A 72089-nucleotide genomic window follows, 5' to 3' on the forward strand; every position below is an offset into this window, starting at 1 on the left:
TGTAGCTTCATTTTTGGTTGTTCAAAGTGGGAAACAACTTTTGGTTTCATTTTTGACTCGTTTGAGCCCGGAAACAACTTGTAGCTTCATTATTGACTCGATTGTAGTTGGAAGCAACTTGTAGCTTCATTATAGACTCATTTGAAGTTGAAAAGAACTTTAGCTTCATTTTCGGTTGTTTGAATTTGGAAACTACTTTTAGTTTCATTCCTGACTCGTTGGAGCCCGAAAACAACTTGTAGGTTCATTATTGACTCGATTGAAGTTGGAAACAACTTGAAGCTTCATTATAGACTCGTTTGAAGTTGAGAAGAACTTTAGCTTCATTTTCGCTTTTTTTTGAAGTTGGAAACAACTTTTAGTTTCATTCTTGACTCGTTTGAGCCTGGAAACAACTTGTAGGTTCATTATTGACTCGATTGAAGTTGGAAACACCTTGTAGCTTCATTCCAGACTCGTTTGAAGTAAAAAACAATTAGTAGCTTCAATTTTGTTGTTTGAATTTGAAATGAATTCGTAGTTTCATTCTTTACTCGTTTGAGCCCGGAAACAACTTGTAGCTTCATTATTGACTCGAATGTATTTGGAAACAACATGTAGTTTCATTCCAGACTCGTTTGAGGTTTAGAACAACTTGTAGCATCATTTTTGGTTGTTCGAAGTTGGAAACAACATTTAGTTTCATTCGTGACCCATTTGAGCCCGGAAACAACTTGTAGTTTCATTATGAACTCGATTGAAGTTGGAAACAACTTGTAACTCCATTATAGACTCGTTTGAAGTTGAAAACAACTTGTAGCTTTATTATAGACTCGTTTGAAGTTGAAAAGAACTTTAGCTTCATTTTCGGTTGTTTGAAGTTGGAAACAACTTTTAGTTTCATTCCTGACTCGTTTGAGCCGGAAAACAAGTTGGAGGTTCATTATTGACTCGATTGAAGTTGGAAACAACTTGTAGCTTCATTATAGACTCGTTTGAAGTTGAAAAGAACTTTAGCTTCATTTTCGGTTTTTTGAAGTTGGAAACAACTTTTAGTTTTATTTTTGACTCGTTTGAGCCTGGGAACAACTTGTAGCTTCATTATTACATCGATTGAAGTTGGAAACACCTTGTAGCTTCATTCTAGACTCGTTTGAAGTAGAAAAACAACTTGTAGCTTCATTTTTGTTGTTTGAATTTGAAATGAATTCGTAGTTTCATTCTTGACTCGTTTGAGTCCGGAAACAACTTGTAGCTTCATTATTGACTCGAATGAAGTTGGAAACAACTTGTAGTTTCAATCTAGACTTTTTTGAAGTTGAAAATAACTTGTAGCTCCATTTTTGGTTGTTCGAAGTTGGAAACAACATTTAGCTTCATTCGTGACCCATTTGAGCCCGGAAACAACTTGTAGTTTCATTATGGACTCGATTGAAGTTGGAAACAACTTGTAGCTTCATTATAGACTCGTTTGAAGTTGAAAACAACTTGTATCTTCGATAAGAAGAATCACTGTCAATCTATTTCAATTATGACTTACAACTGAGTCTCACCAATACAATTATATCTAGAACCAACTTTGACAATCTCCCTGGACATTCCACTTGTCCTCTGGATATAACTCTGACTCCGCGCTGAGCCTTAGCCATACTCGCAATCTCAATCAAGCAATTCATCTCTAAGCTTTTATGTAATGGTTAAAAAAGAATAGCAATGGTGAGCAACAACGCTCAGCAAGTGTATATAAGCAACAATGGTCCTGAAATATCTTATCAGGATTCACAAGTTCAGGATATGTAATTGAAACTTCACAATTCTTATCAGCAATTGAAATCAGAATTCGAACTTATAGAAGAATTGTCGAATTGGAATCATCACATTTTTACTTAAAAACCAAAGGTTAGGCTGCTGATCAGTCACGCACTAACCCCGAACATGGCACACAGACCTGTTCTCTATACTGGATCCAAGGCACACATTGGCCTATAATTGACCACGAATCTGGTCCACATATTTTATAAAACTAATCCAATTCTAACAATTTAATCAATAGACAATTCAACCAACAGAACAGAAGCATAATCATTATCAACAACAGAAATATTCCAAATCAACTTTTGAGAATCAACATTTCATAAACCACAGTCCGTTCTTTGATAAAACATAGTTCAGGAAATTCCTAACTATTCAGTATCCTCCATTATCGGCTAAGCAACTGAATTTAGCCTGCTAAACCAGCATGACAATGGCAGGTTGAATAATCAAGAAGATCCCAACTCATTCTAGGTTCTAACTATCACTAAGCAACCCATGCTTCAATGACGGTCTGAACTTCGAATTAATTTGTAAAGCTGATATTTTTAAAATCTTGAGGATTGGAAAGAATGGATCAGAATACTTGTAATAGAACTTGAGAGTATTTGGGTGTTTGGCTTTTCAAAAACTTGAAAGTAGAAAACAATCATGGGTTTCATTCTCAGAAATAAGAGTTTATTTGAGAAGGGTTTCAGTATAAACAATATCATAATCTGGACAGAATAATAAGAACATGCAATATATATTTGAGGAAGGATTTAGGAAAAACTTGCCTTAAATCCGATTCCACACACAGCTTAGTCTTATCTTTCCATATCACAATCTATGCATATCATAACCTCCCGACCATCTCTGGATATACTCTATTCGTAATACGAATTCGTTTCTTCGATTCGTCTCTTATTCGCTTTGCAACATCGTTTGACCTTCTGAACGTCTTCGATCGTATACGTCTCGTCCAAATCCTTTACGAGAATAAAATACTACCATAATCACTAAACAATCTATCGATTCTTATATCTACTACTCAAACTCGGTATCATAACCTATCGCATATACACACCACGTATATCGATAACATTCAACACATAATCAGATATCACTTAACATATAATCATGCTTTGACTCTATCATATAGTCACGTCATACTCCACATAGCATATTACAACTCAATCATCATATAAATCCTATTGCAAATCTGACAGCGTCTCGTCTATTTATAAGACTATCCACCTGTTATCCTATTCTGTCCAACAACCAATCAACCAAATCAAATGCCTGTAATCCACATATTCTTATTCAACATTAATTAAGACAAGATGCTATGTCTCCAAAATCATTTATCAAATCACAAATGAACACGTATTTCATGTTATCATTATTATATAGCAAATAGATCACGTATAGTCACATTATGCATTTTAAACAATGTGTATACACATTTGAGACCCAACCATATTGTTACATTATATTAAACTAAACTTTATAAGCTTTAACCTCTTTTTCGTTTCACTCGATTCTAAATTACGGTTCAAAAGTTATGATCAAAACCTTTTCTCGACTCTCCTATCAGCACATAGCACGTCAACAAATAGCAGACAACATATTTCACAAAAGTCTTCCCATCCCAATTGATGTCAAATCAAGTCTTGGTTTAAAAATGATTTTTCAGGAATTTTCTGGAATGTCTAGACAATTTTCGGAATTAAAACAGGTAAAAGAATTCATTTTTGAATAAGTAATCAAGTCCGATTGCTCAAGATCGGATCCGAAATCATTTGAAATCAATTAACGAGCTTCGAACATATTTTAGAAAAATGATTCAGAGCTCGAAACTATTTTTCAGAATTTTTAAATCAAAAGGAACCATTAAATCTACTTAATTAATCAATTAAAATCAATTAATAATTAACTAAATTAATTAATCAATTAATATTTAAATTAATTGACCAATTAAAATAATTAATTACTAATTAAAATTAATTAACAAACTAATTTAGATTTATTTTTGATTAAAGAAATAATTAAAAACTATTTTTGAAATTTAAAATAATTAAATAAAAGAATTTTAGAAAATTAAATCAAAAGGTTTATTTTGTAAACTTTTGAAAGTTTTTGGCCAGGGTTTAAAGTGCAACTTTTAAAAGTTACAGGGGCTAAATCGTCAAAACTGAAACTATAGTACCAAACCTTCACCATCTTCAAAAGATGGGTGGCCAAACGACAATTTGCCGCCGGCCACCACTGGTTTTGCCGGAATCGGCGTTACTGTAACATCCCAGATTTTCAGAATTAGTTTATTAATTTAGAAATAAATTTTTGAATATTATTATTGGTTTTAGTTGATTTTTTTCTGATGAGATGAATGATCTGTGTAGTATGAGTATAATTTTGATGTGGAATTATAAGGTTTAAACAGATTATGCATTCTTCTTCTGTGATTTCGTATATTTTCACGACCCGGATTTTTCAAAAATTGTTTATTGTTATGAAAGTTATTTTCTTAGAAAGGAGGAATAAAATTTAATATTTTATTCCAGTTTGATAATTTTCAAAAATATTTGTATAAATTATTTTCCTTGTCATCGGGGTTAGGGGAAAATATCTGTTCATCGTGCAGTTATCTGTTACGAGATTTAATTGATTTATTTGTGTACGATTATGTCTGTGTGCATTTATTTCTGCTTTTGATATTATTATATTACTTTATTAAAATTTATTATCTTCTTAAATGGATATTATTTTTGTAAAAATACAAAGATAATTTGAAAACTTATTTTAATTGCTTGATGGTGATCATAAATATTTTTAGGAGTTTATAAAATATTAAGAATCTTATGTCTATATGGTCGGATTTTTAATTAGTTTCTGAAGCATCTAACCTCTAAATTTTGTATAAGTTTCGAAAATGCTCTGTAAATCCCGAAACTTTTATTTAATTAGTTTTATAATATTCATGGATTTGTAAAATTATTTTGGTGATTTTTCGGGAATGTTTTATTATGAATAGTATCTGTAAATAAGCTAATTGCGGGTATTAGCCAGGGATTGTTCTACAAAAAATAGGACACGCAGCAGCATGAGAGTGTGACACGTACCCCTATATTCCACCGCCTGTACTCCCTTTCTTCTTTCCTTTTCTTAATGTCATCACTTTTGAAACCTCAAGTCTCGGTCTCTCCTACCTCTCGTTCTCTCCCCAACTGAGTGTTCTTTTCCTCCTCCCTGCCTTTTTCATTCCTGCAGCTGTGTGATTAATTGGGGGAGAGTGAAATTAGGGTTTGTCCGTCTTCACTCAATCAAAGGTAATCAACTCTCGTTTTGATTAATTGTGATTCTTAAACTTGATTATATGCATAAGTGTCTGTATACTTGTGTATGTATGTATTTGTGTGGCTGTTCGTTTCGACTGGAGATGATGACAACACTGTTGGTGGAGGGCCGTGGTGGTGATGTGGTGGTGTATATATAGCTGTGTGTTATGTTCTTAAAATGGGTTTTTTTGTGTAATTTGAGTTGTGGTGTTAGAATTGAGGCAATTGTTGTCAAGCTTCGCAGCGGTAATGTCCTGTTTTGTAGCTTTGTTCTAGGACTATTAAGTTCAATTACTATGCTTAATTTCCCTGTGATTATATGCTCCTTGAAGTCTAGATTAAGTGCGAAAAAGAATTTCAAAGTTTCGTTAAATGAGCTAAAAGTTATGAATTAATTAGTGACTCTATGTCTAGATGACAAAATTCTGCTATGTGACATATGTGTGCACTGCCCTATTTTGACATGTGTATTTCAAACTGATATAAGATTAATTGGTGAATGGATTGATTTATATTGATGTCTCTTAAGGTATAAAATCAGTACCAAAAGGATTTAGGTTGATTGGATTAATAAGATTAAAGTTATGTTAGATTTTTAAGAGATATGCTACATGATTAGATGCTGAGTAATATGTTATGATTTTGATGTGTCTTGTATGCAAAGTCTGTACAACATAGAATAGAATTAAAATACTGAACCTCTGAGACTATATGCTATGTGGAATCAAGGATCTATGCCAAGTGGAATTAATCAATTTGGATTAGTAAATATTAAGATATGAATTTTTATGTGTACGGTGTTATTAGAGCCCTGCTGTGATGCTTTCTCTGCACCATGTTGAACTTCCAAAATTTATACTAAATTAATTATGTGTTGGAACTTGTTTGTTTGACCTCTGTAACTTAGCTATTCGAGTTCTATATGATTTCTATTCTCTGAGTTCCTTGATTTGGTGCTTGCTTCTATTTTATGGAAATTGATTAAGTCAAGTATGTCAAAACTATACTACACTGCCCTGTTTTACTAAATGATGCATTGTGTAAATCTTATAAATGATTAAATGGTGAATCTTTTTGTGTTGATTAGATAATTTCAAGTATGTCATTTCCTGTTTGTATTGTCTAGGAAAATTATGTAATCTAATGTGCTATAAGTTGGCAAAATTGAGAGGGCAGTTGCTGATTTGTATTAAGAAGTCAACTTAATTAATGATTTGCCGTTTCATTACTTAATCACTTTTTGCATACTATATATGGTTAGAAAGATCTTGGAATGCTCTATCTTTTTTTGTTTAATGTATCTATAAATGAGATTTCCGAATGCTAGTAAAATGCAAATCTCTTGGTGTCTGTCCAGCAGTTTATGGGCTTTATGAATTGTCGAGTTAGAATTATATGTATTGTTCTATGACTTGCATCTAGACTTAAAGTTGAATCATTGTTTGGCTGAGATATGTGAGTTATTGATGTGTGATTGTGTTTTAATTGATAATTGGTTCGGTACTTGTTGGTTTATTGAGTTGGATTGGGTTGGTTATTTGTTGAGTTGTATAGGGAGTTAGAAAACTGTTTTGTTAATAACTTTTGATCCGTAATTCAGAATCGAGTGAAACGAAAAAGAGGTTAAAGCTTAGAAACTCTAGTTTAATATAATGTAACAATATGATTGAGTTTCCAATGTGTATAAAGATTGTTGAAAATGCATAATGTGACTATACGTGATCTATTTGCTATATAGTGATGATTATATCAAATACGTATCCATTTGATTTGATAAACGATTTGGGAGACATAGCATCTTGTCTTGATTAATGTTGAATAAGAATATGTAGATTACAGGAATTTGAGTTGATTGATTGGTTGTTGGTTGAAATAGGCTGACAGATGGATAGTCCTATAAATAGACAAGACGCTGTCAGATTTTCAATAGGATTTATATGGTTATTGAGTTGTAGTATGCTACATGGAGTATGATGTGACTATATGATAAAGTCAAAGCATGATTATATGTTAAGTGATACCTGATAAGTGCATAGAGATTATATAGGGTGATATGTGATTATGTGTTAAATGCTATCGATATAAGTGATATGTATATGCGATAGGTTATGATACCGAGTTTGATAAGTAAGATAAGAATTAATAGATTATTTAGTAATTATGGTAGTATTTTATTCTCGTAAAGGATTTGGACGAGGCGTATACGACCGAAGACGTTCAGAAAGTCAAACGGTGTTCCAAAGCGAATGAGGAACGAATCGAGTAAGTGAAGCAGTGTGGCGAATAAAGTATAGCCAGAGATGGTCTAGATACTATGATATGCATAGGTTGTGAGTTGGAAAGATGAGATTAAGCTGTGTGTGGAAGCGGATTTAAGGCAAGTTTTCCTAAATACTTCCTCACATATATATATTGCATGTTCTGATTATTCTGTCCAGACTATGTTATTGCTTATACTGAAACCCTTCTCAAATAAACTCTTATTTCTGAGAATGAAACCCATGATTGTTTTCAACTTTCAAGTCTTTGAAAAGCCAAACACCCAAATACTCTCACTTTCTATTACAAGTATTCTGATCCATTCTTTCCAATCCTCAAGATTTTAAAAATATCAGCTTTACAAATTAATTCGAAGTTCAGACCGTCATTGAAGCATGGGTTGCTCAGTGATAGTTAGAACCTAGAATGAGTTGGGATCTTCTTGATTATTCAACCCGCCATTGTCATGCTGGTTTAGCAGGCTAAATTCAGTTGCTTAGCCGATAATGGAGGATACTGAATAGTTAGGAATTTCCTGAACTATGATTTATTAAAAGACAGACTGTGGTTTATGAAATGTTGATCCTCAAAAGTTGGTTTGGAATATTTCTGTTATTGATAATGATTATGATTCTGTTCTGTTGATTAAATTGTCTATTGATTTAAATTGTTAGAATTGGATTAGTTTTTATAAAATATGTGGACCAGATTCGTGGTCAGACCAGATTCGTGGTCAATTATAGGCCAATGTGTGCCTTGGATCCAGTATAGAGAACAGGGCTGTGTGCCATGTTCGGGGTTAGTGCGTGACTGATCAGCAGCCTAACCTTTGGTTTTTAAGTAAAAATGTGATGAATCCAATTCGACAATTCTTCTGTAAGTTTGAAATTCTGATTTCAATTGCTGATAAGAATTGTGAAGTTTTCAATTGCATATCCTGAACTTGTGAACCCTGATAAAATATTTCAGGACTATTGTTGCTTATATACACTTGTTGAGCATTGTAGCTCACCCTTGCTATTCTTTTTTTTTTACCATTTCAGAAAAGCTTAGAGATGAATTGCTTGATTGAGATTGCGAGTATGGCTAAGGCTAAGCGAGGAGTCAGAGTTATAGAATATCCAGAGGACAAGTGGAATGTCCAGGGAGATTGTCAAGGTTGGTTCTAGATAGAATTGTATTGATGAGATTCAGTTGTAAGTCATAATTGGAATAGATTGACAGTGATTCTTCTTATCGAAGATGATCTGAGATTGTAAGATATTGTTTATTGATAGTGGTTGATTCTGATTTCAATACTGTAACCTGGATGCGATCCTGTTTTTAGGGGGTTAAAGTGTTTTCTTTTAAATCTTTTATTAAAGTCTTCAAGTTTTAAATGCTTTGATTTTTATTTTCTCCTCAAAAATACAGGTTTTCAAAAGTGTTTAAAAATGGGTTTTGTGTGGTGACGTCAGAATCCAGACCCCCGGATTCTCGGGCTGTCACAGTTGGTATCAGAGCAACAGGTTATAAGTTATTGAAATTAGAATATAGATTGTGGTTATAAGTTTTATAGAGAAAAAGTGTTCAGTGACCTCATATAGAGGTATTGTGAGACTGTCTGGGGATAGTCTAGAGAGGTAATCGGAATAGAATCTAGATAGTTAATTAAGTTGAGGGTACATGTTTAGATAGATCATGGTTCCTAAGTCTAGATACTTGGTTTCTAGTATGGGGACTGATTGAGATAGTGAATTGTGATAAGGGTCAGAGTCGGACCTAGTCAAAAGAGTATTAATAATGAATGATTAAGTTAAGAATGATAAAGATGCATGGTTTGGAGTATTCTGACCATGTTACATATTTGAAAGTGGTTTATCGTTTGAATTGAAATGTAGAAGAATGGATGTTGAATATGAGATATTGTGAATTAGAAAGAGAATTTTGTAGATAGATGTGATGTGAATGATAGAGAGTAGGTGGAATTGAGTCTAGTTATCAGAAGTAATATTGTGAGTGAGATAGAACGTTAGTCTTAACGACGACGCTTCAAGCTAACCGGCATTTCATCTGCTATCAAGATGAACCTGCTTCATTGCGAATGATAATGTCTACAAGGAAATCTTACGAGGCTATCACGAGTTAATGATGATCGATTATCGAGAACGTCGAGAAGAGGACATACATTGAACAACGATTTATGGAAGCAGAGCAGGAATTTGAGAAGACCTTGGCAATATCTTTCTTCAACAAAAGCTTATCTTAATTCTTTTCATCATCATTAAGTCCTTATTAGGATACCTTTTCTACAAAAAGTTTTGATAAATGAGATATTCTATTTCTCGAATGACGAGAAAACATTGGTATTGATTATTGATATTGGTATTGATTCTTGGTGTGTGATAAAGGTTATTGTGAGAAGACAATGATATTTCTTGATATTTCTTGAGATTCTTTGATATATATCTTGATTCTCTTGATATTCTTTGGTATTCTTTGATATTCCTTGGTATTACTTCCATCTGATTGGGATGAACAACCCTATGTATAGGGGACACAAGGTATACCTGTCTGTGTGATAGGAGTTGGATGGGACGCCATCACTTGTGTGTGTTGTACTTACAAGAAGGTTAACAACCTTTAGTAGTGTCTAATATGGGCACGCAACACTAAGTTCGTTTGATCATATTGATCTCTCAGTCACTCTCTTATTTAAACATGACCTATTTTGCAAACATCTTGTTCACATTCTAAATCTCAAGGATTGATTCTTGGGAAATGAATTCTGCAATTGTGAAAGATTGATTCTCCTATTTCTTTATAGCCCAAGTGGTTAAGGGTTTATCCTCTGTTGGCCCAGGTTCTGGGTTCGACTCTGGCTCACCTCGAGATTATCTTAGAACAGATACTCAAATTGTAAGGCTATAAGCCATATTAGTCAAAAAAAAAAGGTATGCCAAGGTCATTTAAAGGTGGGGAATGATATTACGAAGTTTTAGTTCTCTTCGCGGATTCTGAGGACAGAATCCTTATAAGGAGGGTAGAATGTAACATCCCAGATTTTCAGAATTAGTTTATTAATTTAGAAATAAATTTTTGAATATTATTATTGGTTTTAGTTGATTTTTTTCTGATGAGATGAATGATCAGTGTAGTATGAGTATAATTTTGATGTGGAATTATAAGGTTTAAACAGATTATGCATTCTTCTTCTGTGATTTCGTATATTTTCACGACCCGGATTTTTCAAAAATTGTTTATTGTTATGAAAGTTATTTTCTTAGAAAGGAGGAATAAAATTTAATATTTTATTCCAGTTTGATAATTTTCAAAAATATTTGTATAAATTATTTTCCTTGTCATCGGGGTTAGGGGAAAATATCTGTTCATCGTGCAGTTATCTGTTACGAGATTTAATTGATTTATTTGTGTACGATTATGTCTGTGTGCATTTATTTCTGCTTTTGATATTATTATATTACTTTATTAAAATTTATTATCTTCTTAAATGGATATTATTTTTGTAAAAATACAAAGATAATTTGAAAACTTATTTTAATTGCTTGATGGTGATCATAAATATTTTTAGGAGTTTATAAAATATTAAGAATCTTATGTCTATATGGTCGGATTTTTAATTAGTTTCTGAAGCATCTAACCTCTAAATTTTGTATAAGTTTCGAAAATGCTCTGTAAATCCCGAAACTTTTATTTAATTAGTTTTATAATATTCATGGATTTGTAAAATTATTTTGGTGATTTTTCGGGAATGTTTTATTATGAATAGTATCTGTAAATAAGCTAATTGCGGGTATTAGCCAGGGATTGTTCTACAAAAAATAGGACACGCAGCAGCATGAGAGTGTGACACGTACCCCTATATTCCACCGCCTGTACTCCCTTTCTTCTTTCCTTTTCTTAATGTCATCACTTTTGAAACCTCAAGTCTCGGTCTCTCCTACCTCTCGTTCTCTCCCCAACTGAGTGTTCTTTTCCTCCTCCCTGCCTTTTTCATTCCTGCAGCTGTGTGATTAATTGGGGGAGAGTGAAATTAGGGTTTGTCCGTCTTCACTCAATCAAAGGTAATCAACTCTCGTTTTGATTAATTGTGATTCTTAAACTTGATTATATGCATAAGTGTCTGTATACTTGTGTATGTATGTATTTGTGTGGCTGTTCGTTTCGACTGGAGATGATGACAACACTGTTGGTGGAGGGCCGTGGTGGTGATGTGGTGGTGTATATATAGCTGTGTGTTATGTTCTTAAAATGGGTTTTTTTGTGTAATTTGAGTTGTGGTGTTAGAATTGAGGCAATTGTTGTCAAGCTTCGCAGCGGTAATGTCTTGTTTTGTAGCTTTGTTCTAGGACTATTAAGTTCAATTACTATGCTTAATTTCCCTGTGATTATATGCTCCTTGAAGTCTAGATTAAGTGCGAAAAAGAATTTCAAAGTTTCGTTAAATGAGCTAAAAGTTATGAATTAATTAGTGACTCTATGTCTAGATGACAAAATTCTGCTATGTGACATATGTGTGCACTGCCCTATTTTGACATGTGTATTTCAAACTGATATAAGATTAATTGGTGAATGGATTGATTTATATTGATGTCTCTTAAGGTATAAAATCAGTACCAAAAGGATTTAGGTTGATTGGATTAATAAGATTAAAGTTATGTTAGATTTTTAAGAGATATGCTACATGATTAGATGCTGAGTAATATGTTATGATTTTGATGTGTCTTGTATGCAAAGTCTGTACAACATAGAATAGAATTAAAATACTGAACCTCTGAGACTATATGCTATGTGGAATCAAGGATCTATGCCAAGTGGAATTAATCAATTTGGATTAGTAAATATTAAGATATGAATTTTTATGTGTACGGTGTTATTAGAGCCCTGCTGTGATGCTTTCTCTGCACCATGTTGAACTTCCAAAATTTATACTAAATTAATTATGTGTTGGAACTTGTTTGTTTGACCTCTGTAACTTAGCTATTCGAGTTCTATATGATTTCTATTCTCTGAGTTCCTTGATTTGGTGCTTGCTTCTATTTTATGGAAATTGATTAAGTCAAGTATGTCAAAACTATACTACACTGCCCTGTTTTACTAAATGATGCATTGTGTAAATCTTATAAATGATTAAATGGTGAATCTTTTTGTGTTGATTAGATAATTTCAAGTATGTCATTTCCTGTTTGTATTGTCTAGGAAAATTATGTAATCTAATGTGCTATAAGTTGGCAAAATTGAGAGGGCAGTTGCTGATTTGTATTAAGAAGTCAACTTAATTAATGATTTGCCGTTTCATTACTTAATCACTTTTTGCATACTATATATGGTTAGAAAGATCTTGGAATGCTCTATCTTTTTTTGTTTAATGTATCTATAAATGAGATTTCCGAATGCTAGTAAAATGCAAATCTCTTGGTGTCTGTCCAGCAGTTTATGGGCTTTATGAATTGTCGAGTTAGAATTATATGTATTGTTCTATGACTTGCATCTAGACTTAAAGTTGAATCATTGTTTGGCTGAGATATGTGAGTTATTGATGTGTGATTGTGTTTTAATTGATAATTGGTTCGGTACTTGTTGGTTTATTGAGTTGGATTGGGTTGGTTATTTGTTGAGTTGTATAGGGAGTTAGAAAACTGTTTTGTTAATAACTTTTGATCCGTAATTCAGAATCGAGTGAAACGAAAAAGAGGTTAAAGCTTAGAAACTCTAGTTTAATATAATGTAACAATATGATTGAGTTTCCAATGTGTATAAAGATTGTTGAAAATGCATAATGTGACTATACGTGATCTATTTGCTATATAGTGATGATTATATCAAATACGTATCCATTTGATTTGATAAACGATTTGGGAGACATAGCATCTTGTCTTGATTAATGTTGAATAAGAATATGTAGATTACAGGAATTTGAGTTGATTGATTGGTTGTTGGTTGAAATAGGCTGACAGATGGATAGTCCTATAAATAGACAAGACGCTGTCAGATTTTCAATAGGATTTATATGGTTATTGAGTTGTAGTATGCTACATGGAGTATGATGTGACTATATGATAAAGTCAAAGCATGATTATATGTTAAGTGATACCTGATAAGTGCATAGAGATTATATAGGGTGATATGTGATTATGTGTTAAATGCTATCGATATAAGTGATATGTATATGCGATAGGTTATGATACCGAGTTTGATAAGTAAGATAAGAATTAATAGATTATTTAGTAATTATGGTAGTATTTTATTCTCGTAAAGGATTTGGACGAGGCGTATACGACCGAAGACGTTCAGAAAGTCAAACGGTGTTCCAAAGCGAATGAGGAACGAATCGAGTAAGTGAAGCAGTGTGGCGAATAAAGTATAGCCAGAGATGGTCTAGATACTATGATATGCATAGGTTGTGAGTTGGAAAGATGAGATTAAGCTGTGTGTGGAAGCGGATTTAAGGCAAGTTTTCCTAAATACTTCCTCACATATATATATTGCATGTTCTGATTATTCTGTCCAGACTATGTTATTGCTTATACTGAAACCCTTCTCAAATAAACTCTTATTTCTGAGAATGAAACCCATGATTGTTTTCAACTTTCAAGTCTTTGAAAAGCCAAACACCCAAATACTCTCACTTTCTATTACAAGTATTCTGATCCATTCTTTCCAATCCTCAAGATTTTAAAAATATCAGCTTTACAAATTAATTCGAAGTTCAGACCGTCATTGAAGCATGGGTTGCTCAGTGATAGTTAGAACCTAGAATGAGTTGGGATCTTCTTGATTATTCAACCCGCCATTGTCATGCTGGTTTAGCAGGCTAAATTCAGTTGCTTAGCCGATAATGGAGGATACTGAATAGTTAGGAATTTCCTGAACTATGATTTATTAAAAGACAGACTGTGGTTTATGAAATGTTGATCCTCAAAAGTTGGTTTGGAATATTTCTGTTATTGATAATGATTATGATTCTGTTCTGTTGATTAAATTGTCTATTGATTTAAATTGTTAGAATTGGATTAGTTTTTATAAAATATGTGGACCAGTCAGACCAGATTCGTGGTCAATTATAGGCCAATGTGTGCCTTGGATCCAGTATAGAGAACAGGGCTGTGTGCCATGTTCGGGGTTAGTGCGTGACTGATCAGCAGCCTAACCTTTGGTTTTTAAGTAAAAATGTGATGAATCCAATTCGACAATTCTTCTGTAAGTTTGAAATTCTGATTTCAATTGCTGATAAGAATTGTGAAGTTTTCAATTGCATATCCTGAACTTGTGAACCCTGATAAAATATTTCAGGACTATTGTTGCTTATATACACTTGTTGAGCATTGTAGCTCACCCTTGCTATTCTTTTTTTTTTACCATTTCAGAAAAGCTTAGAGATGAATTGCTTGATTGAGATTGCGAGTATGGCTAAGGCTAAGCGAGGAGTCAGAGTTATAGAATATCCAGAGGACAAGTGGAATGTCCAGGGAGATTGTCAAGGTTGGTTCTAGATAGAATTGTATTGATGAGATTCAGTTGTAAGTCATAATTGGAATAGATTGACAGTGATTCTTCTTATCGAAGATGATCTGAGATTGTAAGATATTGTTTATTGATAGTGGTTGATTCTGATTTCAATACTGTAACCTGGATGCGATCCTGTTTTTAGGGGGTTAAAGTGTTTTCTTTTAAATCTTTTATTAAAGTCTTCAAGTTTTAAATGCTTTGATTTTTATTTTCTCCTCAAAAATACAGGTTTTCAAAAGTGTTTAAAAATGGGTTTTGTGTGGTGACGTCAGAATCCAGACCCCCGGATTCTCGGGCTGTCACAGTTACGAACCTCTGGTCTCCACCAACTTGTCCAGATCACCTCTCTAGCCCCCCCGGAACCTTACCATGCCCACGAATCAGCCGGAATCCAAGCCGTTTGGCCGGATTTTTGCGACGAAAAATCGCGTCGCCGTTGAGTTCTATGAACTCCGGCGACTCCACCGGACTTTCCCCATTCAATTCGAACATACCAAACAATTCCCCATCGCTTACTCTATCTGTTTACACTCTCCAAACATGCCCAGAATGAATAAATAGAAAAGCCCTAAATTTTAAACAAGAACACTCAAGAACACAACCAAATAATCAAACGGACTTTTCTATATGATTCCGAACTTGATATTCAACATATAATATTTGAAAACGAATGGCAGGAGATGCTCTACAACATGGAATCATCAAAACAATCAAACAATTACGTTTGCAAAAATTCATATTTCAACCCATATAAATTCGAACTTAAAAAGCTTATTTAGCAAAAACATATCGATTCAGCACTGATATGGATGACTACAATAGATTCTATGCGTCGAGAGCTTCATTTTGACTATTCATACGCCTCCATCGGATTCCAATAACGCCTTCAAATCCTCGTTTGATTATGAAGAACACGAAGAACACCCGTTCGTTTTCTCTCGGTATTTGTGCAGAGAAACTGACGAAATGATTGTACGTGCGAAAAACTATAGAAAAGGCTATTTATAGAAGAAGATAAGAGAATATTCCTTGAATTTGCTTTGGAATATTCCTAGAACATGCTTCACGTATTTCGAGACAACCAGATAATTATTAACTTTTAAAAAATATTCACAAAATCGTACGGGACCATTTACGGGACAAACCGTACTCCGGATTGAAAAAGTTAAAACACGAAAAATGCTCAGAATGTCCACATAGCCTAACGGCGAAATTTTCCCGAACGCCCGCGGGGTTTAAAATGCTAAATAACTATTTAATATAATTAATAATCAAACGAGATTAAATCCATAAATCGATTATAAAATCACGTAGCAATCCAAAAATCAATATGAACATATCTAAATAAACTATATTTTATCCTGATCATATAGAAATTGAAATATCTCAAATCCGAACACATATGACCAGTCAATTCAATAAACCAGATAACACAACCCTTATAAAAATTCATATAAATATCACATACTATTCATAAATTATCAGGAACATACCCAAATGTTTCATATTTTATTCTGAGAATATGAAAATTGAAAACTCGTGATTGCAACATATATAAGCAATCAAAATAGAAAACTAGTTACCATATGATTTACCAAATATTCATATAATATTCAGAAATGACCATAACTAACTACACGACCAATACACACGTAACACTTAATCATGTAATACATATCTTCACATATCGACCATCTAACTTTTGCATAACAAATCTCTGTATTTTCAGAAATAATATTTGAAATGAGTTTTGAAAGGATATTCATATATCCGTATATAAATCATTTGAAAATATCCAAATAACATATGACTCATTCTGATAATATCAATAAGTAAATTCACAGATCTGGCACATATAAATAACAATTATAGAATTTACACCAAAATTCATCCAATATTCACATTTAATTATCATAACTAATTAAACTCACAATCCAACATGCAACACTTGGCCATGTAACAATTATACTCACATACCAATCTTTTAAATCTTCAGAATCAATTATATGAATAAAATTTTGAAAAGACAACCTTGTATTGATAACACAATAACCCGGAATTTAAATATAAAATTTTGAAAACACCTTAAACTGGAATAAAACATTAAGCTTTATTTCTTTCTTTCTAAGAAAATAACTCTCATAACGATAAAAAATTTTTGAAAAATTCGGGTCGTGAAAATATATGAAATCACAGAAGAAGGATGCATAATCTATTTAAACCTCATAATTCCACATCACAATTATACTTATACTACACAGACCATTCATCTTATCAGATAAAAGTCAATTAAAGCCAATAATAATATTCAAAAAACTTATTTCTATATTAATAAACTAATTCTGAAAATCTGGGATATTACAATTCTTGACTTGTTTGAGCCCGGAAACTACTTGTAGCTTCATTAATGACTCGATTGAAGTTGGAAACAACTTGTAGCTTCATTTCAGACTCGTTTGACGTTGAAAACAACTTGTAGCTTCATTTTGGTTGTTCAAAGTTGGAAATAACTTCTAGTTTCATTCTTGACTCGTTTGAGCCTGGAAACGAATTGTAGCTTGTTTGAAATTGAATGAAGTTGAAAAGAACTTTAGCTTCATTTTCGGTTTTTTTAAGTTGGAAACAACTTTTAATTTCATTCTTAACTCGTTTGAGCCTGGAAACAACTTGTAGATTCATTATTGACTCGATTGAAGTTAAGAACACCTTGTAGCTTCATTCCAGACTCGTTTGAAGTAGAAAACAACTTGTAGCTTCATTTTTATTGTTTGAATTTGAAATGAATTTGTAGTTTCATTCTTGACTCGTTTGAGCCCGGAAACAACTTGTAGCTTCATTATTGACTCGAAGTAAGTTGGAAACAACTTGTAGCTTTAATCCAGACTCGTTTGAAGTTGAAAACAACTTGTAGCTCCATTTTTGGTTGTTCGAAGTTGGAAGCAACATTTAGTTTCATTCGTGACCCATTTGAGCCCGGAAACAACTTGTAGTTTCATTATGGACTTGATTGAAGTTGGAAACAACTTGTAACTTCATTATAGACTCGTTTGAAGTTGAAAATAACTTGTAGCTTCATTTTAGGTTGTTCAAAGTTGGAATCAACTTTTAAGTTCATTCTTGACTCGTTTGAGCCCGGAAATAGCTTGTAGGTTCATTTTAGACACGTTTGAAGTTAAAAACAACTTGTAGCTTCATTTTTTGTTGTTTGAAATTAAATGAACTTGAAGTTTCACTTTTGACTCGTTTGATCCCAGAAACAACTTGTAGCTTCATTATTGACTCAATTGAAGTCGGAAACAACTTGTAGCTTCATTACAGACTCGTTTGAAGTTGAAAACAACTTGTAGCTTCATTTTTGGTTATTCAAAGTTGGAAACAACTTTTTGTTTCATTCTTGACTCGTTTGAGCCCGTAAAAAACTTGTAGCTTCATTATAGACTCGTTTGAAGTTGAAAAGAACTTTAGCTTCATTTACGGTTGTTTGAAGTTGGTAACAACTTTTAGCTTCATTCTTGACTTGTTTGAGCCCGGAAACAACTTGTAGCTTCATTAATGACTCGATTGAAGTCGGAAATAACCTGCAGCTTCAATCCATACTCGTGTGAAGTTGTAGCTTCATTATTGACTCGATTGAAGTCGGAAATAACCTGCAGCTTCAATCCATACTCGTGTGAAGTTTTAAACAACTTGTAGCTTCATTTTTGGTTGTTCAAAGTTGGAAACAACTTTTAGTTTTATTCTTGACTTATTTGAGCCCGGAAACAACTTGTAGGTTCATTATTGACTCGAATGAAGTTGGAAATATCTTGTACCTTCATTCCAGACTCGTTTGAAGTTGAAAACAACTTGTAGCTTCATTTTTGGTTGTTCAAAGTGGGAAACAACTTTTAGTTTCATTATTGACTCGTTTGAGCCCGAAAACAACTTGTAGCTTCATTATTGACTCGATTGAAGTTGGAAACAACTTGTAGCTTCATTATAGACTCGTTTGAAGTTGAAAATAACTTGTAGCTTCATTTTAGGTTGTTCAAAGTTGGAATCAACTTTTAAGTTCATTCTTGACTCGTTTGAGCCCGGAAATAGCTTGTAGGTTCATTTTAGACATGTTTGAAGTTGAAAACAACTTGTAGCTTCATTTTTTGTTGTTTGAAATTGAATGAACTTGAAGTTTCACTTTTGACTCGCTTGATCCCAGAAACAACTTGTAGCTTCATTATTGACTCAATTGAAGTCGGAAACAACTTGTAGCTTCATTACAGACTCGTTTGAAGTTGAAAACAACTTGTAGCTTCATTTTTGGTTGTTCAAAGTTGGAAACAACTTTTTGTTTCATTCTTGACTCGTTTGAGCCCGTAAAAAACTTGTAGCTTCATTATAGACTCGTTTGAAGTTGAAAAGAACTTTAGCTTCATTTACGGTTGTTTGAAGTTGGTAACAACTTTTAGTTTCATTCTTGACTTGTTTGAGCCCGGAAACAACTTGTAGCTTCATTAATGACTCGATTGAAGTTGGAAACAACTTGTAGCTTCATTTCAGACTCGTTTGACGTTGAAAACAACTTGTAGCTTCATTTTGGTTGTTCAAAGTTGGAAATAACTTTTAGTTTCATTCTTGACTCGTTTGAGCCTGGAAACAAATTGTAGCTTGTTTGAAATTGAATGAACTTGAAATTTCACTTTTGACTCATTTGAGCCCAGAAACAAGTTGTAGCTTCATTATTGACTCGATTGAAGTCGGAAATAACCTGCAGCTTCAATCCATACTCGTGTGAAGTTGTAAACAACTTGTAGCTTCATTTTTGGTTGTTCAAAGTTGGAAACAACTTTTAGTTTTATTCTTGACTTATTTGAGCCCGGAAACAACTTGTAGGTTCATTATTGACTCGAATGAAGTTGGAAATACCTTGTAGCTTCATTCCAGACTCGTTTGAAGTTGAAAACAACTTGTAGCTTCATTTTTGGTTGTTCAAAGTGGGAAACAACTTTTAGTTTCATTATTGACTCGTTTGAGCCCGGAAACAACTTGTAGCTTCATTATTGACTCGATTGAAGTTGGAAACAACTTGTAGCTTCATTATAGACTCGTTTCAAGTTGAAAAGAACTTTAGCTTCATTTTCGGTTGTTTGAAGTTGGAAACTACTTTTAGTTTCATTCTTGACTCGTTTGAGCCCGAAAACAACTTGTAGGTTCATTATTGAATCGATTGAAGTTGGAAACAACTTGAAGCTTCATTATAGACTCGTTTGAAGTTGAAAAGAACTTTAGCTTCATTTTCCCTTTTTTTGAAGTTGGAAACAAATTTTAGTTTCATTCTTGACTCGTTTGAGCCTGGAAACAACTTGTAGCTTCATTATTGACTCGATTGAAGTTTGAAACACCTTGTAGCTTCATTCCAGACTCGTATGAAGTAGAAAACAACTTGTAGCTTCATTTTTGTTGTTTGGATTTGATATGAATTCGTAGTTTCATTCTTTACTCGTTTTAGCCCAGAAACAACTTGTAGCTTCGTTATTGACTCGAATGAAGTTGGAAACAACTTGTAGCTTCATTCCAGACTCGTTTGAAGTTTAAAACAACTTGTAGCTCCATTTTTTGTTGTTCGAAGTTAGAAACAACATTTAGTTTCATTCGTGACCCATTTGAGCCTGGAAACAACTTGTAGTTTCATTATGGACTCAGTTGATGTTGGAAACAACTTGTAACTTCATTATAGACTCGTTTGAAGTTTAAAACAACTTGTAGCTTCATTTTGGGTTGTTCAAAGTTCGAATCAACTTTTAAGTTCATTCTGGACTCGTTTGAGCCCGGAAACAGCTTGTAGGTTCATTATTGTCTAGATTGAAGTTGGAAACACCTTGTAGCTTCATTCCAGACTCGTTTGAAGTTGAAAACAACTTGTAGCTTCATTTTTATTGTTTGAATTTGAAATGAATTTGTAGTTTCATTCTTGACTCGTTTGAGCCCGGAAACAACTTGTAGCTTCATTATTGACTCGAAGGAAGTTGGAAACAACTTATAGCTTTAATCCAGACTCGTTTGAAGTTGAAAACAACTTGTAGCTCCATTTTTGGTTGTTCGAAGTTGGAAGCAACATTTAGTTTCATTCGTGATCCATTTGAGCCCGGAAACAACTTGTAGTTTCATTATGGACTCGATTGAAGTTGGAAACAACTTGTAACTTCATTATAGACTCGTTTGAAGTTGAAAATAACTTGTAGCTTCATTTTGGGTTGTTCAAAGTTGGAACCAACTTTTAAGTTCATTCTTGACTCGTTTGAGCCCGGAAATACCTTGTAGGTTCATTCTAGACTCGTTTGAAGTTGAAAACAACTTGTAGCTTCATTTTTGGTTATTCAAAGTGGGAAACAACTTTTAGTTTCATTTTTGACTCGTTTGAGCCCGGAAACAACTTGTAGCTTCATTATTGACTCGATTGAAGTTGGAAACAACTTGTAGCTTCATTATAGACTCGTTTCAAGTTGAAAAGAACTTTAGCTTCATTTTCGGTTGTTTGAAGTTGGAAACTACTTTTAGTTTCATTCTTGACTCGTTTGAGCCCGAAAACAACTTGTAGGTTCATTATTGAATCGATTGAAGTTGGAAACAACTTGAAGCTTCATTATAGACTCGTTTGAAGTTGAAAAGAACTTTAGCTTCATTTTCGCTTTTTTTGAAGTTGGAAACAACTTTTAGTTTCATTCTTGACTCGTTTGAGCCTGGAAACAACTTGTAGCTTCATTATTGACTCGATTGAAGTTTGAAACACCTTGTAGCTTCATTCCAGACTCGTATGAAGTAGAAAACAACTTGTAGCTTCATTTTTGTTGTTTGAATTTGAAATGAATTTGTAGTTTCATTCTTGACTCGTTTGAGCCCGGAAACAACTTGTAGCTTCATTATTGACTCGAAGGAAGTTTGAAACAACTTATAGCTTTAATCCAGACTCGTTTGAAGTTGAAAACAACTTGTAGCTCCATTTTTGGTTGTTCGAAGTTGGAAGCAACATTTTGTTTCATTCGTGACCCATTTGAGCCCGGAAACAACTTGTAGTTTCATTATGGACTCGATTGAAGTTGGATACAACTTGTAACTTCATTATAGACTCGTTTGAAGTTGAAAATAACTTGTAGCTTCATTTTGGGTTGTTCAAAGTTGGAATCAACTTTTAAGTTCATTCTTGACTCGTTTGAGCCCGGAAATACCTTGTAGGTTCATTTTAGACTCGTTTGAAGTTGAAAACAACTTGTAGCTTCATTTTTGGTTGTTCAAAGTGGGAAACAACTTTTAGTTTCATTTTTGACTCGTTTGAGCCCGGAAACACCTTGTAGCTTCATTATTGACTCGATTGAAGTTGGAAACAACTTGTAGCTTCATTATAGACTCGTTTCAAGTTGAAAAGAACTTTAGCTTCATTTTCGGTTGTTTGAAGTTGGAAACTACTTTTAGTTTCATTCTTGACTCGTTTGAGCCCGAAAACAACTTGTAGGTTCATTATTGAATCGATTGAAGTTGGAAACAACTTGAAGCTTCATTATAGACTCGTTTGAAGTTGAAAAGAACTTTAGCTTCATTTACGCTCTTTTTGAAGTTGGAAACAACTTTTAGTTTCATTCTTGACTCGTTTGAGCCTGGAAACAACTTGTAGCTTCATTATTGACTCAATTGAAGTTTGAAACACCTTGTAGCTTCATTCCAGACTCGTATGAAGTAGAAAACAACTTGTAGCTTCATTTTTGTTGTTTGAATTTGAAATGAATTCGTAGTTTCCTTCTTTACTCGTTTTAGCCCGGAAACAACTTGTAGCTTCGTTATTGACTCGAATGAAGTTGGAAACAAGTTGTAGCTTCATTCCAGACTCGTTTGAAGTTTAAAACAACTTGTAGCTCCATTTTTGGTAGTTCGAAGTTGGAAACAACAATTAGTTTCATTTGTGACCCATTTGAGCCTGGAAACAACTTGTAGTTTCATTATGGACTCAATTGATGTTGGAAACAACTTGTAACTTCATTATAGACTCGTTTGAAGTTTAAAACAACTTGTAGCTTCATTTTGGGTTGTTCAAAGTTGGAATCAACTTTTAAGTTCATTCTGGACTCGTTTGATCCCGGAAACAGCTTGTAGCTTCATTATTGTCTAGATTGAAGTTGGAAACACCTTGTAGCTTCATTCCAGACTCGTTTGAAGTTACAACTTGTAGCTTCATTTTTATTGTTTGAATTTGAAATGAATTTGTAGTTTCATTCTTGACTCGTTTGAGCCCGGAAACAACTTGTAGCTTCATTATTGACTCGAAGGAAGTTGGAAACAACTTGTAGCTTTAATCCAGACTCGTTTGAAGTTAAAAACAAATTGTAGCTCCATTTTTGGTTGTTCGAAGTTGGAAGCAACATTTAGTTTCATTCGTGACCCATTTGAGCCCGGAAACAACTTGTAGTTTCAATATGGACTCGATTGAAGTTGGAAACAACTTGTAACTTCATTATAGACTCGTTTGAAGTTGAAAATAACTTGTAGCTTCATTTTGGGTTGTTTAAAGTTGGAATCAACTTTTAAGTTCATTCTTGACTCGTTTGAGCCCGGAAATAGCTTGTAGGTTCATTCTAGACACGTTTGAAGTTGAAAACAACTTGTAGCTTCATTTTTTGTTGTTTGAAATTGAATGAACTTGAAGTTTCACTGTTGTTCAAAGTTGGAAACAACTTTTTGTTTCATTCTTGACTCGTTTGAGCCCGGAAACAACTTGTAGCTTCATTATAGACTCGTTCGAAGTTGAAAAGAACTTTAGCTTCATTTACGGTTGTTTGAAGTTGGTAACAACTTTTAGTTTCATTCTTGACTTGTTTGAGCCTGGAAACAACTTGTAGCTTCATTAATGACTCGATTGAAGTTGGAAACAACTTGTAGCTTCATTATAGACTCGTTTCAAGTTGAAAAGAACTTTAGCTTCATTTTCGGTTGTTTGAAGTTGGAAACTACTTTTAGTTTCATTCTTGACTCGTTTGAGCCCGAAAACAACTTGTAGGTTCATTATTGAATCGATTGAAGTTGGAAACAACTTGAAGCTTCATTATAGACTCGTTTGAAGTTGAAAAGAACTTTAGCTTCATTTACGCTCTTTTTGAAGTTGGAAACAACTTTTAGTTTCATTCTTGACTCGTTTGAGCCTGGAAACAACTTGTAGCTTCATTATTGACTCAATTGAAGTTTGAAACACCTTGTAGCTTCATTCCAGACTCGTATGAAGTAGAAAACAACTTGTAGCTTCATTTTTGTTGTTTGAATTTGAAATGAATTCGTAGTTTCCTTCTTTACTCGTTTTAGCCCGGAAACAACTTGTAGCTTCGTTATTGACTCGAATGAAGTTGGAAACAAGTTGTAGCTTCATTCCAGACTCGTTTGAAGTTTAAAACAACTTGTAGCTCCATTTTTGGTAGTTCGAAGTTGGAAACAACAATTAGTTTCATTTGTGACCCATTTGAGCCTGGAAACAACTTGTAGTTTCATTATGGACTCAATTGATGTTGGAAACAACTTGTAACTTCATTATAGACTCGTTTGAAGTTTAAAACAACTTGTAGCTTCATTTTGGGTTGTTCAAAGTTGGAATCAACTTTTAAGTTCATTCTGGACTCGTTTGATCCCGGAAACAGCTTGTAGCTTCATTATTGTCTAGATTGAAGTTGGAAACACCTTGTAGCTTCATTCCAGACTCGTTTGAAGTTACAACTTGTAGCTTCATTTTTATTGTTTGAATTTGAAATGAATTTGTAGTTTCATTCTTGACTCGTTTGAGCCCGGAAACAACTTGTAGCTTCATTATTGACTCGAAGGAAGTTGGAAACAACTTGTAGCTTTAATCCAGACTCGTTTGAAGTTAAAAACAAATTGTAGCTCCATTTTTGGTTGTTCGAAGTTGGAAGCAACATTTAGTTTCATTCGTGACCCATTTGAGCCCGGAAACAACTTGTAGTTTCAATATGGACTCGATTGAAGTTGGAAACAACTTGTAACTTCATTATAGACTCGTTTGAAGTTGAAAATAACTTGTAGCTTCATTTTGGGTTGTTTAAAGTTGGAATCAACTTTTAAGTTCATTCTTGACTCGTTTGAGCCCGGAAATAGCTTGTAGGTTCATTCTAGACACGTTTGAAGTTGAAAACAACTTGTAGCTTCATTTTTTGTTGTTTGAAATTGAATGAACTTGAAGTTTCACTGTTGTTCAAAGTTGGAAACAACTTTTTGTTTCATTCTTGACTCGTTTGAGCCCGGAAACAACTTGTAGCTTCATTATAGACTCGTTCGAAGTTGAAAAGAACTTTAGCTTCATTTACGGTTGTTTGAAGTTGGTAACAACTTTTAGTTTCATTCTTGACTTGTTTGAGCCTGGAAACAACTTGTAGCTTCATTAATGACTCAATTGAAGTTGGAAACAACTTGTAGCTTCATTTCAGACTCGTTTGACGTTGAAAACAACTTGTAGCTTCATTTTGGTTGTTCAAAGTTGGTAATAACTTTTAGTTTCATTCTTGACTCGTTTGAGCCTGGAAACAAATTGTAGCTTGTTTGAAATTGAACGAAGTTGAAAAGAACTTTAGCTTCATTTTCGGTTTTTTGAAGTTAGAAACAACTTTTAGTTTCATTCTTGACTCGTTTGAGCCTGGAAACAACTTGTAGATTCATTATTGACTCGATTGAAGTTAAGAACACCTTGTAGCTTCATTCCAGACTCGTTTGAAGTAGAAAACAACTTGTAGCTTCATTTTTATTGTTTGAATTTGAAATGAAATTGTAGTTTCATTCTTGACTCGTTTGAGCCCGGAAACAACTTGTAGCTTCATTATTGACTCGAAGGAAGTTGGAAACAACTTGTAGCTTTAATCCAGACTCGTTTGAAGTTGAAAACAACTTGTAGCTCCATTTTTGGTTGTTCGAAGTTGGAAGCAACATTTAGTTTTATTCGTGACCCATTTGAGCCCGGAAACAACTTGTAGTTTCATTATGGACTCGATTGAAGTTGGAAACAACTTGTAACTTCATTATAGACTCGTTTGAAGTTGAAAATAACTTGTAGCTTCATTTTGGGTTGTTCAAAGTTGGAATCGACTTTTAAGTTCATTCTTGACTCGTTTGAGCCCGGAAATAGCTTGTAGGTTCATTCTAGACACGTTTGAAGTTGAAAACAACTTGTAGCTTCATTTTTTGTTGTTTGAAATTGAATGAACTTGAAGTTTCACTGTTGTTCAAAGTTGGAAACAACTTTTTGTTTCATTCTTGACTCGTTTGAGCCCGGAAACAACTTGTAGCTTCATTATAGACTCGTTCGAAGTTGAAAAGAACTTTAGCTTCATTTACGGTTGTTTGAAGTTGGTAACAACTTTTAGTTTCATTCTTGACTTGTTTGAGCCTGGAAACAACTTGTAGCTTCATTAATGACTCGATTGAAGTTGGAAACAACTTGTAGCTTCATTTCAGACTCGTTTGACGTTGAAAACAACTTGTAGCTTCATTTTGGTTGTTCAAAGTTGGTAATAACTTTTAGTTTCATTCTTGACTCGTTTGAGCCTGGAAACAAATTGTAGCTTGTTTGAAATTGAACGAAGTTGAAAAGAACTTTAGCTTCATTTTCGGTTTTTTGAAGTTGGAAACAACTTTTAGTTTCATTCTTGACTCGTTTGAGCCTGGAAACAACTTGTAGATTCATTATTGACTCGATTGAAGTTAAGAACACCTTGTAGCTTCATTCCAGACTCGTTTGAAGTAGAAAACAACTTGTAGCTTCATTTTTATTGTTTGAATTTGAAATGAAATTGTAGTTTCATTCTTGACTCGTTTGAGCCCGGAAACAACTTGTAGCTTCATTATTGACTCGAAGGAAGTTGGAAACAACTTGTAGCTTTAATCCAGACTCGTTTGAAGTTGAAAACAACTTGTAGCTCCATTTTTGGTTGTTCGAAGTTGGAAGCAACATTTAGTTTTATTCGTGACCCATTTGAGCCCGGAAACAACTTGTAGTTTCATTATGGACTCGATTGAAGTTGGAAACAACTTGTAACTTCATTATAGACTCGTTTGAAGTTGAAAATAACTTGTAGCTTCATTTTGGGTTGTTCAAAGTTGGAATCGACTTTTAAGTTCATTCTTGACTCGTTTGAGCCCGGAAATAGCTTGTAGGTTCATTCTAGACACGTTTGAAGTTGAAAACAACTTGTAGCTTCATTTTTTGTTGTTTGAAATTGAATGAACTTGAAGTTTCACTTTTGACTCGTTTGATCCCAGAAACAACTTGTAGCTTCATTATTGACTCAATTGAAGTCGGAAACAACTTGTAGCTTCATTACAGACTCGTTTGAAGTTGAAAACAACTTGTAGCTTCATTTTTTGTTGTTCAAAGTTGGAAACAACTTTTTGTTTCATTCTTGACTCGTTTGAGCCCGGAAACAACTTGTAGCTTCATTATAGACTCGTTCGAAGTTGAAAAGAACTTTAGCTTCATTTACGGTTGTTTGAAGTTGGTAACAACTTTTAGTTTCATTCTTGACTTGTTTGAGCCTGGAAACAACTTGTAGCTTCATTAATGACTCAATTGAAGTTGGAAACAACTTGTAGCTTCATTTCAGACTCGTTTGACGTTGAAAACTACTTGTAGCTTCATTTTGGTTGTTCAAAGTTGGTAATAACTTTTAGTTTCATTCTTGACTCGTTTGAGCCTGGAAACAAATTGTAGCTTGTTTGAAATTGAACGAAGTTGAAAAGAACTTTAGCTTCATTTTCGGTTTTTTGAAGTTGGAAACAACTTTTAGTTTCATTCTTGACTCGTTTGAGCCTGGAAACAACTTGTAGATTCATTATTGACTCGATTGAAGTTAAGAACACCTTGTAGCTTCATTCCAGACTCGTTTGAAGTAGAAAACAACTTGTAGCTTCATTTTTATTGTTTGAATTTGAAATGAAATTGTAGTTTCATTCTTGACTCGTTTGAGCCCGGAAACAACTTGTAGCTTCATTATTGACTCGAAGGAAGTTGGAAACAACTTGTAGCTTTAATTCAGACTCGTTTGAAGTTAAAAACAAATTGTAGCTCCATTTTTGGTTGTTCGAAGTTGGAAGCAACATTTAGTTTCATTCGTGACCCATTTGAGCCCGGAAACAACTTGTAGTTTCAATATGGACTCGATTGAAGTTGGAAACAACTTGTAACTTCATTATAGACTCGTTTGAAGTTGAAAATAACTTGTAGCTTCATTTTGGGTTGTTTAAAGTTGGAATCAACTTTTAAGTTCATTCTTGACTCGTTTGAGCCCGGAAATAGCTTGTAGGTTCATTCTAGACACGTTTGAAGTTGAAAACAACTTGTAGCTTCATTTTTTGTTGTTTGAAATTGAATGAACTTGAAGTTTCACTGTTGTTCAAAGTTGGAAACAACTTTTTGTTTCATTCTTGACTCGTTTGAGCCCGGAAACAACTTGTAGCTTCATTATAGACTCGTTCGAAGTTGAAAAGAACTTTAGCTTCATTTACGGTTGTTTGAAGTTGGTAACAACTTTTAGTTTCATTCTTGACTTGTTTGAGCCTGGAAACAACTTGTAGCTTCATTAATGACTCGATTGAAGTTGGAAACAACTTGAAGCTTCATTTCAGACTCGTTTGACGTTGAAAACAACTTGTAGCTTCATTTTGGTTGTTCAAAGTTGGTAATAACTTTTAGTTTCATTCTTGACTCGTTTGAGCCTGGAAACAAATTGTAGCTTGTTTGAAATTGAACGAAGTTGAAAAGAACTTTAGCTTCATTTTCGGTTTTTTGAAGTTGGAAACAACTTTTAGTTTCATTCTTGACTCGTTTGAGCCTGGAAACAACTTGTAGATTCATTATTCACTCGATTGAAATTAAGAACACCTTGTAGCTTCATTCCAGACTCGTTTGAAGTAGAAAACAACTTGTAGCTTCATTTTTATTGTTTGAATTTGAAATGAAATTGTAGTTTCATTCTTGACTCGTTTGAGCCCGGAAACAACTTGTAGCTTCATTATTGACTCGAAGGAAGTTGGAAACAACTTGTAGCTTTAATCCAGACTCGTTTGAAGTTGAAAACAACTTGTAGCTCCATTTTTGGTTGTTCGAAGTTGGAAGCAACATTTAGTTTTATTCGTGACCCATTTGAGCCCGGAAACAACTTGTAGTTTCATTATGGACTCGATTGAAGTTGGAAACAACTTGTAACTTCATTATAGACTCGTTTGAAGTTGAAAATAACTTGTAGCTTCATTTTGGGTTGTTCAAAGTTGGAATCAACTTTTAAGTTCATTCTTGACTCGTTTGAGCCCGGAAATAGCTTGTAGGTTCATTCTAGACACGTTTGAAGTTGAAAACAACTTGTAGCTTCATTTTTTGTTGTTTGAAATTGAATGAACTTGAAGTTTCACTTTTGACTCGTTTGATCCCAGAAACAACTTGTAGCTTCATTATTGACTCAATTGAAGTCGGAAACAACTTGTAGCTTCATTACAGACTCGTTTGAAGTTGAAAACAACTTGTAGCTTCATTTTTTGTTGTTCAAAGTTGGAAACAACTTTTTGTTTCATTCTTGACTCGTTTGAGCCCGGAAACAACTTGTAGCTTCATTATAGACTCGTTCGAAGTTGAAAAGAACTTTAGCTTCATTTACGGTTGTTTGAAGTTGGTAACAACTTTTAGTTTCATTCTTGACTTGTTTGAGCCTGGAAACAACTTGTAGCTTCATTAATGACTCGATTGAAGTTGGAAACAACTTGTAGCTTCATTTCAGACTCGTTTGACGTTGAAAACTACTTGTAGCTTCATTTTGGTTGTTCAAAGTTGGTAATAACTTTTAGTTTCATTCTTGACTCGTTTGAGCCTGGAAACAAATTGTAGCTTGTTTGAAATTGAACGAAGTTGAAAAGAACTTTAGCTTCATTTTCGGTTTTTTGAAGTTGGAAACAACTTTTAGTTTCATTCTTGACTCGTTTGAGCCTGGAAACAACTTGTAGATTCATTATTGACTCGATTGAAGTTAAGAACACCTTGTAGCTTCATTCCAGACTCGTTTGAACTAGAAAACAACTTGTAGCTTCATTTTTATTGTTTGAATTTGAAATGAAATTGTAGTTTCATTCTTGACTCGTTTGAGCCCGGAAACAACTTGTAGCTTCATTATTGACTCGAAGGAAGTTGTAAACAACTTGTAGCTTTAATCCAGACTCGTTTGAAGTTGAAAACAACTTGTAGCTCCATTTTTGGTTGTTCGAAGTTGGAAGCAACATTTAGTTTTATTCGTGACCCATTTGAGCCCGGAAACAACTTGTAGTTTCATTATGGACTCGATTGAAATTGGAAACAACTTGTAACTTCATTATAGACTCGTTTGAAGTTAAAAATAACTTGTAGCTTCATTTTGGGTTGTTCAAAGTTGGAATCAACTTTTAAGTTCATTCTTGACTCGTTTGAGCCCGGAAATAGCTTGTAGGTTCATTCTAGACACGTTTGAAGTTGAAAACAACTTGTAGCTTCATTTTTTGTTGTTTGAAATTGAATGAACTTGAAGTTTCACTTTTGACTCGTTTGATCCCAGAAACAACTTGTAGCTTCATTATTGACTCAACTGAAGTCGGAAACAACTTGTAGCTTCATTACAGACTCGTTTGAAGTTGAAAACAACTTGTAGCTTCATTTTTGGTTGTTCAAAGTTGGAAACAACTTTTTGTTTCATTCTTGACTCGTTTGAGCCCGGAAACAACTTGTAGCTTCATTATAGACTCGTTTGAAGTTGAAAAGAACTTTAGCTTCATTTACGGTTGTTTGAAGTTGGTAACAACTTTTAGTTTCATTCTTGACTTGTTTGAGCCTAGAAACAACTTGTAGCTTCATTAATGACTCGATTGAAGTTGGAAACAACTTGTAGCTTCATTTCAGACTCGTTTGACGTTGAAAACAACTTGTAGCTTCATTTTGGTTGTTCAAAGTTGGTAATAACTTTTAGTTTCATTCTTGACTCGTTTGAGCCTGGAAACAAATTGTAGCTTGTTTGAAATTGAACGAAGTTGAAAAGAACTTTAACTTCATTTTCGGTTTTTTGAAGTTGGAAACAACTTTTAGTTTCATTCTTGACTCATTTGAGCCTGGAAACAACTTGTAGATTCATTATTGACTCGATTGAAGTTAAGAACACCTTGTAGCTTCATTCCAGACTCGTTTGAAGTAGAAAACAACTTGTAGCTTCATTTTTATTGTTTGAATTTGAAATGAAATTGTAGTTTCATTCTTGACTCGTTTGAGCCCGGAAACAACTTGTAGCTTCATTATTGACTCGAAGGAAGTTGGAAACAACTTGTAGCTTTAATCCAGACTCGTTTGAAGTTGAAAACAACTTGTAGCTCCATTTTTGGTTGTTCGAAGTTGGAAGCATCATTTAGTTTTATTCGTGACCCATTTGAGCCCGGAAACAACTTGTAGTTTCATTATGGACTCGATTGAAGTTGGAAACAACTTGTAACTTCATTATAGACTCGTTTGAAGTTGAAAATAACTTGTAGCTTCATTTTGGGTTGTTCAAAGCTGGAATTAACTTTTAAGTTCATTCTTGACTCGTTTGAGGCCGGAAATAGCTTGTAGGTTCATTCTAGACACGTTTGAAGTTGAAAACAACTTGTAGCTTCATTTTTTGTTGTTTGAAATTGAATGAACTTGAAGTTTCACTTTTGACTCGTTTGATCCCAGAAACAACTTGTAGCTTCATTATTGCCTCAATTGAAGTCGGAAACAACTTGTAGCTTCATTACAGACTCGTTTGAAGTTGAAAACAACTTGTAGCTTCATTTTTGGTTGTTCAAAGTTGTAAACAACTTTTTGTTTCTTTCTTGACTCGTTTGAGCCTGTAAAAAACTTGTTGCTTCATTATAGACTCGTTTGAAGTTGAAATGAACTTTAGCTTCATTTACGGTTGTTTGAAGTTGGTAACAACTTTTAGTTTCATTCTTGACTTGTTTGAGCCCGAAAACAACTTGTAGCTTCATTAATGACTCGATTGAAGTTGGAAACAACTTGTAGCTTCATTTCAGACTCGTTTGACGTTGAAAACAACTTGTAGCTTCATTTTGGTTGTTCAAAGTTGGAAATAACTTTTAGTTGCATTCTTGACTCGTTTGAGCCTGGAAACAAATTGTAGCTTGTTTGAAATTGAATGAACTTGAAATTTCACTTTTGACTCATTTGAGCGCACAAACAAGTTGTAGCTTCATTATTGACTCGATTGAAGTCGGAAATAACCTGCAGCTTCAATCCATACTCGTGTGAAGTTGTAAACAACTTGAAGCTTCATTTTTGGTTGTTCAAAGTTGGAAACAACTTTTAGTTTTATTCTTGACTTGTTTGAGCCCGGAAACAACTTGTAGGTTCATTATTGACTCGAATGAAGTTGGAAATACCTTGTAGCTTCATTCCAGACTCGTTTGAAGTTGAAAACAACTTGTAGATTCATTTTTGGTTGTTCAAAGTGGGAAACAACTTTTAGTTTCATTTTTGACTCGTTTGAGGCCGGAAACAACTTGTAGCTTCATTATTGACTCGATTGAAGTTGGAAACAACTTGTAGCTTCATTTTAGACTCGTTTCAAGTTGAAAAGAACTTTAGCTTCATTTTCGGTTGTTTGAAGTTGGAAACTACTTTTAGTTTCATTCTTGACTCGTTTGAGCCCGAAAACCACTTGTATGTTCATTATTGAATCGATTGAAGTTGGAAACAACTTGAAGCTTCATTATAGACTCGTTTGAATTTGAAAAGAATTTTAGCTTCATTTTCGCCTTTTTTGAAGTTGGAAACAACTTCTAGTTTCATTCTTGACTCGTTTGAGCCTGGAAACAACTTGTAGCTTCATTATTGACTCGATTGAAGTTTGAAACACCTTGTAGCTTCATTCCAGACTCGTGTAAAGTAGAAAACAACTTGTAGCTTCATTTTTGTTGTTTGAATTTGAAATGAATTCGTAGTTTCATTCTTTACTCGTTTTAGCCCGGAAACAACTTGTAGCTTCGTTATTGACTCGAATGAAGTTGGAAACAACTTGTAGCTTCATTCCAGACTCGTTTGAAGTTTAAAACAACTTGTAGCTCCTTTTTTGGTTGTTCGAAGTTGGAAACAACATTTAGTTTCGTTCGTGACCCATTTGAGCCTGGAAACAACTTGTAGTTTCATTATGGACTCGATTGATGTTGGAAACAACTTGTAACTTCATTATAGACTCGTTTCAAGTTTAAAACAACTTGTAGCTTCATTTTGGGTTGTTCAAAGTTGGAATCAACTTTTAAGTTCATTCTGGACTCGTTTGAGCCCGGAAACAGCTTGTAGGTTCATTATTGTCTAGATTGAAGTTGGAAACACCTTGTAGCTTCATTCCAGACTCATTTGAAGTTGAAAACAACTTGTAGCTTCATTTTTTGTTGTTTGAAATTAAATGAACTTGAAGTTTCACTTTTGACTCGTTTGATCCTAGAAACAACTTGTAGCTTCATTACTGACTCGATTGAAGTCGGAAACAACTTGTAGCTTCATTACAGACTCGTTTGAAGTTGAAAACAACTTTTAGCTTCATTTTTGGTTGTTCAAAGTTGGAAACAACTTTTAGTTTCATTCTTGACTCGTTTGAGTCCGGAAACAACTTGGAGCTTTATTATTGACTTCTTTGTGGTCATTATGGGTCAAAAGAACAGTAATCAAAGGATCTTTCTGGATTATGTGATGCTCATCATTTGCTTCCTGGATTGTTCGAAAGATCTTTATGCTTAGGGACAATTCTGTACAGCACATCTCTTATTCCATTGGTAACGGTCAGAATGTATCTCTGTGGTTTGATCCTTGGTACTGTAGTCAACCCATTTGCTCCTCTGCTGATCACCATATCATCAGTCAATCTGGTCTGGGCAAATCAACGATGGTTGCAGATATTTTATCTCAAGATGGATGGACTTTGCCTCAATAAAATTATCATGATGTTTTGGTTTGAAAGCAACAATTTAATCTTAATACCAGTTTCAACTTGGCTCTCCAGGACAACATTCATTGGGACAATATCTGTGCTAGCAAAATTAGAGTCTACAACCTTTGGGACTCAATTCGACATCGAGTACATATTGTCCCTTGGGTCAAGTCTGTGTGGCATAAAATGCGGGTGCCCAGATTGTCTTTTCATCATTGGCTCCTGATGCGTAATAGAATCAACACGGCTGATAATTTAAAGAAGTATGGATATACTGATTTCGACGCTTGTCCCTTTTGCATTAATGGGCGTGGAACAAACACTCATCTTTTTCTTGAATGCTCCTTTACTCAACTCATTATTAAAATGGTTTTTGCAAATAGAAGTTCCATGCCTCCCACTTTTTGGATGAGTTGGTGTACTTGGCTTACTGGTCTTCGTGTACAACATATTCGGGACTGCATTGTCATTTTAGCATTCCAAATTGTAATTTATTCTATTTGGAAGGAGCGGAACAACCGAATTTTCAAAGAAGAATACTCCAGGCCTTCACCGATTGCAAAAGAATTTTTGCAACTTATTAAATGTCGTCTCATGTCATCAACTTGGTTTGCCACGGAAAGCATGACTACTCCTTCCATTCTCGACTGGATTAATGTTGATTAATGTTGATTAAGGCTGTAAGCTTGATTAATGTTGACTAGTTGGTAGTTGACTAGACTTTTAGGATATACTTTTGTATCCTAGCTTTAGTTTGTACCTCTTTTGTTGAGTGGTTGCGGCATGTGCATAACTCCTTTCATCTATTTGTACGCCCACTTTTTTTATTAATGCAACAATATTTTAGCAAAAAAAAGAATAAGTTGAAAACACGTTGTAGCTTCATTCCAGACTCGTTTCAAGTTGAAAACAAGTTATAGCTTCATTTTTTGTTGTTTGAAATTGAATGAACTTGAAGTTTCATTTTTGACTTGTTTGAGCCCGGAAACAACTTGTAGCTTCATTATAGACTCGTTTGAAGTTGAAAAGAACTTTAGCTTCATTTACGGTTGTTTGAAGTTGGTAACAACTTTTAGTTTGATTCTTGACTTATTTGAGCCTGGATACAACATGTAGCTTCATTAATGACTCGATTGAAGTCAGAAACAACTTGTGGCTTCATTTCAGACTCGTTTGACGTTGAAAACAACTTGTAGCTTCATTTTTGGTTGTTCAAAGTTGGAAACAACTTTTAGTTTCATTCTTGACTCGTTTGAGCCCGGAAACAACTTGTTGCTTGTTTGAAATTGAATGAACTTGAAATTTCACTTTTGACTCATTCGAGCCCAGAAACAAGTTGTAGCTTCATTATTGACTCGATTGAAGTCGGAAATAACCTGTAGCTTCATTCCAGACTCGTGTGAAGTTGGAAACAACTTGTAGCTTCATTTTTGGTTGTTCAAAGTTTGAAACAACTTTTAGTTTCATTCTCTACTTGTTTGAGCCCGGAAGCAACTTTTAGTTTCATTATTGACTCGATTGAAGTTGGAAACACCTTGTAGCTTCATTCCAGACTCGTTTGAAGTTGAAAACAATTTGTAGCTTCATTTTTTGTAATTTGAAATTGAATGAACTTGAAGTTTCATTTCTGACTCGTCCGAGCCCGTAAACAACTTGTAGCTTCATTATTTACTCGATTGAATTCGGAAACAACTTGTAGCTTCATTCCAGACTCGTTTGAAGTTGAAAAAAACTTGTAGCTTCATTTTTGGTTGTTCAAAGTGGGAAACAACTTTTAGTTTCATTTTTGACTCGTTTGAGCCCGGAAACAACTTGTAGCTTTATTATTAATTCGATTGAAGTTGGAAACAACTTGTAGCTTCATTATAGACCCGTTTAAAGTTGAAAAGAACTTTAGCTTCATTTTCGGTTGTTTGAAGTTGGAAACTACTTTTAGTTTCATTCTTGACTCGTTTGAGCCCGAAAACAACTTGTAGGTTCATTATTAACTCGATTGAAGTTGGAAACAACTTGAAACTTCATTATAGACTCCTTTGAAGTTGAAAAGAACTTTAGCTTCATTTTCGCTTTTTTGAAGTTGGAAACAACTTTTAGTTTCATTTTGACTCGTTTGATCCTGGAAACAACTTGTAGCGTCATTATTGACTCGATTGAAGTTGGAAACACCTTGTAGCTTCATTCCAAACTCGTTTGAAGTAGAAAACAACTTGTTGCTTCATTTTTGTTGTTTGAATTTGAAATGAATTTCTAGTTTCATTCTTTACTCGTTTGAGCCCGGAAACAACTTGTAGCTTCATTATTGACTCGAAAGAAGTTGGAAACAACTTGTAGCTTCATTCCAGACTTGATTGAAGTTTAAAACAACTTTTAGCTCCATTTTTTGTTGTTCGAAGTTGGAAAAAATATTTAGTTTCATTCGTGACCCATTTGAGCCCGGAAACAACTTGTAGTTTTATTATGGACTCGATTGAAGTTGGAAACAACTTGTAACTCCATTATAGACTCGTTTGAAGTTGAAAACAACTTGTAGCTTTATTATAGACTCGTTTGAAGTTGAAAAGAAGTTTAACTTCATTTTTGGTTGTTTGAAGTTGAAAACAACTTTTACTTTCATTCTTGACTCGTTTGAGCCGGAAAACAACTTGTAGGTTCATTATTGACTCGATTGAAGTCGGAAACAACTTGTAGCTTCGTTACAGACTCGTTTGAAGTTGAAAACAACTTTTAGCTTCATTTTTGGTTGTTCAAAGTTGGATACAACTTTTAGTTTCATTCTTGACTCGTTTGAGCCCGGAAACAACTTGTAGCTTCATTATTGACTCGATTGAAGTTGGAAACATCTTAGACATTGGAATTGAGCCTTAATTCTAAAGCACGTTCTTGTAGTGGTTAATCCTAGATCGACTTCTCTGTGGTCATTATGGGTCAAAAGAACAGTAATCAAAGGGTCCTTCTGGATTATGCGATGCCCATCATCTGCTTCATGGATTGTTCGAAAGATCTTTATGCTTAGGGACACTGTTGTACAACACATCTCTTATTCCATTTGTAACGGTCAGAATGTATCTCTGTGGTTTGATCCTTGGTACTGTAGTCAACCCATTTGCTCCTCTGCTGATCACCATATCATCAGTCAATCTGGTCTGGGCAAATCAATGATGGTTGCGGATATTTTATCTCAGGATGGATGGACTTTGGCTCAATCAAATTATCATGATGTTTTGGTTTGGAAGCAACAATTTAATCGTAATACCAGTTTCAACTTGGCTCTCCAGGACAACATTCATTGGGACAATATCTGTGCTAGGAAAATTAGTGTCTACAACCTTTGGGACTCAATTCGAGATCGAGTACATATTGTCCCTTGGGCGAAGTCTGTGTGGCATAAAATGCGGGTGCCCAGATTTTGTTTTCATCATTGGCTCCTGATGCGTAATAGAATCAACACGGCTGATAAATTAAAGAAGTATGGATATACTGATTCCGACGCTTGTCCGTTTTGCATTAATGGGCGTGAAACAAACACTCATCTTTTTCTTGAATGCTCCTTTACTCAACTCATTATTAAAATGGTTTTTGCAAATAGAAGTTCTATGCCTCCCACTATTTGGATGAGTTGGTGTACTTGGCTTACTGGTCTTCGTGTACAACATATCCGTGACTGCATTGTCATTTTAGCATTCCAAATTGTAATTTATTCTATTTGGAAGGAGCGGAACAACCGAATATTCAAAGAAGAATACTCCAGGCCTTCACGGATTGCAAAAGAATGTTTGCAACTTATTAAATGTCGTCTCATGTCATCAACTTGGTTTGCCACGGAAATCATGACTACTCCTTCCATTCTCGACTGGATTAATGTTGATTAATGTTGATTAATGTTGATTAAGGTTGTAAGCTTGATTAATGTTGACTAGTTGGTAGTTGGTAGTTGACTAGACTTTTAGGATATACTTTTGCATCCTAGCTTTAGTTTGTACCTCTTTTGTTGAGTGGTTGCGGCATGTGCATCACTCCTTTCATCTATTTGTACCCCCACTTTTTTATTAATGCAACAAAATTTTAGCACAAAAAAAAGAAGTTGGAAACATGTTGTAGCTTCATTCCAGACTCGTTTCAAGTTGAAAACAAGTTGTAGCTTCATTTTTTGTTGTTTGAAATTGAATGAACTTGAAGTTTCATTTTTGACTTGTTTGAGCCCGGAAACAACTTGTAGCTTCATTATAGACTCGTTTGAAGTTGAAAAGAACTTTAGCTTCATTTACGGATGTTTGAAGTTGGTAACAACTTTTAGTTTAATTCTTGACTTATTTGAGCCCGGAAACAACTTGTAGCTTCATTAATGACTCGATTGAAGTCGGAAACAACTTGTAGCTTCATTCCAGACTCGTTTGATGTTGAAAACAACTTGTAGCTTCATTTTTGGTTGTTCAAATTTGGAAACAACTTTTAGTTTCATTCTTAACTCGTTTGAGCCCGGAAACAACTTGTAGCTTGTTTGAAATTGAATGAACTTGAAATTTCACTTTTGACTCATTTGAGCCCAGAAACAAGTTGTAGCTTCATTATTGACTCGATTGAAGTCGGAAATAACCTGTAGCTTCATTCCAGACTCGTGTGAAGTTGAAAACAACTTGTAGCTTCATTTTTGGTTTCTCAAAGTTGGAAACAACTTTTAGTTTCATTCTCTACTTGTTTGAGCCCGGAAACAACTTTTAGTTTCATTATTGACTCGATTGAAGTTTGAAACACCTTGCAGCTTCATTCCAAACTCGTTTGAAGTTGAAAACAACTTGTAGCTTCATTTTTTGTAATTTGAAATTGAATGAACTTGAAGTTTCATTTCTGACTCGTCCGAGCCCGTAAACAACTTGTAGCTTCATTATTTGCTCGATTGAATTCGGAAACAACTTGTAGCTTCATTCCAGACTCGTTTAAAGTTGAAAACAACTTGTAGCTTCATTATTGATTCGATTGAAGTTGGAAACAACTTGTAGCTTCATTATAGACTCGTTTGAAGTTGAAAAGAACTTTAGCTTCATTTTCGGTTGTTGGAAGTTGGAAACTACTTTTAGTTTCATTTTTGACTCGTTTGAGCCCGTAAACAACTTGTAGGTTCATTATTAACTCGATTGAAGTTGGAAACAACTTGAAGCTTCATTATAGACTCCTTTGAAGTTGAAAAGAACTTTAGCTTCATTTTCGCTTTTTTGAAGTTGGAAACAACTTTTAGTTTCATTCTTGACTCGTTTAAACCTAGAAACAACTTGTAGCTTCATTATTGACTCGATTGAAGTTGGAAACAACTTGTAGCTTCATTCCAGACTCGTTTGAAGTTTAAAACAACTTGTAGCTCCATTTTTGGTTGTTCGAAGTTGGAAAAAACATTTAGTTTCATGCGTGACCCATTTGAGCCCGGAAACAACTTGTAGTTTCATTATGGACTCGATTGAAGATGGAAACAACTTGTAACTCCATTATAGACTCGTTTGAAGTTGAAAACAACTTGTAGCTTTATTATAGACTCGTTTGGAGTTGAAAAGAACTTTAACTTCATTTTCGGTTGTTTGAAGTTGGAAACAACTTTTACTTTCATTCTTGACTCGTTTGAGTCAGAAAATACTTGTAGGTTCATTATTGACTCGATTGAAGTTGGAAACAACTTGTAGCTTCATTATAGACTCGTTTGAAGTTGAAAAGAACTTTAGCTTCATTTTAGTTTTTTTGAAGTTGGAAACAACTTTTAGTTTAATTCTTGACTCGTTTGAGCCTAGAAACAACTTGTAGCTTCATTACTGACTCGATTGAAGTTGGAAACACCTTGTAGCTTCATTCTAGACTCGTTTGAAGTATAAAACAACTTGTAGCTTCATTTTTGTTGTTTGAATTTGAAATGAATTTGTAGTTTCATTCTTGACTTATTTGAGCCTGGATACAACATGTAGCTTCATTAATGACTCGATTGAAGTCAGAAACAACTTGTAGCTTCATTTCAGACTCGTTTGACGTTGAAAACAACTTGTTGCTTCATTTTTGTTGTTTGAATTTGAAATGAATTTCTAGTTTCATTCTTTACTCGTTTCAGCCCGGAAACAACTTGTAGCTTCATTATTGACTCGAAAGAAGTTGGAAACAACTTGTAGCTTCATTCCAGACTTGTTTGAAGTTTAAAACAACTTTTAGCTCCATTTTTTGTTGTTCGAAGTTGGAAAAAACATTTAGTTTCATTCGTGACCCATTTGAGCCCGGAAACAACTTGTAGTTTCATTATGGACTCGATTGAAGTTGGAAACAACTTGTAACTCCATTATAGACTCGTTTGAAGTTGAAAACAACTTGTAGCTTTATTATAGACTCGTTTGAAGTTGAAAAGAAGTTTAACTTCATTTTTGGTTGTTTGAAGTTGAAAACAACTTTTACTTTCATTCTTGACTCGTTTGAGCCGGAAAACAACTTGTAGGTTCATTATTGACTCGATTGAAGTCGGAAACAACTTGTAGCTTCGTTACAGACTCGTTTGAAGTCGAAAACAACTTTTAGCTTCATTTTTGGTTGTTCAAAGTTGGATACAACTTTTAGTTTCATTCTTGACTCGTTTGAGCCCGGAAACAACTTGTAGCTTCATTATTGACTCGATTGAAGTTGGAAACATCTTAGACATTGGAATCGAGCCTTAATTCTAAAGCACGTTCTTGTAGTGGTTAATCCTAGATCGACTTCTCTGTGGTCATTATGGGTCAAAAGAACAGTAATCAAAGGGTCCTTCTGGATTATGCGATGCCCATCATCTGCTTCATGGATTGTTCGAAAGATCTTTATGCTTAGGGACACTGCTGTACAACACATCTCTTATTCCATTTGTAACGGTCAGAATGTATCTCTGTGGTTTGATCCTTGGTACTGTAGTCAACCCATTTTCTCCTCTGCTGATCACCATATCATCAGTCAATCTGGTCTGGGCAAATCAACGATGGTTGCGGATATTTTATCTCAGGATGGATGGACTTTGCCTCAATCAAATTATCATGATGTTTTGGTTTGGAAGCAACAATTTAATCTTAATACCAGTTTCAACTTGGCTCTCCAGGACAACATTCATTGGGACAATATCTGTGCTAGGAAAATTAGTGTCTACAACCTTTGGGACTCAATTCGAGATCGAGTACATATTGTCCCTTGGGCGAAGTCTGTGTGGCATAAAATGCGGGTGCCCAGATTTTCTTTTCATCATTGGCTCCTGATGCGTAATAGAATCAACACGGCTGATAAATTAAAGAAGTATGGATATACTGATTCCGACGCTTGTCCGTTTTGCATTAATGGGCGTGAAACAAACACTCATCTTTTTCTTGAATGCTCCTTTACTCAACTCATTATTAAAATGGTTTTTGCAAATAGAAGTTCTATGCCTCCCACTATTTGGATGAGTTGGTGTACTTGGCATACTGGTCTTCGTGTACAACATATCCGTGACTGCATTGTCATTTTAGCATTCCAAATTGTAATTTATTCTATTTGGAAGGAGCGGAACAACCGAATATTCAAAGAAGAATACTCCAGGCCTTCACGGATTGCAAAAGAATGTTTGCAACTTATTAAATGTCGTCTCATGTCATCAACTTGGTTTGCCACGGAAATCATGACTACTCCTTCCATTCTCGACTGGATTAATGTTGATTAATGTTGATTAAGGTTGTAAGCTTGATTAATGTTGACTAGTTGGTAGTTGGTAGTTGACTAGACTTTTAGGATATACTTTTGCATCCTAGCTTTAGTTTGTACCTCTTTTGTTGAGTGGTTGCGGCATGTGCATCACTCCTTTCATCTATTTGTACCCCCACTTTTTTATTAATGCAACAAAATTTTAGCACAAAAAAAGAAGTTGGAAACACGTTGTAGCTTCATTCCAGACTCGTTTCAAGTTGAAAACAAGTTGTAGCTTCATTTTTTGTTGTTTGAAATTGAATGAACTTAAAGTTTCATTTTTGACTTGTTTGAGCCCGGAAACAACTTGTAGCTTCATTATAGACTCGTTTGAAGTTGAAAAGAACTTTAGCTTCATTTACGGATGTTTGAAGTTGGTAACAACTTTTAGTTTAATTCTTGACTTATTTGAGCCCGGAAACACCTTGTAGCTTCATTAATGACTCGATTGAAGTCGGAAACAACTTGTAGCTTCATTCCAGACTCGTTTGATGTTGAAAACAACTTGTAGCTTCATTTTTGGTTGTTCAAATTTGGAAACAACTTTTAATTTCATTCTTAACTCGTTTGAGCCCGGAATCAACTTGTAGCTTGTTTGAAATTGAATGAACTTGAAATTTCACTTTTGACTCATTTGAGCCCAGAAACAAATTGTAGCTTCATTATTGACTCGATTGAAGTCGGAAATAACCTGTAGCTTCATTCCAGACTCGTGTGAAGTTGAAAACAACTTGTAGCTTCATTTTTGGTTGCTCAAAGTTGGAAACAACTTTTAGTTTCATTCTCTACTTGTTTGAGCCCGGAAACAACTTTTAGTTTCATTATTGACTCGATTGAAGTTTGAAACACCTTGCAGCTTCATTCCAAACTCGTTTGAAGTTGAAAACAACTTGTAGCTTCATTTTTTGTAATTTGAAATTGAATGAACTTGAAGTTTCATTTCTGACTCGTCCGAGCCCGTAAACAACTTGTAGCTTCATTATTTGCTCGATTGAATTCGGAAACAACTTGTAGCTTCATTCCAGACTCGTTTAAAGTTGAAAACAACTTGTAGCTTCATTATTGATTCGATTGAAGTTGGAAACAACTTGTAGCTTCATTATAGACTCGTTTGAAGTTGAAAAGAACTTTAGCTTCATTTTCGGTTGTTGGAAGTTGGAAACTACTTTTAGTTTCATTTTTGACTCGTTTGAGCCCGAAAACAACTTGTAGGTTCATTATTAACTCGATTGAAGTTGGAAACAACTTGAAGCTTCATTATAGACTCCTTTGAAGTTGAAAAGAACTTTAGCTTCATTTTCGCTTTTTTGAAGTTGGAAACAACTTTTAGTTTCATTCTTGACTCGTTTAAACCTAGAAACAACTTGTAGCTTCATTATTGACTCGATTGAAGTTGGAAACAACTTGTAGCTTCATTCCAGACTCGTTTGAAGTTTAAAACAACTTGTAGCTCCATTTTTGGTTGTTCGAAGTTGGAAAAAACATTTAGTTTCATGCGTGACCCATTTGAGCCCGGATACAACTTGTAGTTTCATTATGGACTCGATTGAAGTTGGAAACAACTTGTAACTCCATTATAGACTCGTTTGAAGTTGAAAACAACTTGTAGCTTTATTATAGACTCGTTTGGAGTTGAAAAGAACTTTAACTTCATTTTCGATTGTTTGAAGTTGGAAACAACTTTTACTTTCATTCTTGACTCGTTTGAGTCGGAAAACACTTGTAGGTTCATTATTGACTCGATTGAAGTTGGAAACAACTTGTAGCTTCATTATAGACTCGTTTGAAGTTGAAAAGAACTTTAGCTTCATTTTAGTTTTCTTGAAGTTGGAAACAACTTTTAGTTTCATTCTTGACTCGTTTGAGCCTAGAAACAACTTGTAGCTTCATTACTGACTCGATTGAAGTTGGAAACACCTTGTGTGACAGTCCGAGAATCCGGGGGCCTGGATTCTGACGTCACCACACAAAACCCATTTTTAAACACTTTTGAAATCCTGTATTTTTTTTTTATATTTTTTTTTTTTGAAATAATAATAAAAGTCAAAGGATTTAAAACTTGAAATTCAAACTTGAAAGCCATAATAAAAGATCTGAAAGACGTTAAATGAAAGATTTGAAAGAGAACATCTTCACCCCCAAGACAACAGGATCGCTTCCAGGTTACAGTATTGAAATTAGAATCAACCACTATTATTACCCAACATCTCTTACCAAATCAGATCATCTTCGATAAGAAGAATCACTGTCAACTATTCCAGCTATGACTTACATCTGAATCTCAATAGCACAACTCGAGCTAGCATCAACCTTATCAATCTTCCTGGACACTTCTTGACCACTGAATCCTCAACTCTGTCTCCTCGCCTAGCATTAGCCTTATTCACCATCACAGTCTAGCCACTCATCTTTAAGCCTTTCTGTAATGGTTAGAAAGGAATAGCAAGAGTGAGCAACAATGCTCAGCAAGTAATAATAAACACTGGTAATTCTGAAATGATATAACAGAAGTTCACGAGTTCAAGATATAAAAGGATTCAACCTGAGTTCACGAGTTTAGGTCTTGTATAAGAAAATCACAATACCTTGTAGCAATTGAACACTGAGGAATTCAATCTTTCCAAAAGAATTATTGAATTGGACTATCACATTTTAATTAAAACCAAGGTTAGGCAGCTGATCAGTTCCGCACTAACCCCGAGCAGGCCCCGCCATGCTCTATCACTGGATCCAAGGCACTCATTGGCCTAACATGACCACGAATCTGGTCCACAGGTTTATATAAAAACAATAATCCAATTCTCTAATTCAATTAAAGAAGCCAATGTAAATTAACAGAACATAATCATAATCATCATCAACAACTGAATAATTCCAAATCAAACTTTGATAATAAACTTTTCATAAGTCACAGTCCATCCTTTCATAAATCATAGTTCAGGAAATCCTCAACTATTCAGTATCCTCCATTATCGGCTAAGCAACTGAATTTAGCCTGCTAAACCAGCATGACAATGGCGGGTTGAATAATCAAGAAGATCCCAATTCATTCAAAGCTCTAACTATCACTGAGCAACACATGCTTCAATGACAATCTGAACTTCGAATTAATTAATAAAACGGAAATTCTTTAGAAACTTGAAGAATAGAAAGAATAGATCCGAACATATGCACTTTTAAATATAGAAAGGAAAGGTACGAATTCTTGCAACAGATACCAAAGGAATGGATCAGAATATTTGCAATATATCCAAGAGAAGGGTTTAGGATACTTGCCTTAAATCTGACTCCAGTCTCACATCTCTATCTCATCTTTCCACTTTCACAATCTATGCATCTCATAATTTCTAGACCATCTCTAGCCGTACTCTATTCGCCACATCGTTTCGCTTACTCGATTCATCCCTTATTCGCTTTGCAATACCACTTGTCCTTCTGAACGTCTTCGGTCATCCACGTCTCGTCCAAATCCTTAACGAGAATAAGATAATACTATAGTCACTAAACAATATATCGCATATACATATCGCGTATATCGATACCCACTTATATAACCCTTTTAAACTTATCACATATCACTTAACACGTAATCATGCTTTGACTCTATCATATAGTCAAGTCATATTCCACCTAACATATCACAAATCAATTATCATACAAATCCTATCGATAATTTGACAGCGTTTCGTCTCTTTATACGACTATCCACCTGTCAACCTATTCTCAATCAACAACCAATCAACCAATTCCAATTCCTATAATCCATATGTCCTTATCCAATACTAATCAATCATGACACTATGTCATATAAGTCATTTATCATGTATATAATATCGAGCATAAACATATATATCACGTAATCATCGATTAATAGCAATCAAATAACATATAATCACATTCTGCACATTTAACAACAATTATTCACATTCTCGACTCCATCATATTATTATGTCATATTAAAATAGACTTTATAAGCTTTCATCTCTCTTTCGTTTCACTCGATTCCGACTTACGGATCAAAAGTTATGGTCAAAACCGTTTTCTGACTCCGCTCTCAACATATAATACCTTACACCGATAGCAGACAACACATTACACATTAAGTCTCCCATCCCAATTGATGTCAAATCAATTCCTGGGTTTAAAATGATTTTTCGAGAATTTTCTGGAATTTTTAAACATTTTTCGGAATGAAAATCGATAAAAGAATCAATTTTCGGATAATTAATCAAGTCCCAAATACTTGAAATTGGACTTGAAATCATTCATAAACAATTATCGAGCCTTGAAAATAATTTAGAAAAATATTTCAAAGCTCGAAACTATTTTTCGGAATTTTTAAATCAAAAAAAATAATTAAATCCAATTAATTAATCAATTAAGATCAATTAATAATTAATTAAAATAATTAATCAATTAATATTTAAATTAATTGACCAATTAAAATAATTAATTACTAATTAAAATTAATTAATAAATCAAATTAGATTTATTTTTAAATAAAGAAATAATTAAAAACTATTTTTGAAATTAAAGAAAATAAGTATAAAAACAATTTTTAAAAGACTTAAAAATAAAGGGTTTAATCTGCTAGTTTTGGAAACTTCTAGCAGGGTTTGATTTGCAAAACCAGAAACTTTGGGGGTGGATTTGTAATACTGCAGTAGATGGGTGGTGAAATTGAAATTTCACCACCATCTCCCCCAATCGCCGCCGGCAGCCATGGCTGCCGCCTTGGAGCTCGTCGGACAACGCCACCACTGACCAGAAACCCTCCAAACTCTCCAGATCTCTTCCCTTATCTCCCCACAACTCCACCACGCTTTCAGTTTCAAGAAACAAGCAACGAGGTGGCCGGAAAAAGCTTGGAAACCTCGCCGCCGGCGAGTTTCTTTCAAACTCCGGTGACCCCTTTCCGGGAATCCCACATAACTTTTGAACATACCCACAAGTTCCTCTCTTCACACTCTTTCTAATGGTATAAGCCATGCATACCCAGAATTAACAGAACGCAATCTCCGGCCAAAAATCCATATTTTCCGGCGAAAAACGCAAGAACACCAAGAACACTCAATTTCAAAGATTAAACTGACTTTTCGAGGTGTTATTGAACTCAAAAATTGACATATGATATACCAAAACGACGAGAAAAACATGCTCTACAACATGGAATCATCAAAACAATCAAACAAACACGTTTGCAAAGATTCACTATTTAAATCATAATAATTCGAATTTTAAAACCCCAATTCCTCCCTACCTGTGAATCTCAGGTTGTTTTTGATTGCAGATATAGATTCTACTCTTCGATATCTTCGATTTGACTATTCGCACGCTTGATTCTGACTCCAATAACGCCTTCAAATCCACGTTTGATTATGAAGAACACGAAGAACGCAGCTCGGTTTCTCTCGGTATTCGTGCAGAGAAACTGGTGAAATGATTTTACGGGTAAAAATAAGCTCTAGAAAGGTATATTTATATTTACAACTAATTGGTACCCCTTTGGATCGTATATGACATGAAAATACGTATTTACTAGCTTTATATTAATAAAGCGGGGTCCAATCGGTACTGGTTTTCAAGATAATCATCAAAACGGGGCTTTTTAACTCAATTATTGGTCTGCGGGTCCCACTGCAATTATTACATGATAAGGATGACGAAAATATCTCGTTTCACGTTTATCGAGACAAACTGGATAATTATCGATAATTTTAGTACCCGAAAAACTCCGCCGGACCGACTCCAGGGAAAACCGTACTCCGGATCGAAAAAGTCAAAACACGAAAAATGTCCGGAATATTCAAATTAGGCTAAAGGTGAGTTTTCTCGAAACTTCCGGGAAGAAAATGTGCTACACCGTTACGAGTGGACGGTTTTACGGAAGTCAAATAATTAATAAATAAATATAAATATACACAATTAAATCTGTAAATCGATTATAAAATCATCTAACATTCCATAAATCGATATGAAAATATCCAAATAAACTATATTTTCTCCTGAGCCTATAGAAATTGAAATCTCTCAAATACGAACACATATGAGCAGTTAACGCAATAAACCAGATAATATAAAATTCACAAAAATTATATAATAATCACAATATAATCATAAATCACCATAAATTATTAAACGAGCAATACCACTTAATCACATAACACATATATTCCCATAATACTCATCTAGAATTTTCGAAACAATATATGAAAATCAGTTTTAAAAATATAATCATTTATCAATAACACCATAACCCGGGGTTTAAATATAAAACCTTGAAAACTCATTAAACTGGAATAAAATATTAAATCTTATTCCTTTCTTTTTAAGAAAATCATTTATAATATTAATAAAAATATTTTAAAAATCCGGGTTATTACAATCTACCCTCCTTATAGGGATTCCGTCCTCGGAATCAGAGAAAGAAGGAGGACGCATAATCAGTATAATCCATATTAATCCGTAGAACAAGTATCATCACATAGAACTATTCACATAGTCAATTCACTTTTCAATTAAAGCCAACAACAATATTTAGACAAATAGATTTATAATAATCAAATCTAAATTTAATAATACGGGATATTACATTCTACCCCCCTTATAAGGATTCCGCCCTCGGAATCCGCAAAGAGAACTCAAACGTATCACTTATAAGATTCCACTATATGCTTTGTAATAACGTATCATCATTCATCTTGAATCGGCCTTGGCATACCTTTAACTTTAAAGAAATAAAAAATCAGGCTTTCGCAACTGCAGAATTCATTTCCCAAGAATCAATCTTTGAGAAATTTGGAGGAACAAGATGTTTTCAAAATAGGTCATATTGGAATACAAGAGTGACTGGGAGATCAATACGATCAATTGAACTTAATGTTGCGTGTCCATATTAGACACTACTAAAGGTTGTTAACCTTCTTGTAATCACAACACACACAAGTGATGGCGTCCCATCCAACTCCTATCACACAGACAGGTATACCTTGTGTCCCCTATAAATAGGGTTGTTCATCCCAATCAAATTGAAAAAATGTCAAGGAATATCAACGAATGTCAAAGAATCTCGAGAATATCAAAGAACATCAAGGGATATCAAGGAATGTCAAGAAATGTCAAACAATATCAAGGAACATCACTATCTCTTCACAACAAACCTTCATCCCACATCTTTGCTTTCCAACTCATACCAATAATCAGTATCAATGTCATCTTAGAATTTGAGAAATTGAAGATCTCATTTATCAAAACTTTTGTAGAAAAGATATCATGATAATATCTCACTGATGAGAAAACAATCAAAAGAATCTTTAGTTGAAGAGAGGTATTGCCAAGGTCTTCTCAGATTCCGACTCTACTTCAATAAATCATTGTTCGATATATATCTTCTTTTCAACGTTCTCGATAATCGATCGATGTTGACTCGTAATAGCCTCGTAAGATGTCATCGTAGACGTTATAGTTCGTAATAAGTCTGGCCCAAGTAGTTCACGTTCTCATGCTTCATCCAGTTGCCTTTGAAGTCCATAACACAACACCTAGCATATCTTCGATTTTCTGAATCGTCGCCCTGTGGGTTATGGGCCCACCTTGTCTCGCTTAACTTAAAACGTCGTCGTCGAGAATTAACATTCTAACTTACTCGCAAATATCGCTTCTAATAACCTGACTCAACTTCACTTACTCTCTATCATGCACTTCTCATCTATCAACTTCTATCTACAAATCTCTCCTTCTAATTCAGTACAACTCATATCTTACACTAACTCTTCATATCTCACTAACACCATATACCTCTTCCAAATATCTGACATGGTCAACATACTATGAACCATGCATCTTTATCATTCTCAAATCAATACAATAGACCATTTTCAACGATGCAGCATAGTCAGAATACTCTGAACTCTGCATTTTTAACATTCTCAACTCAATCACTCATTATCAAACTCTTCTATCTAGGTCTAATCTTGACCTTTCTCACAATTCATCATCTCAATTAGTCAACATACTAGAAATCATATGTCACACTTAGGAATCAAAATCTCTCTAAACCTATACACTCAACTTGATCGTCTAACCAGATTCTATACCTCCATCACATCTCTAGACTATTTCTAAATAGTTCCACAATACCTCTATACGAGGTCACCCAACATTCTTCTCTAGAGAACCTATAACTATGATCTATATTCTAATTTCAAATACTTATAACCTGTTGCTCTGATACCAACTGTGACAGTCCGAGAATCCGGGGGCCTGGATTCTGACGTCACCACACAAAACCCATTTTTAAACACTTTTGAAATCCTGTATTTTTTTTTTATATTTTTTTTTTTTTGAAATAATAATAAAAGTCAAAGGATTTAAAACTTGAAATTCAAACTTGAAAGCCATAATAAAAGATCTGAAAGACGTTAAATGAAAGATTTGAAAGAGAACATCTTCACCCCCAAGACAACAGGATCGCTTCCAGGTTACAGTATTGAAATTAGAATCAACCACTATTATTACCCAACATCTCTTACCAAATCAGATCATCTTCGATAAGAAGAATCACTGTCAACTATTCCAGCTATGACTTACATCTGAATCTCAATAGCACAACTCGAGCTAGCATCAACCTTATCAATCTTCCTGGACACTTCTTGACCACTGAATCCTCAACTCTGTCTCCTCGCCTAGCATTAGCCTTATTCACCATCACAGTCTAGCCACTCATCTTTAAGCCTTTCTGTAATGGTTAGAAAGGAATAGCAAGAGTGAGCAACAATGCTCAGCAAGTAATAATAAACACTGGTAATTCTGAAATGATATAACAGAAGTTCACGAGTTCAAGATATAAAAGGATTCAACCTGAGTTCACGAGTTTAGGTCTTGTATAAGAAAATCACAATACCTTGTAGCAATTGAACACTGAGGAATTCAATCTTTCCAAAAGAATTATTGAATTGGACTATCACATTTTAATTAAAACCAAGGTTAGGCAGCTGATCAGTTCCGCACTAACCCCGAGCAGGCCCCGCCATGCTCTATCACTGGATCCAAGGCACTCATTGGCCTAACATGACCACGAATCTGGTCCACAGGTTTATATAAAAACAATAATCCAATTCTCTAATTCAATTAAAGAAGCCAATGTAAATTAACAGAACATAATCATAATCATCATCAACAACTGAATAATTCCAAATCAAACTTTGATAATAAACTTTTCATAAGTCACAGTCCATCCTTTCATAAATCATAGTTCAGGAAATCCTCAACTATTCAGTATCCTCCATTATCGGCTAAGCAACTGAATTTAGCCTGCTAAACCAGCATGACAATGGCGGGTTGAATAATCAAGAAGATCCCAATTCATTCAAAGCTCTAACTATCACTGAGCAACACATGCTTCAATGACAATCTGAACTTCGAATTAATTAATAAAACGGAAATTCTTTAGAAACTTGAAGAATAGAAAGAATAGATCCGAACATATGCACTTTTAAATATAGAAAGGAAAGGTACGAATTCTTGCAACAGATACCAAAGGAATGGATCAGAATATTTGCAATATATCCAAGAGAAGGGTTTAGGATACTTGCCTTAAATCTGACTCCAGTCTCACATCTCTATCTCATCTTTCCACTTTCACAATCTATGCATCTCATAATTTCTAGACCATCTCTAGCCGTACTCTATTCGCCACATCGTTTCGCTTACTCGATTCATCCCTTATTCGCTTTGCAATACCACTTGTCCTTCTGAACGTCTTCGGTCATCCACGTCTCGTCCAAATCCTTAACGAGAATAAGATAATACTATAGTCACTAAACAATATATCGCATATACATATCGCGTATATCGATACCCACTTATATAACCCTTTTAAACTTATCACATATCACTTAACACGTAATCATGCTTTGACTCTATCATATAGTCAAGTCATATTCCACCTAACATATCACAAATCAATTATCATACAAATCCTATCGATAATTTGACAGCGTTTCGTCTCTTTATACGACTATCCACCTGTCAACCTATTCTCAATCAACAACCAATCAACCAATTCCAATTCCTATAATCCATATGTCCTTATCCAATACTAATCAATCATGACACTATGTCATATAAGTCATTTATCATGTATATAATATCGAGCATAAACATATATATCACGTAATCATCGATTAATAGCAATCAAATAACATATAATCACATTCTGCACATTTAACAACAATTATTCACATTCTCGACTCCATCATATTATTATGTCATATTAAAATAGACTTTATAAGCTTTCATCTCTCTTTCGTTTCACTCGATTCCGACTTACGGATCAAAAGTTATGGTCAAAACCGTTTTCTGACTCCGCTCTCAACATATAATACCCTACACCGATAGCAGACAACACATTACACATTAAGTCTCCCATCCCAATTGATGTCAAATCAATTCCTGGGTTTAAAATGATTTTTCGAGAATTTTCTGGAATTTTTAAACATTTTTCGGAATGAAAATCGATAAAAGAATCAATTTTCGGATAATTAATCAAGTCCCAAATACTTGAAATTGGACTTGAAATCATTCATAAACAATTATCGAGCCTTGAAAATAATTTAGAAAAATATTTCAAAGCTCGAAACTATTTTTCGGAATTTTTAAATCAAAAAAAATAATTAAATCCAATTAATTAATCAATTAAGATCAATTAATAATTAATTAAAATAATTAATCAATTAATATTTAAATTAATTGACCAATTAAAATAATTAATTACTAATTAAAATTAATTAATAAATCAAATTAGATTTATTTTTAAATAAAGAAATAATTAAAAACTATTTTTGAAATTAAAGAAAATAAGTATAAAAACAATTTTTAAAAGACTTAAAAATAAAGGGTTTAATCTGCTAGTTTTGGAAACTTCTAGCAGGGTTTGATTTGCAAAACCAGAAACTTTGGGGGTGGATTTGTAATACTGCAGTAGATGGGTGGTGAAATTGAAATTTCACCACCATCTCCCCCAATCGCCGCCGGCAGCCATGGCTGCCGCCTTGGAGCTCGTCGGACAACGCCACCACTGACCAGAAACCCTCCAAACTCTCCAGATCTCTTCCCTTATCTCCCCACAACTCCACCACGCTTTCAGTTTCAAGAAACAAGCAACGAGGTGGCCGGAAAAAGCTTGGAAACCTCGCCGCCGGCGAGTTTCTTTCAAACTCCGGTGACCCCTTTCCGGGAATCCCACATAACTTTTGAACATACCCACAAGTTCCTCTCTTCACACTCTTTCTAATGGTATAAGCCATGCATACCCAGAATTAACAGAACGCAATCTCCGGCCAAAAATCCATATTTTCCGGCGAAAAACGCAAGAACACCAAGAACACTCAATTTCAAAGATTAAACTGACTTTTCGAGGTGTTATTGAACTCAAAAATTGACATATGATATACCAAAACGACGAGAAAAACATGCTCTACAACATGGAATCATCAAAACAATCAAACAAACACGTTTGCAAAGATTCACTATTTAAATCATAATAATTCGAATTTTAAAACCCCAATTCCTCCCTACCTGTGAATCTCAGGTTGTTTTTGATTGCAGATATAGATTCTACTCTTCGATATCTTCGATTTGACTATTCGCACGCTTGATTCTGACTCCAATAACGCCTTCAAATCCACGTTTGATTATGAAGAACACGAAGAACGCAGCTCGGTTTCTCTCGGTATTCGTGCAGAGAAACTGGTGAAATGATTTTACGGGTGAAAATAAGCTCTAGAAAGGTATATTTATATTTACAACTAATTGGTACCCCTTTGGATCGTATATGACATGAAAATACGTATTTACTAGCTTTATATTAATAAAGCGGGGTCCAATCGGTACTGGTTTTCAAGATAATCATCAAAACGGGGCTTTTTAACTCAATTATTGGTCTGCGGGTCCCACTGCAATTATTACATGATAAGGATGACGAAAATATCTCGTTTCACGTTTATCGAGACAAACTGGATAATTATCGATAATTTTAGTACCCGAAAAACTCCGCCGGACCGACTCCAGGGAAAACCGTACTCCGGATCGAAAAAGTCAAAACACGAAAAATGTCCGGAATATTCAAATTAGGCTAAAGGTGAGTTTTCTCGAAACTTCCGGGAAGAAAATGTGCTACACCGTTACGAGTGGACGGTTTTACGGAAGTCAAATAATTAATAAATAAATATAAATATACACAATTAAATCTGTAAATCGATTATAAAATCATCTAACATTCCATAAATCGATATGAAAATATCCAAATAAACTATATTTTCTCCTGAGCCTATAGAAATTGAAATCTCTCAAATACGAACACATATGAGCAGTTAACGCAATAAACCAGATAATATAAAATTCACAAAAATTATATAATAATCACAATATAATCATAAATCACCATAAATTATTAAACGAGCAATACCACTTAATCACATAACACATATATTCCCATAATACTCATCTAGAATTTTCGAAACAATATATGAAAATCAGTTTTAAAAATATAATCATTTATCAATAACACCATAACCCGGGGTTTAAATATAAAACCTTGAAAACTCATTAAACTGGAATAAAATATTAAATCTTATTCCTTTCTTTTTAAGAAAATCATTTATAATATTAATAAAAATATTTTAAAAATCCGGGTTATTACAATCTACCCTCCTTATAGGGATTCCGTCCTCGGAATCAGAGAAAGAAGGAGGACGCATAATCAGTATAATCCATATTAATCCGTAGAACAAGTATCATCACATAGAACTATTCACATAGTCAATTCACTTTTCAATTAAAGCCAACAACAATATTTAGACAAATAGATTTATAATAATCAAATCTAAATTTAATAATACGGGATATTACACCTTGTAGCTTCATTCTAGACTCGTTTGAAGTATAAAACAACTTGTAGCTTCATTTTTGTTGTTTGAATTTGAAATGAATTTGTAGTTTCATTCTTGACTCGTTTGAGCCCGGAAACAACTTGTAGCTTCATTATTGACTCGAATGAAGTTGGAAACAACTTGTAGCTTCAATCCAGACTCGTTTGAAGTTGAAAACAACTTGTAGCTCCATTTTTGGTTGTTTGAAATTGGAAACAACATTTAGTTTCATTCGTGTCCCATTTGAGCCCGGAAAAAACTTGTAGCTTCATTATGGACTCGATTGAAGTTGGAAACAACTTGTAACTTGATTATAGACTCTTTTGAATTGAAAATAACTTGTAGCTTCATTTTGGGTTGTTCAAAGTTGGAATCAACTTTTAAGTTCATTCTTGACTCGTTTGAGCCCGGAAACAGCTTGAAGGTTCATTATTGTCTAGATTGAAGTTGGAAACACCTTCTAGCTTCATTCCAGACTCGTTTGAAGTTGAAAGCAACTTGTAGCTTCATTTTTTGTTGTTTGAAATTGAATGAACTTGAAGTTTCACTTTTGACACGTTTGATCCCAGAAACAACTTGTAGCTTCATTATTGACTCGATTGAAGTCGGAAAGAACTTGTAGCTTCATTACAGACTTGTTTGAAGTTGAAAACAACTTGTAGCTTCATTTTTGGTTGTTCAAAGTTGGAAAAAAAAATTTAGTTTCATTCTTGACTCGTTTGAGCCCGGAAACAACTTGTAGCTTCATTATTGACTCGATTGAAGTTGGTAACACCTTGTAGCTTCATTCCAGACTCGTTTCAAGTTGAAAAAAACTTGTAGGTTCACTTTTTGTTGTTTGAAATTGAATGAACATGAAGTTTCATTTTTGACTCGTTTGAGCCCGGAAACAACTTGTAGCTTCATTATAGACTCGTTTGAAGTTGAAAAGTACTTTAGCTTCATTTACGGTTGTTTGAAGTTGGTAACAACTTTTAGTTTCATTCTTGACTTGTTTGAGCCCGGAAACAACTTGTAGCTTTATTATTGACTCGATTGAAATTGGAAACACCTTGTAGCTTCATTCCAGACTCGTTTGAAGTTGAAAAAAACTTGTAGCTTCATTTTTTGTTGTTTGAAATTGAATGAACTTGAAGTTTCATTTTTGATTCGTCCGAGCCTGTAAACAACTTGTAGCTTCATTATTGACTCGATTGAAGTCAGAAACAACTTGTAGCTTCTTTCCAGACTCGTTTGAAGTAAAAACAACTTGTAGCTTCATTTTTGGTTGTTCAAAGTGGGAAACAACTTTTAGTTTCTTTTTTGACTCATTTGAGCCCGGAAACAACTTGTAGCTTCATTATTGACTCGATTGAAGTTGGAAAGAACCTGTAGCTTCATTATAGACTCGTATGAAGTTGAAAAGAACTTTAGCTTCATTTTCAGTTGTTTGAAGTTGGAAACTACTTTTAGTTTCATTCTTGACTCGTTTGAGCCCGGAAACAACTTGTAGCTTTATTATTGACTCGAATGAAGTTGGAAACAACTTGTAGCTTCAATCCAGACTCGTTTGAAGTTGTAAACAACTTGTAGCTCCATTTTTGGTTGTTCGAAGTTGAAAACAACATTTAGTTTCATTCGTGACCCATTTGAGCCCGGAAAAAACTTGTAGTTTGTTAGGTCCAATCAGACGTAGAAGGGGGGGTTGAATACGTCTTACCAATTTCTTCGATTTAATTTAATTGCGGATAATTCTGTTTCAGTCCATGTTAAATCAATCGTAAATAAATAACTCCAGCCAGTCGGGGAATATTCTTGTATTAGAAATAATCCTCGGGTGCTACAAATTCCAACACAAGTGTCGGCTGCAGAGACTACAATCACTCTATTACAAACTCTCGATAAAAACGATATTCTAATTTAACTCTCGAGAATGTGTATAGTGTGTGCACTTGCAAAGTGTGTAGTTATTTTCAAATGAAAACATCAACCTCTATTTATAGGCTTTCCAACAACTAACCATGGTTAACGAGTTCGTCCTGGACGACTTGAGTTCGTCCTGGACGGATTCGGTTTATAAGAATAAATCTAACTCCCCAAGTCTTGAAATGGCGCTAGGACATGAATAGAGGCAAGTGGCGCAACATTTGACCAGGTCAAATGTTGCGCTAGTGAAACTTGCGCTAGATCAGAGGTGAAGGGACTTAGACAAATAATTGTATAAGTACAAAGTTGCGCCCAAATGTGTTGATGAAGTCAGAGGCGCAACAATTGACCAGGAGTGGTCAAATGTTGCGCTTTGACTTTGTCAAGGGATGCGCTTCAGTGTAACAGAGTTGTTTTACTTGGAGAATTTCCAAGGAAAAACAAAGTTGCGCTTTGTACAGTGAAGGCATTCACTGTTATCTCTCTTTGGACCAAACTGAAGTCTTTGTTTGACTTCAGTGGTCAAACCTTGCGCCCCATGTAGTTTCCACTGTAGTAGTACTTAGAATAATTTCTAAGTAATATAAACTTGCGCCATTTGAAGTACTCCCCTTGATATCTCACATTTGACAGAGATTAGACTTGAAGTTTACTTTTAAAAGAAATATATACATATGTATTTATATATATATATATATGTATTATTAATTGATTTATTAATAACTTGAATTAATTGCTTATTCAAGGGGTTAAATGGCGTTTTAGTCACTCAACTGACCACCAACTTGCAATTGGGTCATCCAACTCAAATATAAATATATATCCATATGTATATTTTAATTTTAATTTCAACAAAAGCTCGATTGACTTGATCAATTAATCCGTTGATCGAATTCACTGAATACTTTCGTATGTCCTGACGTCCTGTGCACTGGTCTGGTTCACGAACGACTCGAACTGAAATAATTCTTTGAATCCTTTGCTTGATAATATACTTGATCAGTCATTCTGGGTTAGGTGTTGCTTCGATAAATATGATTATAAATAATCAAATTAAATATACTGGAATCTTCTGGTCTTTGATACTTGATCTTCAGGTAATCTTGATAGCAGAAACTGATTGTGCTTTATTCTTCACTGAGGCTTGAACATGTTAATGAACTTCTTCCAGTGGACGGATGCTTGTCTCAGATATCTTGATTGTCTTTGTCTGTTCGTATCGAATCTCCAACCTGTAGATTCCTGTATTATACTTACGTATCGTTTCCTGTCTTTTGTTGTGTTGAGTTATCGTAATTCCATTTACGTTACATTATGCTTTACAATCTCCCCCTATTTGATTGTTAGAGTTCGACAAGCAAATCCTTTAAGAGGATAACTCAACTGACACAATTAAAAAGCATACTAATTTAAACAGGAAATAATACTAAGTACAGTCTGGATTATATCTTACATTTTCCAGAAATCAAAAGTAAATACAAGCAACCATTGTTCCTCTAGCCTGAACTAATCTCTCCTTGGTTTCTTGGCTCTTGCATTAATCAGCTTCAGCTCTGCTCTTCTCTTTGCAGCTTCCTCCTCTTTCTTCTGAGTGAGCTTGTTCTCAATTTCTTCAATCCTTGTAGTGATAGTACTCAGTGCCACCTGCTCCAGTGTATTCTCAGGTGGAGGTTGCTCTAGATTTTTCTTCATCTTCTCTAAGGTTTGGACATGAACCATCTTCTTCAACTTCTTAAAAGTGACATTCAGCTCCATTCCTTCAATTTTCATGATGATTCTTGATGGATGAGCACAAACCCTTGAAGTGTTGTGGACAGTCTCTACAGCTTTCCTTATTTCCAGAATATCAATCAAATCTTTGAGCACACTCTTGTCTTCTTTTACAACTGATAACTTAACAGCAGCAACTGCACGAATAATTCTTTTGGAAGAGAATTTTCCAATTTCTGTAAGTGGGTATAGCAGTGGCCTCAGAGTCTTTCTTCTTTTTGAATATCACAGATGTAGGATTGTAAGTGACAACAGGAGCTTTTGGATTTTCAGGAACTTCAGGGTTAAGTGGAGGCAGTGGATATGGTGGTTGACGATTGATGGCTGACAGGTCTAAGTCTCTCAGAGCAGCAAAGTTCAGACGATAAGCATATAGCAGTTCAGCAGTTAGTCTTCCCTTGCTTGTCCTTGAGCACTTTTCCCTGACTTGAGCTTCCAGATACTTCAGTATACGAGGATTGTAAGTTGACAATGCTTCATCAGTGAGTCCAATACTCTGAATCATACCATCCTTGAAATACTTGATAACTGAAGGCTTGTCATGAATCTCCAGTCCAATGTCATTGATCCACTCTTCCACTGTATCTCTGAATACTTCATTGTGCTTCTTCCCAGTAGAGATGATCTTATTCCTTACCACAAACAACTCAGTCAGAGAGAGATCTCTGAGAAACTGACTTGAAACATGTTTGAGTCTATGGCCTTCTTTCTGTAGTTCAAATGATATGTTGACCATCCATCCTCTCCTTGGAAGAACAGCAACTGACACAGTAGAAATGATATCATTTAACACCTCGTGATAATCATGTAAATCCTTGTAGTTGTTCCTGAAGGAGTCAAAGATATCTTTTACTTCGTCATCATCATTTTCTTCAGTGACCTCTGGAAAATCAAACACAGATCTAGCAATGTCCCATTCATCTCCATCTTTGTGTAAATTGGCAAGTCTCCTTTCCCTTCGGATCCGTCTTTGGTTTTCTAACTTCTCCCTTGCTCTCCTTTGCTCAGCATAATCCCTAGAAACATCAGCAATATCTTGTGGATTTGCAATTTCAAATTCTTCGAGAGGGAAGATGTCATTGTGATATGCAAGTTCATCAGCAAAGACTTCATTGTCAGGGATTTCTCCTTCTTCCAGATCATCATTCTCAGCACCAACCATCCTTATCACTCTATCATCCACAAACTCAGGGATGTATTCATCATGACTGTAACTGAATTGATGTTTAAGAGCAGAATCAATCAGTTCTTCAGACACCCCTGTGATCACCCTTTTTCCCTTTGCTTTTTCTGCTGCTCTCTCCCCCTCAGTTGAGTAATCCTCTCTGGAAGGTTGAGATGCCAGCAACTTAGCTTCGAGAGCAGCCAACCTTTGTTCCATTGTTGATTTGATTTCCACTAACTCCTCCCGTAGAACAAGATTCTCAGCTTCAAGATGTTGAACTTTGAACTTCAGAGCTTCAAATTCTGTCACAGATACAGTTGGAATAGTAGATTCAAGTGTAGGTTGGGTTGTTGGGTTCTCACTAGTTCGTTCTGCAGGTGTTTCTCTCATTTCACTCAAGACTAGATCACTCAGTGGGTCAGAGGGTTTCTGTATAACAGGTTCTGTAAGTGTTTCCCTCTCACTCAAAGAAGTTCCGGCATCTTTGGATGTACCTGCAAGTGAAATCTTCTTAGCCTCTTCTAGAGAGGTCACATAAGGTGCAATGAAGGTTCGTGAGCCTTCGTCCTCTGTTTCCTCGTCAGATGAATCTGAGTCATAAGAAACAAGTTGCCAACTACTCGAAGGTAGTGAGTCCTTTGTTGGATCCTGAGTTGGAATCTCAGGGTGGGTAGACACAGGGCTCGAAGGATGTGATCCTTGAACAGGCGAAGCACCCTGGTTTCCCACAACTGCCTTTGACGGCGAATGACTTTGTGACAAGTCCTCTATAACTGGCACACTTCCTGAAATGAAGGGCTCAGAAACAGATTGCCGTTCACCTTCGAGAGGTGAAGAGTCCCTTAAGGGATCTGGGAATGTTCTTCCCAGGGGGGTAGACAAGGATGGAGAATTTGGGAATTCATCCAAGTTTCCCCCAGAAGCCTGTGAAGGCACTTGACCCTGAATAGGATCAGAAACAACAGTGTCTATCCCTGACATGGACGACAAAGTGTTAGCAACCGTCAATTCTTCCATTGTGTGTGCAACCTCACTGTGCATTGGAGTATCATGTGGCTGAGGTGGTGAAGAAATAGACATATCTGCAGTTGTCTCAGGTTCTATTCTTCTTTCCTGACTAGGAGACAGAGCTGCAATTTCAGAAACGATCTCCTTTTGTGATGCACTTAAGGCACTTTCTCCCTCTCTCTCAGAAATAATAAGTGGTTGGCTGAGGGGTTGAGAAGTTTCTGCTTCAAGTATTTGTGAAGTGGTGCCTTGGTTATGAACTTGGGGGATTTCAAATTCATTGGCACTTGTGATAAGTGGTGAAAGCTGATTGGAATCCAAAAGATTCTGAACCCAATCAGGTGCACTAAATGATAAGTTGTCAGAATCAGAAGGGATACCTAACTGTAGCAGTGGATTGTAAGTGTTGGTGAAAAGCTCATCAATATCCACCATCACATCATTAGAAGGTGCAGCTGCAGTGGTTTGGGCAGGGCTATCCACTTCATCCTCAGAATCAGTGGAATTATCCTGCAAAGAATCCTCTCCTTCAGATCGAACATTGTTGTCTGAGGATGTTTCTGCATCTTCCACTATCACTTCTTCTTCCATTTGAGAAGTTTGAGCCTCAGGAACATTGGCTTGACTAGGTGGCTCAGTGACTTCCTCAGCTTGTCCTTCAGGAACCTTCTCTTCAGGAACTACCGGATCAGCAACATTCTGAATATGTGGTGGAGGCAAGTTCTGGTTGTTTAAAAATTCTTGCATTGCCTCCGGAAGGACCACATCCTCATTGTTGGTGTAGTTCTGATGGTTCTCCAGCATAGAGATTACCTTTGTAGTCATGAAAGAGCATATGACATTGTCTATATTAGGATAGACAACTCTTTCAGCAGGAGTCAGCAGTTGGTTCAGCACTATCTGGAAGAACCAAGGATAGAGAAGTACATTCCTGTTCTTCCTTAAGGAGTCCTGAAAAGCTCCCATGATTAGGTGTCCCAGATTTATCCTTGTATTCTGTGCAATGGCAATCCCAATTTCTTGGTTGAAAGTAGTGATGCCATGGAACCCTCCAGTCTTTGGTGCAAATACATGAGAGATGGAATTAAAGAAGAAATTCCATTCTCGAGGTAAATGCTTGACGTACATCTTTCCTGGAAGATCACCATGCTCCCTCTGGCAGTGAATAGCAAAGAAAAAGTTTATTCTTTCAGCCCTGTCTGGAACAGCTTCAAAGTTCTCTGTTGGAAGTTGCAGAGCAGTGTTCAGGGTGTTCTCAGTAATTGACAGTGTTCGTCCCTGAATTTGACAAGTAATACCAAGTACCTGTCCTGCGTTTACAACAGAAATAGAAGACAAGAAATCTCGTAGAAGAGATTTGTTAAGATAAACAGATTCGGTCATAGCAAATCTAGCATACGAGAATTCAGACATATATCGAACCCAGCGTCAATAATTCGCTTGCGTAATTAAATTATTATTTTCAACAATTGTGAAATTTGTTTTCGGAATCTCAAAATTCGCAGCCATTTTTAATTAGAATTAAAAATGATTATAAATTTCGTTTCATGAATAATATCGAACAAATTGTCACTTTTGTCACGAAAATAATTAATTAATAACGCTCCGTGAAACCCTAATTCCAAGAATTTTAAATTTCGATGAAATTCAAGTATGTTATTCCGCTCGAAATTCTAAGAATTATGGGATCGGCTTCGCAAATTATTGACACTTAGAACACGTAGAAATCTGTCCTAGAAGGTGAAAAGTTTCGAAAAACCCTTTCGAAAAACCGTAACGGATCGTTGAGATTCTGGTATCAAAAGAAAGCCCTCGTCTCAATGGTTCTAAAACTGGTCACAGATCACAAAATGGACAAGATTTCAAGGTGTGGTGTTCGATTAAAGATCACGAAGTCGGAGAATTTGAATGGCAGTGGAGAGGTGTTTCGTGCGTATGTATCTCTGTGTATATAAAGCTGAGAATTGAGAAAAGAAACACAAGTGCATATTATATATATACACAGGTATAAGTGAGGCGCAACTTGGTGAATTACCAAGTTGCCCTCGATAGTGTACACAGAGAAAAGAGGGAGGCGCAACAAGTGATTTTACAAATGTGCCCCTCATACATGTACTGTATGAGGCGCAACATTTGTACTTAAACAAATGCTTAGTACAGATATACATGCAATGGCTGGTGGCACAACGTTTGACTGAAAAGTCAAATGTTGCGCCGAGTTCCTGACTTAGTGAGAAAAACTAAGTCATGGCTACATACAGTGCCCTCTGTGCATACTTGGCGCAACGTTTGACTTAGTCAAATGTTGCGCTCAAGTCATAGCAGAGCAGGGGTTTGTACATAGAAAGATTTTTGAAGAAAAATCCAAAGATGCGCACCCCACTTACCACATTATTGAATATATTTTGATTGAATCAAAATAATCCAATATTATGATAGATTAATCATAATTAATCAAATAATGTTAAACTAAATTAAAATTAGTCAAACAACTAATTAATTAATTATGCTGCAAGTATCTTAATTAAGATTTAATTAATGGATAACTTAAAATAATTTGAATTGCTTCAAATCCATTAATCAAATATAATTAAAATATGAATTAAATAAACACTAATATTCATTAATTGAATATAAGCACTTAAATAATTCAAGAAAATTAATTCTAAATATCTACCACTTAGCAATTAATCACATAATCACATAGAATCATGCAAATCATATAAATCATGGCAAATAATTAAAACTAATTATCAGAAAATTATGTAAAATACTGGATGCTCTTTGTAAATTCACAAGTCCTGAAAATATGTACATTTTAAAACTTGTGAACTTACGAACAAATTGCAGTTATTTCTTGTCTAATTAATTAGACATATTTAACATCCCAGGTTCACCAACCAGTCTAGAGAAAGTGGATTCGTCTAGTGGTTTAGTGAAGATGTCTGCAATTTGTTGATCAGTAGGTACGAAGTGTAACTCTACTGTTCCATTCATGACATGCTCGCGAAGGAAATGATACCTGATATCAATATGCTTTGTCCTGGTGTGTTGAACAGGGTTGTTGGCAATGGCAATGGCACTCGTGTTATCACACAGAATCGGAATTTTATCCAACATGAGTCCATAATCTTGTAGTTGATTCCTCATCCACAAGATTTGAGCACAACAACTCCCAGCAACTATGTATTCAGCTTCAGCTGTAGACGTAGACACGGAGTGTTGCTTCTTGCTATACCATGACACCAACCTTCGTCCAAGAAACTGACAGCTTCTTGAAGTACTTTTCCTATCAATCTTACATCCTGCAAAGTCAGAATCTGTATAGCCAATTAGATCAAAACCTGTATCTTTAGGGTACCAAATCCCTAGATTGGGGGTTCCCTTAAGATACCTAAAAATACGCTTAACAGCTATAAGATGTGACTCTTTAGGATCAGCCTGGAATCTAGCACATAAACAAGTTGCGAACATGATATATGGTCTACTAGCAGTTAAGTACAAGAGAGAGCCAATCATACCTCGATACTTCGTGATGTCAACTGACTTACCAGATTTGTCCTGATCAAGTTTTGGCAGGAGATGCTTCTTCCATTCCATATTTCTTCAGAAGATCCTTGATGTATTTAGATTGGCAAATAAAAATACCGTCAGGCTTCTGAATGACTTGAAGTCCTAGGAAGAAGGACAATTCTCCCATCATGCTCATCTCATACCTGCTCTGCATCAACTTAGCAAATCTCTCGCATAAAAGATCATTAGTAGAACCAAATATAATGTCGTCGACATATACTTGTACAAGAATTATATCATCCTTATGCTTTTTATGGAAAAGAGTTTTATCGATGATACCTCTGGTGAAACCATTTTCAAGTAGGAACTTGGAAAGAGTGTCATACCAGGTTCGAGGGGCTTGCTTCAGACCATAGAGAGCTTTGAAGAGAAAGTATACGAAGTCTTCAAATTCTTTGTCTTCAAACCCAGGGGGTTGTTCAACATAGACTTCCTCTTCCAGATCACCATTCAGGAAAGCACTTTTCACATCCATCTGATATACTTTGAAGTTGGAGTGTGCAGCAAATGCTAAGAACATCCTGATTGCTTCAAGCCTAGCAACTGGAGCATAGGTTTCATCATAATCAATTCCTTCTTCTTGTGAATAACCCTTTGCAACCAGTCTTGCCTTATTCCTCGTAACAATACCATCTTCATCCAATTTGTTTCTAAAAACCCATCTAGTGCCAACTATAGATTTTCCTTTAGGTCTTGGCACTAGCTTCCAAACTTTCTGCCTTTCGAATTGATTGAGTTCTTCCTGCATTGCAGATACCCAATCTGGATCACTTAGAGCCTCTTCAACTTTCTTTGGTTCTGTCTGAGACAAGAATCCAGCAAAGTTGCATTCATTCTGAGTTGATCTTCTAGTCTGCACTCCTGTGTTTGGATCACCAATGATTTGTTTAACAGGATGGTCTCTACTCCATACCCTTTGTCTTGGCAGATTCAATCTTGATGATTCACCAAAATCATAGTTGTGTTGAGTGTGATGACTAGTAGATCCACTTTGACTTAATCCCCCTGAGCTGATATAAATTCTATTTGATGATCCTCCACTTTGACCACTGTGACCATGATGATCATTTGTATTGTTGCCAATACTTCCTCCAGATGGTTCAGGATCAGCATTTCCTTCATTTGTATTAGGTTCCCTTATATCAGCTTCAGGTTGATCTTCTCCTAAATTGATGTCTTCTAAATTCTCAAACTCCAGATAATCAGATTCATTTTCCTTTTGGAGACTTGGGAGTTTGGTATCATCAAATCTTACAATGATGCTTTCAATCAGCTTGTCGTCATTGATCAAATAAACCCTGTAGGCCTTAGACTCCAAAGAATAACCCAGAAATATGCCTTCTTCAGCTTTGGCATCAAAATTTCCCAGATGCTCTTCTTTTAACACAAAGCATTTTGCACCAAACACATGAAAGTAACTCAGTGATGGTTTTCGGTTGGCCATTACTTCATAAGGAGTCTTATCCAAATCCTTGTTAATCAGGGTACGATTTTGAGTGTAGCAAGCAGTGCTTACAGCTTCAGCCCAGAAATAGATTGGAAGTCTTGATTGACTAATCATAGTCCTTGCTGCTTCAATCAAGGTTCTGTTCTTCCTTTCTACGACACCATTTTGTTGTAGAGTCCTTGGAGCTGAATACTGACGAGAGATGCCCTTATCAGTACAGAAGTCATTAAGAACAGCATTGCGAAATTCTGTTCCATTATCTGATCTGATTGCCCTTACTGGCAGATTTGCTTCCTTTTCAATCTTCTTAATATGACCAATGATGACGAGTGCTGCTTCATCCTTTGAATGTAAGAATAATACCCATGTGTATTTTGAGTAGTCATCGACGATCACAAGAGCATATCTTTTCCTTGATATAGAAGGAATGTTGACTGGTCCAAACAGATCCATATGAATCAGTTGAAGGGGTGAACCAATGTCAGTCATGCCTTTGCTCCTGTGTGATGCTTTCTTTGACTTCCCTTTTTCACATGCATCACAGAGTCCTTCTTGACAGAATTCTTTCTGTGGCAGTCCTCTCACAAGTTCTGTTTTGACTAAAGAGTTCATAGTTTTAAAGTTTAAGTGTGAGAGCTTTCGATGCCATAACCAACTATCATCAGCAGAGGCCTTGCTGTAGAAACACTTGACCTCCCCCTTACTTGCTGAATCTATGTCGGCTATAAACAAACTTGATTTTCTTACACCACGGAGTGTAAGATCCTTGTTCTTCCGGTTCTGGATCAAGCAAACTTCCTTTTGAAAGATTACGTCGTATCCTTTGTCACAGAACTGACTGATACTCAGTAAGTTGCTTGAGTCCTTCCACCAGAGAGATATCTTCAATGATGACATCTCCAACTTTCAGCTTACCATATCCTGTTGTAAATCCTTTGCTGTCATCTCCAAAGATTACAATTGGGCCGGTTCTCATCACCACATCTGTGAGCAGGGACTTTTCTCCAGTCATGTGTCTTGAACAACCACTATCAAGAACCCACACAACTTTACTTTTCCTTCCTGTGCCCTGCATTCACAAATGGATTAAACTTTCTTTGGTACCCAGACGTTCTTGGGTCCAGGTGGTTTAGTAGAAACAGGATTATCAACAAAAACTGGTTTAACATGTGCTTGTTCAGGGGTGACTAGACTCTTCTCCTTTTTAGTCTTAGCAGAAGTGCTTTTAGACTTGGAGTTGGGAGTTTCCTTCTTCTTAGAAGGACTAGCAGTCTTTGCCACAGGGGCAACAGAAGGTGCAGGCATATTCATATTCATGGCAGATGGTGCAGAAAAAGATGCATTCAACATGGTAAAACATGCAGACATCATATTCATAGCACATAGCATGCAACCTACTCTACCACATGGCAAATGAACAGCATTCATGTTAACAGTATTAGGCATGCTAGAAACAGATTTATCTACTTTAATCACTTTACATGCATGAGTAAGATGATTAGTAGAATTGCAATTATTACAAACCTTTCTAGCATTAGAATTCCTAGAATTGGTGTTCTTAGGATCTAACTTGCCATTCCTGTTGTTCTTCTTTTTGTTGGAACTAGTACTTCCTAATCCAGTTTTATCTGAGTCATCTCTGACTTGGGAATTAGAGGGTACATCATGTGGTTCCTGTTTTACTTGAGGCTTAACAACTTCCTCATTTTTCAACTCTTCCTTGATGACAAGGTCTTCTTCTATCAGAGGTTCTGTTTGTGCCTTTCTAAAGATAAGGGTCTTGGTGTTCTTCAGAATTTTAGGTACATTTGTTCCTTCAGGAGCATTCTCAGTTCCTGCTGAAACAAATATGCCTTCATTCTCTTTTCTCTTCTTTCTTTTAGCACTTTCTAAAGAACTATAGTCAAGGCCAATAGCAACCTTCTTATCAACCCTTTGACTATCCAAGATCTCTTTCTGTAGAAAAGAAAAATTCTGATAGGCCCTAAGCTTAGTTTCTAGGTCAGCAATCTGAGACCTAAGGGATTCCTCAATTTCTGCATTACACTTCTCCTTATTCTCTAGATATTCAATTCTATCTTTAAGGTTAGTGTGCATGAGTTTCTCTAAAGCTAATTCATCTACACTTTCTTCAAGTTTAGCTATCTTTAGAGAAAGACTACAGTTATCTGATTCTGAAGCTAATAAACTAGTGTGCAAGTTATACATCTCTTGACCTAGTTCATTTATAGTCTTTTTATAATCAGCAGTAGTCATGTCATCAACAGAAATTTCAGGAGATACCTGAGATGGAGATTCCTCGACAGTGTTAGCCATTAATGCAAATGCATAATTGCTCTGGACAGGTTCATCATCAGAATCTGTGTCATCCCAGCTTTTTCCCTCAGCAATGTAAGCCCTTCCTTTATGCTTGGCCACCATTGCTTCCAACTTAGCTTTTAGCTTCTCATTCTCTTTCTTCATATCCTCATAAGAATTCTTCTTATCATATGAGTTGCTTCTTTCTCTGACAGGAGCCGCTTTGGGTTTCCTGCACTCTGTTGCAAAGTGCCCTAAGTCATTGCAGTTGTAGCATCTGACCTTGCTCTTGTCATACATGTTTGGTTTGTAACTGCCAGTATTCTTTGACCCTGATCCCGAGTATCCTCCTTTACCCTGAAACTTGTTCCCTGAAGCTTTCTTGTACCGGGGGTTCTTCCTGAACTTGATATGCTTGAACCTTGCAGCCATATAAGCCATTGACTTATCTTCCAGCTGCTCCAGCTCTTCCTGAGTGTAGAACTCATCCTCCGGTTCATCAGAAACTTCATCAATTTCAGCTTCTACAATCTCAGTATTGGTTGAAGGATAATCAGCTTTGATGGATGAACAATCACTCTGAGCAACAGTGTGATCATTGATACCATATTCAACTAATTGTTGATAACCAAAGTATGGTTGATCAGCAATAAGTGCAGTGGTCTTCTGTAAGGCCATACTTTTGGATTCTGTTGATCCACCACCATATATGATCTTTCTTTGTTCAAGTTCCATCTCAAACGTCTTCAGTTTTCCAAACAGCTTTTCCAAAGTCATAGTTCTGAAGTCACTTCTTTCACGAATGGTCTCTGTCTTTACAACTAGATGGGGTGGCATCACAAATGAGAACTTTCTGTTAATCTCTTTCTGTGGATAAGTCTTTCCATGCAGGGTGAGTTCATTCAACAACAACATGAACCTTTCATAGATTTGAGAAATGTTCTCTCCAGGTATTGCCTGAAATGCTTCATATCTGGCAATTAGCATATCGTATCTATTTTCCTCGACTTCTTCAGATCCCTCCATCAATGCCTCTATAGTGTCCCACATCTGCTTTGAAGTTTTCAGACTTAGTATCAGATGTGTCATAGTCTTGGTCATTGATTCAACAATTATAAGTTGCAGATTATGGTCATGTGCAATATACTCCTTATCAGTCTCAGTGTATTCGCTTTTCTCTTTGGGAACAGACTTTTGTGGAATACGAACACCATTTTCAACAGATTCAGGAATAATCTTCATAGGCAAAAACGGACCATTTTCCAAAATCCCAATGTACATGGGATTAGCAACTCTGATGTACAGCAACATCTTCATCTTCCAGTTGTTGTAGTCATCCTTGTCAAATGGAGGTACTTTGATTCCTAACTTGTGTGTCGACATTGTTATCAGATAAAATTACGATTGTACGGACAGCTAGCTTTTTAGATTGGTTACGGATCTCAGATCTGTATATCGATCAGCGTCGCTCTGATACCAATTGTTAGGTCCAATCAGACGTAGAAGGAGGGGGGTTGAATACGTCTTACCAATTTCTTCGATTTAATTTAGTTGCGGATAATTCTGTTTCAGTCCATGTTAAATCAATCGTAAATAAATAACTCCGGCAAGTCGGGGAATATTCTTGTATTAGAAATAATCCTCGGGTGCTATAAATTCCAACACAAGTGTCGGCTGCAGAGACTACAATCACTCTATTACAAACTCTCGATAAAAACGATATTCTAATTTAACTCTCGAGAATGTGTATAGTGTGTGCACTTACAAAGTGTGTAGTTATTTTCAAATGAAAACATCAACCTCTATTTATAGGCTTTCCAACAACTAACCATGGTTAACGAGTTCGTCCTGGACGACTTGAGTTCGTCCTGGACGGATTCGGTTTATAAGAATAAATCTAACTCCCCAAGTCTTGAAATGGCGCTAGGACATGACTAAAGGCAAGTGGCGCAACATTTGACCAGGTCAAATGTTGCGCTAGTGAAACTTGCGCTAGATCAGAGGTGAAGGGACTTAGACAAATAATTGTATAAGTACAATGTTGCGCCCAAATGTGTTGATGAAGTCAGAGGCGCAACAATTGGCCAGGAGTGGTCAAATGTTGCGCTTTGACTTTGTCAAGGGATGCGCTTCAGTGTAACAGAGTTGTTTTACTTGGAGAATTTCCAAGGAAAAACAAAGTTGCGCTTTGTACAGTGAAGGCATTCACTGTTATCTCTCTTTGGACCAAACTGAAGTCTTCATTGGACTTCAGTGGTCAAACCTTGCGCCCCATGTAGTTTCCACTGTAGTTGTACTTAGAATAATTTCTAAGTAATATAAACTTGCGCCATTTGAAGTACTCCCCTTGATATCTCACATTTGACTGAGATTAGACTTGAAGTTTACTTTTAAAAGAAATATATACATATGTATATTTATATATATATATATATGTATTATTAATTGATTTATTAATAACTTGAATTAATTGCTTATTCAAGAAATTATCAATTAATGCCACATATATAAATATATATCCATATGTATATTTTAATTTTAATTTCAACAAAAGCTCGATTGACTTGATCAATTAATCCGTTGATCGAATTCACTGAATACTTTCGTATGTCCTGACGTCCTGTGCACTGGTCTGGTTCACGAACGACTCGAACTGAAATAATTCTTTGAATCCTTTGCTTGATAATATACTTGATCAGTCATTCCGGGTTAGGTGTTGCTTCGATAAATTTGATTATAAATAATCAAATTAAATATACTGGAATCTTCTGGTCTTTGATACTTGATCTTCAGGTAATCTTGATAGCGGAAACTGATTGTGCTTTATTATTCACTGAGGCTTGAACATATTAATGAACTTCTTCCAGTGGACGGATGCTTGTCTCAGATATCTTGATTGTCTTTGTCTGTTCGTATCGAGTCTCCAACCTGTAGATTCCTGTATTATACTTACGTATTGTTTCCCGTCTTTTGTTGTGTTGAGTTATCGTAATTCCATTTACGTTACATTATGCTTTACATAGTTTCATTATGGACTCGATTGAAGTTGGAAACAACATGTAACTTCATTATAGACTCTTTTTAATTGAAAACAACTTGTAGCTTCATTTTGGGTTGTTCAAAGTTGGAATCAACTTTTAAGTTCATTCTTGACTCGTTTGAGCCCGGAAACAGGTTGAAGGTTCATTATTGTCTAGTTTGAAGTTGGAAACACCTTGTAGCTTCATTCCAGACTCGTTTGAAGTTGAAAGGAACTAGTAGCTTCATTTTTTGTTGTTTGAAATTGAATGAACTTGAAGTTTCACTTTTGACACGTTTGACCCCAGAAACAACTTGTAGCTTCATTATTGACTCGATTGAAGTCGGAAACAACTTGTAGTTTCATTACAGACTCGTTTGAAGTTGAAAACAACTTGTAGCTTAATTTTTGGTTGTTCAAAGTGGGAAACAACTTTTAGTTTCATTTTTGACTCATTTGAGCCTGGAAACAACTTGTAGCTTCATTATTGACTCGATTGAAGTTGGAAACAACCTGTAGCTTCATTATAGACTCGTATGAAGTTGAAAAGAACTTTAGCTTGATTTTCGGTTGTTTGAAGTAGGAAACTACTTTTAGATTCATTCTTGACTCGTTTGAGCCTGAAAACAACTTGTAGGTTCATTATTGACTCGATTGAAGTTGGAAACAACTTGAAGCTTCATTATAGACTCGTTTGAAGTTGAAAAGAACTTTAGCTTTATTTTAGCTTTTTTTAAGTTGGAAACAACTTTTAGTTTCATTCATGACTCGCTTGAGCCTGGAAACAACTTGTAGCTTCAGTATTGACTCGATTGAAGTTGGAAACACCTTGTAACTTCATTCATGTAATGACCCAGAAATTTATGCAATTATTTATTAATTTGTTCTTAATTTTCTAAAAGAGCGGGAATAAAATTTTATATTTTATTTCAATTTGCTATATTTTCAAAACAATTTTGTGAGTTGCTGCAATTATGTGGTTATTTGAATTATTGTGGTACATGTTAAATGAGCAATTTTAAATTATTATTTTCTGTCTGAGTGAATGTTCAAGGGATCGAGTTTATTACAATTTTTATAAATCAAAGTTGTTCTTTGATTTAAAATATTAAAATCAGTGTTTAATTATATTACAAAATGTTGTCCAATTAAATTTACCAGATTATTCCGATTCTGGTATTTGAAGACTTGCAAATGATTATTTTAATTATTTGCACTTTAAAAATGATTTTGAGCATTATTTGTGAAAATAGAGAAAAACTTTAAAAATATCATGTTTGCATATATTTTGTATTCGAGATTTGTAAAATAGTAATAAAATATTGTTTTTAAATTTTTTGACCCTAAATATATCTTATCGTTAAAATAATTTTATTTTAGTAATTGGGGACTTATATATTTTTTTAATT

At 35.0% G+C, this 72089-nt stretch overlaps 4 long non-coding RNA genes across 6 annotated transcripts; 2 read left to right on the forward strand and 2 right to left on the reverse strand.

Annotated features, from left to right (window-relative positions):
• The first annotated feature begins 4775 nt into the window (after positions 1-4775).
• On the forward strand, positions 4776-9553 carry LOC135151936 (uncharacterized). 2 transcript variants are annotated; one of them, XR_010290917.1, is made up of 4 exons: positions 4776-5099; positions 7294-7485; positions 8411-8525; positions 8781-9553. It is a non-coding gene; the product is annotated as an uncharacterized LOC135151936 (long non-coding RNA). The 2 variants fall into 2 exon arrangements; XR_010290916.1 differs by lacking the exon at positions 8781-9553 and having other exon boundaries at positions 4799-5099; positions 8411-8663.
• Positions 9554-11108: 1555 nt separating this feature from the next.
• On the forward strand, positions 11109-15123 carry LOC135151958 (uncharacterized). Of its 2 annotated transcripts, XR_010290947.1 has the most exons (4): positions 11109-11431; positions 13626-13817; positions 14735-14849; positions 15105-15123. It is a non-coding gene; the product is annotated as an uncharacterized LOC135151958 (long non-coding RNA). The 2 variants fall into 2 exon arrangements; XR_010290946.1 differs by lacking the exon at positions 15105-15123 and having other exon boundaries at positions 11132-11431; positions 14735-14987.
• Positions 15124-43644: 28521 nt separating this feature from the next.
• On the reverse strand, positions 43645-47623 carry LOC135151979 (uncharacterized). Its single transcript, XR_010290995.1, has 3 exons — positions 46827-47623; positions 44843-45037; positions 43645-43986 (listed from the first exon to the last, which is right to left on the reverse strand). It is a non-coding gene; the product is annotated as an uncharacterized LOC135151979 (long non-coding RNA).
• Positions 47624-49961: 2338 nt separating this feature from the next.
• Positions 49962-53940, reverse strand: LOC135151980 (uncharacterized). The gene is made up of 3 exons (XR_010290997.1): positions 53144-53940; positions 51160-51354; positions 49962-50303 (listed from the first exon to the last, which is right to left on the reverse strand). It is a non-coding gene; the product is annotated as an uncharacterized LOC135151980 (long non-coding RNA).
• Positions 53941-72089: the final 18149 nt, after the last annotated feature.

Source organism: Daucus carota, chromosome 4, assembly GCF_001625215.2.
Source record: "Daucus carota subsp. sativus chromosome 4, DH1 v3.0, whole genome shotgun sequence".
NCBI lineage: Eukaryota > Viridiplantae > Streptophyta > Magnoliopsida > Apiales > Apiaceae > Daucus > Daucus carota.